Consider the following 72,089-nt stretch of genomic DNA (forward strand, 5'->3'; position numbering starts at 1 on the left):
CGTTTCGTCAGAGCTTTGCGAGGGGTCATTAGAAAATTCTCTTCAGACCAGCCCACGGACTACTCTCCTTCCTTTCGAGATAAAAGTCAAGATACTTGCTATATCTGTCAGAAGAAAGGGCATTGGTCTTCAGAGTGTCCAGACCGTCAAAAAAGAACAAAAACAGGGACTAAAAAAGACAAAAGTCAAGATACCTGTTATTATTGTAAAGAAAAAGGACATTGGTCTCCAGATTGCCCAAAAAAGAAACAAGAGGAGTCAGAAGAAAAGAGGAATTCTTCAGAAGAAGAGAGGGATTCTTCGGAAGAAGAAAGGGATTCTTCAGAGGAAGAAAGCAGACAGGTGAAGAAAAAGAAACAGGAGAAGAAAAGAAGAAGGGAAGAAAGCGAGGAGGAAGAAGAGGAAAAGAGTGTGACGGTGAAGAAATTTAAAAAGCAGAGAGACTAAACAAGGAAACAGAAGTCAATGAACTTTTAATTAAAGTGTTGTGTTGTGAATTGTGAATTGGATTGTAACAATGGATAAAAGAATAAATTAATGATATAAGGTAAGTGTCTTTGAGTTTTGATTTTAAAATAAGAAGCTACACTCACGCACTCATACAAAGACACGTACTATGGGGGTAAAATGGGTTGTTTTTTTATATTTGAGTTATTGGCAAATTGAAATTATATTTCTTTTCGAGAAATGTGGGTGGCCCTGAAAAGGACCTTTTTATTTTGGTGTAGGGGTGAGTTTAAGCAATCAACTTTAACTACCTTAAGCCTTTGCCACGGCCAAGGCCTACTCCTGGACTGCGTAATGCTGATGATGATGATGATTGGGTTGAAATCACTAAGGGTGGTACGGTAGGCTTAGTCACAGGGTTAACGTGTTTAGCTCGGGAAGGTCGTATTCTCTTCGGTCGTAATAAAGAAGTCTGATACATTTGTTTCAGACTTCTTAACTCCGCTAAAATGTCCAACAGTACCGTGACCGTTTGATTTTCACCCTCTTGTTTCTTTGCTGCTACTTCTTCTTGCTGTTGCTGCTGTTGTTTTTTTCTTACCTCTTCTTCTTGCTGCTGTTGCTGTAGGAGAAAAGCTTGTTCCGCTTCCTTTTGTCGTTGTATAAATTTCTCCAATTCTTCTTTCTGTCTCTGTCTAAAATTCTCCACTTGCGGTAATGAAGAAGGTAACGAAGGTTCCGGAACAAATTCTTGCGAGGAGAGAAAATCCACAAAATCCCAATTCACCTCTTCTGAAAGTAAGTCCGGGTTCCCTTGGGCAGTCTCCCCTGTTGGTGCACCCCAATGAATCGTTTTCTGAGTTTCCGTCATGTTTAATCACTGTCGTATAGATTGACTGCACACAAGCGCTAGCGAATCTATATAGACCAAGTGACGTCATAGACTACTCTCTTCGGATTGGATGCTGTCTGACTGAATTTTGTAACGCGTGTTTGGATTGGTGAATGAACTCAATCCGTTTCAATCCTACCTCTACCTATAAATAAACGCAGTTCACTGCATTGATTCACCTGTTCTCGTCGCTTCAAGATGTGGACCACAGTCGAATCATCCACCCTTGTGTCTTCCATGATGTTTAGAACGGACATGCTCATGTATGTCCGATCCAAGTGGACCGTTGTCTACAGGACAAACACCAGCCTGTGGATACGTAGGATCTACGTAGAAAGACAAGGATGCCTCAAAAGAGTGCTGATTTACGGGCCAACAGTGAGACGCAGCCTAAGGACAAGAAGAAGACCAATGCGGTGCCCTTTATGTTAATGGATACATTTTTCAGGGCCAACCATATTTCTCGAAAAGAGAATGACTTTTCAATTGCCTACCCCTTTTTTAAAAAAATTTTTAAAAAAAAAAATCCCAAAAGCCCAAACTCTATTCCCCATGTTAATTTCCCTTGTTGCTAGACAGACCCACACTATAGTTCCATGTTAAATTCCCCTTGTCGGTAAAATGACCCACGATTTATTCCCAAGTTAGTTTCCCTTGTCGCTAATCTGACCCACGATTTTTCGCCATGTTAAATTTCCATTGTCGCTAATCTGACCCGGGGGGGGGGGGGTCTGTAATGCTAATTCCCATTGTCGCTAATGTGCCCCACTTCACTACTTATGTAGTATTCGTCCTCCAGTCAAACTGTCCCATGGGTCTAGAGGTTACACAAGAATGTAACTTTCCAAGTGTCGTTTAAACTCGGGATCATTTTTCAAACTGAGGTCGTACTCGTGCTTCCACATTTCAGTGACTCAGTATCCTTGTTGTTCTAACCTCAATCATCCGCGACAGGTTTCCTCGTATAGGTCTTCTATCATACGCTCCGAGAATGGTATTTTCAAGTCACGTTGAGGGTAGCAAGTGAAATAAGCATCCCTGAAACTCGTACAGGATCTTGGGGTCATCTAAGTCCAAGGCATCCACCAAATATGTTCCAATTTTCTTTTTCACGTCCTCCTAAAATCTTATTACAGTGAGGGAAATGAAAAGATAGGATCTTGAATGTACATCTCGCACGCTCTATGAGCCATGCATAAATTTGGGATGTAGGTGCCAGTCTCTTTATGCATTCGAAAATGAAAAGGACGCAATTCGCTTTCTTCTTGTCATCCTCCATATATTTCGATTGTTAGTTTTGAATGTAGCATTCAGGTTCCATGTCTACGATTTGGAGACAATTATGACATCGTTTCTTTCCGTGATAAACGTGCGCTCTGGGGTTGTTGCCGCATATGAAATCTTCTCAAGTAGAGCACAATCTCAGGAGTTGGCAAGCAATGTTGTGCTGTGAACCTTGCGTCATGAGATGTTGTTGGTAACACGTAGGGCTGACAAAAGGTCGCTGACACGCTGGGCAATGAATTAATTTTTGTCCTTCCTGAACACATGGTTTTGAAGTTAAACAACCCCAACATTTCTGGCGGTAATGAATGTGTTGCTTCCGATTGGCATACCCATAGTCACATTTCTCAGATACCACTTGCTGGCCACTGGTAATGACATCGAAATATTCTTCGAGATAATCAACGTGAATGTATTTTCCTTCTGGGAAATCTTTGCCAAGGAACACAAGTCCACGCACCTCTTGAGGATGCACTTTCAATCTGTAGCGTGGAGCTAAGACGTCTTGCAGTTTTTGCATTTCTGGAATGCCGCAGACACTGCCTTTGGATGGGCTAGCTTTGCTGTAACAGGGATTCTGCTTTTATTCGTTGTTTGGCTTGGTCCGATTGTCAAATGCGTTTCCAGGCTATTTTTCATTTTCATTCTGCCGTGTCGTTCTTGTTGACATATATTCGTCCCACGACAATGGCTCGGGCTAACTATGCTGTGCTTGATGTTACGAAGTTCGTCCACCAATAACACTTTCTGCGTTCGCTCCTTTATGGAGTGGAAACGTGGGTCATGTAAAATGTAGCTTTTCCATCATTGATCCAGACGGGAGATATCAAATTGTGATAAATGGAGTGTCTCAAGCGATCGTATTCATCGACTTCTCATTGTCCTTTCATTGCGATTAACAAAGAATTCCGCAAATCGGACCCTTCTGATTTCTTCAGTGGTACTTCGTACCTAAAATCTTTAAACTTCACCGTGCAAGTTTAAGCCGTGGTTCTAAATTTTCTGGAGGAGCTTTTGTCCGTCTTTCGAATGTGGTAATACTGTTCGAGTGCTACTGGCTGACTTTGGCTAGGAGCCGACTCTCTTGGTCTGAGCGCAGACGTAGAAGGCGTTGATTCAGGTTCACTCAAGTCGTCTTCAAAATGGCTGCTATGGATTTGAGCAAAAGCTTCAGCTCGTGTACGAGGCAATATGTCACGTGGTGGCTTCTTACTTTCTTCTCCTTTCTCAATGACATCGTGTGATCGCTTCATCTTGATCGTAAATGACTAGATTTTACACGTAATGGACCCCTATGTATAGGGCTAACCTGACTTAAGTATTCAACTCTCAAGCAGTCAAGATGGAAGAGTCAAGACAGATCGAGTTTCTGATCAAAACATTGCGAGGTGTCATATAAAGGTTAACTTCAGAGAGGGCAACGTACTAGCCCTCCTTTCGAGATAAAAAGTCAATATACAAGCTTTATCTTTCAGGAAAATAGACATTGGGCTATAGAATGTCCACAACGTCAAAGCAAACGCGAGTAAAGGGAGACAAATGTCAAGAAACCTGTTATCATTGTCAGGAGAAAGGACATTGGTCTTCAAAGTGTCCCAAGAAATGCTAGAAGAAACAGAAAAAAAAGATGAGCCGGTCTTCGAAGATGAAGAACCCTCAGAAAATGATAAACCCATAACAGTCCAGAAAGAAATGAAAAGCAGACAAGAAGAGAGTGAAGAGGAAACACCTGTGGCAGTGAAGAAATGAAAACAAATTGAAAAAGAGAATGAAAGAAGTAAATGAACTTTTGGTGATATGTTGTGAAATTTCATTGATTTTCAAAATGAGAGAACATACAAGAAAGAAAACGTGTCTCTTTATCTTGAATTTTTAAAAATAAGGATGGTGTATGTTGTTTTTATTGACTATGAATATATGCTCTTCCACCTCTATCTCTTTAGGTTTAAACTAGAATTAAAATGGAAGGGATGTTTTGGTCATGTATGTGCTTTAGGCATGCAAAATTTATCTCTCTCTTCCTCCATCATTGTTGTGTCTTGATCTTTTAAACTTGGGGTAAATACTCACACATGCAGACAATGACACCACACCAAAGAATGATGGGTCAAAGGGATTTTGGATAGTGTGTGTGAGGAATGTTGGATGGTGTAAATGGTATGATAAATGTATGTGGTTTAAGGGTAGTATATTTTGTGAGATCTGGTTTTGTTAAAAGTCTAAGCTAACAGAAGGTGATTTGTACAAATGGTTTTGTGTGTATGGGGTATTGGATGGTATAGGTAGTGTGTGTGTGTGTGTGATTGGATAATCTTTGCTTGTGTGAACGATTTTGCACAGCAAAATCTGCAAGCATAAACAGGGCTCATACTGAACTCTGAATGATAAATTCAAAGACTTTTCCCAAACTTTCAAAGACCACAAACATAGATTTCCATGGCCTATTTTTGCTAACATTTTGTATACAGGTTATATGAGAAAACAACGAATGCAAAATACTATAGTATTGTTTAATTATGAAATTCAAACTATAATTTCCTAAAACTGCTTTATAATGATCGGGAAGATAGGTTAACATTCAGTTATTTCAGAAATATGTAACTTATGCATCAGATTTAATACAAAATAAATTGTTATCTTAACAGACATCAGCACAGCTTTAAATGCATTATTATAGTTGCTGTTTTTACTCTTCAGTCATTTTGGAAAGAGAAGCCACCGCTGTCATCTTTTCCTCTGAACATTTGACTCTGTTACAAGCACAATGAGTCCTTTTAACTCTGCTTCTTCTGCCTTCTGAACAGAGGGAGCATGTAGGCAGGCAATGTCAGCTTCAAGACGCAGATTTTTGGCTTAAATTCTTCCACTTCATCTATGGCTAACTCCTGTTTCTTTCCTTTTCTGATTTTCTCCTCATGCTCCTCCTCTGCTTTCTTCTTATCCAGATAGGCATGGAACTTATGTCTTGCAGAGGAGGCATATGTCATGATTTCATTGCCAATGATGATTTCCAAAGGTCCACCTGCTTTTCTTATCATGTCAATGATTAGCTTTTGAGCTCTGAGGTTTTCTCTGCCGAGGTTCTCACATATACCTGTTTGTTGACAGAAAATCCTCTCTTCCACCATTTACAACAAAATTTTCTGGAGAACATTCCAAAGTTCAACATATTCCTTTCTTTCAGAAAGGACAGAATAAAACACTTCATCAAGGCTGTCATATGTTCTATTAAAGCATTTCAAGGGATGATTGTCCGATTGGATAACTTCATCCAATAATTTTCCATACTGAGTCAATATTAAATTGCATCGGAACTCTACTTCTCTTCCTGCCTCACACATATTTCATAACCGTGTGTAGTTAACGTGTAATAATTTGCATCGTACCTTTGGCATGACTTGTAAGAGCTCCTTCTCCCATCAAAGCCAAGCTGATCATCGTTTTACACAATGTACAAAACGCCTTTCGTTTACATGTTTTATCCTTTTTCATCAATTCCTTGTATTTCTCTTGTTCAGGCCAGATATGGTTGAAAGAGCAAAGACCTGGTATTCTTAAACATGAGGTGAAACAAACCTGAAGACGTAAATTGACTCAACAAATTTTGAATCATCGAGCGTGTTACTTTCGTGCACTTTCTACATAGAGTGAGTGCTTGTTCAATGTAACCATAATTCAACTGGTTGAACAGTCTTGTTAAAAAAAAATAAACAAGGAAAACTTTAGTCTGATTATACATCCCTGTTTGTTTGTAGCCTGCTACTGATTTAAATAACGAAAACGTTTAATGTGATAAAAAGTGCACAGAACTAAGTCAAATGAGTCATTGATTTATAATTTATAACCTGACTGTGACCAGAATGGCACTACTACTGGCATCTCCTGCACCTTTCATACTTAACGGACTTTCCATACTAACATGGCACCATATTGCATACCATATGGGCTACTTTATTTCCATCAGACAACATAATGACGTAGTTCATCCTATTCAGTAACTGCTGGATAATTCCGTAAATTTCCATAACGTTAAGAGTTTGGAATTATATCCCTTTGCACAGATGAACAAAGAAATGAAACCTCTTGTTAAATCCAAGTGAAAGGCTAATTGTTTTTCTTTTTAATCTTTTCCTTTCATTGATTCGACATTGTATGTACATTTGTAGTCGTGCACACACACCTCTGCTGAAAATGGACTTGTCCAGGAACTGGAAATGGATCTCAAGCATGTCTGTCTATTATACTGAAAAATTCTGTTAAGCATGAAATGCGCAGATTATGATGGTGTTAGGGCCATTATACTCACAGTCAAGTTAGAAATTATAAATCAATGAATGAATTGACTAAGTTCCGTGCACTTTTTATCACATTAAAGGTTTCCATTATTGAAATTGGTATGGGGTACAAACAAACGGGTTGGTATAGTCATACTATACATCCGAATCTAACAACCTTGGACAATTTTATTTGTAATTATGGAAATAAATTAAAAAATCTGGGTTTATTTCAATTTTCAAAGACTTTTAAAAACCTCAGGGTAATCTAATAAATTTTTCCAAACTTTCAAGGCCTTGAAAAATGCTACCTCATTTTTCTCACTCTCTCAAAAACTGTACAAACCCTGAGAAATGATTATAATCTTCAGCTGTGTACATGATTTTGTGAAACAAAATCTGCTACAGCAAACCTGCCCTTTACGCATCCAAACTTAGTTACCATAATGCACCCTACTGCAATGCCGTAGCACTGATCTCCATTATTATCATAAATATAATGAATAAAATATATAATACAAACATTATTTTCTCAGTGAGCATATGTAGCTAGCTGAATATATTATTATTGATTGTTATGATACTAATATTTCACAGAGAATGCTTTCTTTGTATGAGAATATTTTATATTGATTGTAGCTATATTTCTATACAATATATTTCATAGAGATTGTTTCCTTGTAAGGGAAAATATATTAAATAGAATTACTACAGCATATACTACATAGATAGTGAAATCTTCACCCATTTATGCATTTAGTATTTTTAAAGGATTTATGAGTGTATCTAATGCAGAAATCACCTTGCCCGAACAAAAGATGTATGATTTTGTTTTCAAATTCATAAAGTTTTGTGACAATGGGACAAAACAAATGCAAAGATTGTGTGCCTTGGAAAATATGAAATATGTGGCAGAACATGCCATTATGAATACTGTAAATTGCATTTGCTTGTGTTGTGTGTCGGACTCTGTGCTTGATCGTGTCAAGTTACGTAATCAGCTTTGCCAACCATGTAGATTTGTTTTTTATCATTGTGTGCACATGCAAAGACTTGCCAACATAATAAATTTAGAATCTATTGTTTTAGGAACACCTGATGTCAACACTGTTGAAGAAAATGATATATAAGTAAATAATAGCCTGGACTGAAGCAACTGTAGTTTCTGACCTTGGTAAAATATATTTTAAACATTTTATACATCAATTTTATAAACTATAATTAGAACATTATTTTTAAAACCTTGGCTACATGCCCAGTCAGTAAAAAAAACAAAAACAGAATGAACCAGATATAGAATTTGCAAATTTATTTGTCAATATTTTCTCTTCTTTTTCAGCTTTTTCCTAATTCCTGTGGATTCCTCTGTGTCATCATGTGTATCATCTCCATGGCCTCGCTTTTTCTTCTTTTTGTCCAACATGTCATTCATTTCCTGTGAATTAAAGGGATTCAGTTGATGATATCTTTATGGCTTTACTTGCACTTAATATTAAATAAGTATGGAGTAACTTTTTATAAAAAATTAGCAATTTGGTGCTTTCTTTACATACCATATATAATCTCTTGTAGGTCAGGTCTAATTTCATGGAACACAGACCCTGATCTGCCATTGCATAATAATTCAGCAGATGCTGATTGTACTGCTGATGACTCCTAACAAACTGCACAGACCCAGATGTGCCAGTGCATTATGTGATGGCAGATCTGGATCAGTGCAGTTTTCAGTTTGACTGGACTAAATGTATACGCTACATCTAGTCTAAGAACACTGAGGTCATGAAGGATAAATAGGCAGTACAATGACTGTCATAGCAAGCCTTTAACTGCTGATCTGCCAACATGCAATAATACAAATGTTGAAACCCTAGAGGGATTCCATTTTGGATACAAGATGTTGAGTAGGTCTGACTGATCTTTATCATACCCACTACCAAGATGTGTGAAGTGTTGGAAATCGTGGAGCAGCAAACTTTATTTCCTCAAACAGCTAGCAACAGAAATCAGCCAGCTGTGAGATTGAGACACTCAATGGGACAATGCAATGTTGTTGACTGAACAAATGAATGCTGCAAGTCCTTTCTTCACAGTGCTCTCTCAGAAGGAACCAAGTGTGAAGGAGGAGCTGGTTTGGAAAGGGATGAAATACCTGTGACTGTGGTACCAGTCCTAAGTCTAAGTCTATCAACTATTTTATGTTTGAAAGTGTATTAAATGTTTCAAAGAAAACATACTGTCTTTAAAATCTGAAATTCATGTCATTTTCTAAGGGCTTCAATGAGTGGATACCTTATTCCTAACTGTAAAATATGGCTTTACTTTAATTCAGCACCTGTAATACATTTCCGACATGGACCTGTTTTATCTGATTGGGTTTTTAAAATGTAATTTTAAAATTTGTGACTAAATATGTTTCAGTTTTCAAAGTAAACGATTTTCAGTTTACAAGGAAAAAATTATGACATTATGGATGAAAAAATTTGGACCCAATTTTGTTCCCCAACCATAACAGAATTTTAGTATACCATGCCCAATCACTAGTCAAAATGTAACTTAACACTGCTACAACAATCATACTGATTTGGCATATCTCTGAACACCGCTCACTAGTTTTTAGAAAGCTTAAAGTTATTACAGCAGTGAAAGCTGGCTTCAAAACCATTTTCTAAGACAATGAAAGACCAAATTTTCTGCAAGCACAAATCAACCAAGACATGTAATGTGATGACCTCTAATGTGAGATCATCTCTCTTCTGAGAGCTAATTTTGATGGCAGAAGGACTACTCTCTCAAAATAGGTTTCTGAGTACAATCATACCAGTTTAGCGTATCTCTGTGCCTCGGCCACCCTTTCACTCAGCATCATAACCTCTTCCTCCTCAGTCACATGTTTGGGAAGCTGCTTTCCTATTAGGTGCTCAATTCTTTGATACAGTTCAACATCATACCTGACAAAAAAGCATTATATCTACATAGACTTCATTCAGTTGTGACAAAAACTGCTTTAAAAATAATTGTTATCATATATTATCCATGAGATAAATGAATATCATAAACTATGGTTTCAACATTGTTTAAGGGGTACTAATTTTCATGGACTCTGTGGTTGTTTTATACAATTAATGTAAAAACTCAACAAAAAAATGATCCATATGTGATTTGTTAATTCCGCTTGATCACTGTAATAAAATTATATTTTCTGCATATGCCTGTTTTATTTTCAAAATGAAAAAAACCCTAACTAAATAACAAAAATAAAGTTTTTCACTCCATCAAAATTCTCCTGAATCCAAAAATTATCTGGTGGACCGCTCTAAGCTGCAATATGAAAAAAGAAACTCCAATTTTGTTTCCCATGTGCAGTTTATTCCACAAAGTTATAACACTAGTTTATTCCACAAAGTTATAACACTGTGTGGTTTATTCCACAAAGTTATAACACTGCTTCAGATCATACTACTTTATCTTTTGTGACATTGTGAGTTCCCATTTTAGCAATTTTAATCTTTTGTGATGTACATTGGCTTCTTAAACATCCTAAAGGTGTCTTATTCTCTGATTAATGCAACTTACTGTGTGACAAATGTAATGGCCTTTCCTGACCTGCCAGCTCGTGCAGTTCTTCCCACCCTGTGGATATAGTCCTTGGAGTGAGTAGGGATGTCAAAGTTGATCACAACATCCACATGGGGAATATCCAGACCTCTGAAAAGTACAGATCAATAACACATTAATATAAAGATTCCAGAAACAAGAATTTTCAGCAAATATTCATTATGGGGGTAAGAACTTTGAATTACAACCATATATACTTGCTTTTAAGTTGATTCAATCTGCAAACTACATTGACCCAAATCTGCCATTAAATAATTTGCTCAAGGCAATTGAAGTTAAGTACTTAGCCAGAGGTCACATGACAGCAAGCTGATCCGATAGTAGGATTCAAACTTCTACCCTTTTTGGGGCACTAGTCCAGCACATTAAATATGGAGTTCTTTGGGCCTATTCTATATCCCTGAGCCAGCCAGGCCACTTGTTTGGGCCTATGCTAGATATCTGAGCTGGCCAGGTCAATTGTTTGGCCCCGAGCTATATCCCTGAGCCTGCCAGGTCAACTGTTTGGCCCTGAGCTATATCCCTGAGCCTGCCAGGTCAACTGTTTGGCCCTGAGCTATATCCCTGAGCCTGCCAGGTCAATTGTTTGGCCCTGAGCTATATCGATGAGCCTGCCAGGTCAACTTCTTGGCCCTGAGCTACATCCCTGAGCCTGCCAGGTCAATTGATTGGGCCTATGCTACACCACTGAGACAGCCAGGTCACCTGAATAGGTGATTTTGCTCAGGATGTATCCTTATAACTTCTGTAAATTCCCTGACATATAAATCTTTAAATTCTGTTGCTTTTGGGTTCCAAAACAATCTGGATCATAAAAATGCACAAGAAGACTTAATTTTCAATTTTCTGAACTACAGCTAACATCACCTGGATATTACTGAATTTAAAATTTTCTCCGGTGTATGTGAAAAAGGTTAGAGCAAAACAAATCACTATAATATCAAACACAGGGTTTTGACTTGTATCTTGGGATTATGGATCAGTTCTTAGATATGGTGACATCTTTCAGTGGAATTGCTACAACATCATTTTATGGATTCAATCAATAAAACAACACCATATTTCAGCAATAAGTCCAGATTCTGCAATAATGTCACACTTGACCAAGTTTCATGATGATAGGGTAATCCAATATAACTAAAAGCTTCTAAGTGTGGGACTTTTATTTAGCATTTACATTTTATAAAACTAAAGTCCAATTTCCGTCACAGTATCTGTTCAAATAAAGACCAAAGGTCTGGATTCGGTTAAATGGTTTTATGGCAGAGCAAGACATGGCAGCTGACATGGTCTGACCTAATGACAGACTTGAGACCCACACTTTTCTGGTCAAGTCTCTGATACACTAACCACCGAGGCTCATTAAAACTAAAGGAAAACACTGAGATTTACATCTGATAAACTAACCCTGTGTTTGGTATTAGAGTGATTTGTTTTGTTCATCAAGACTAAAGGAAAACACTGTGATTTACATCTGATAAACTAACCCTGTGTTTGGTATTAGAGTGATTTGTTTTGCTCATCAAGACTAAAGGAAAACACTGTGATTTACATCGGATCGTTCAATTTATAACTGTCTGATCAGCAGAATGAGATTTTTGGAAATTTACCCTTTCAGGTTACATATGAAATAGACTCAATGATCTTCTTTTGTGCTCATGTTTCTATGGACTTAAAATAAGCAACAAGAAAGAGCGAAAGCCAACATGTTTTGTATAATTGAAAAAATAATTAATTTCCCTAAAATACCAAGTGAAAAAGTAAAAATAACTTCAAGTATGGTGGATGAAATCTTAAAAACTCCTAAATGTTCTATCAAGACCAAAAGTATCAAGTAATCTGAATGAGTTCAAAGGGTATTCTGAATGATATTCTGTAGCATACTGACATATAAACAGTAAAGAAGAATCACTATGATATAATCCCAACATGTCTTTAATTGAATTCACAGTATTTCCATGAGTTATTATATTAAGTAATTTAAAATAGTTCAAGCATTGTAATTCCAATAAATGATTAAATAAATGAATCAATCCTCTCAATATATCTGAATAACTTCCAAGACTGATGGTACTACTTAGAATGCCTTATTCTACATAAGAAATCTCATATGCAAAACTAAATCGTAGTTTCAGAAACAAATGAAAGACACATATTCCTTATAGAATGATTTCACCTAGTAAAAAATACCAGATTTGAACCAAACTGAAGTTAGGTCCGCCTGGCCTTTTCAAAAACTCATTTCATCGGGTCATGTGATTTTATTTCAACAATAGTGCAACTCAAACTTTATGAATGAATATATGCACTTGATACAAAACTCATCTTACACTGCCAACTTAATGATGAATAAGAAATTTATTATTTAAAATATTAACTAAATAACCATTATAAACTATAATTATGAATGACAATAAACATAATATGGATATACATAACACTGCATATTTCCAGAGATCTCCAGAGACTGAAATAATCTCCCTAACACCGAATCAAAAGTTGAAAATCCCAATGGCAAAATATTGAAATTGATGCAAAATTAACATATAATCAATTTACTTTTGAAAATTCCATTCAATGCAAGTACAGTTGTCATTATTTCTTATTAATATTGGTCTAGGTCCAGTCCAAAAATAATCTAAATAAGACATGAAAAATCTTTTCATTTTACAGAACTGTTATCCACCTACCTGCTGGCAACATCTGTAGCTATGAGTATTGATCTGTTCTTGCTTTTGAATTTATTCAGGGATCCAAGACGCTTGGCCTAAATAGACAACATGGTCTAAAAATCTTGAATACTGAACAGTGTATCAATCATATCAGACTACACAGCTTTCAAAAAAACAAATTTTGAAACAAGTTTTGTTTCTTCATGAATAATTACCTATAATTGTTACCTCCCACCCTTTCAACAAAAAAAAACTTTTGTCTTTTCTATATATTACATGGACAAGTATAGAAACTCATAAATATTATCTCCCCTTGACTACTACTAGGTGTTGCCATTTTCAAGCTGTGCGATATATCGAGTAGGATCTTAGCCTATGCAGTAAGACTTGGAGCATTTCATGATTAAAAAAATGGGCAAGTATTATTGAGGAAACATAACTTACTTAAAAATTTGCTTTCTCCTTTAAATACATTCCCCGATTACATTAGGTGGGAAACAGGATCTTACCTCTATCATGGGCACTTTTCAATGAAAGAATGCTTGGACTTCCTACATGAAGGACAGCATGTTATCCCAATCTGAGAGCAACTCAAATGAGTGTCACATGATCCTTGACTACTCTACCTAGCTAAGAAGAGAATTACTTGATTTTTCTCATCGATAAAAAATTACAGGTGAATCTAGCTAAAGCACTAAGCCAATGCCCATGAGGAGGTTGTCCTGACATTAAATGAGTCTGGTGGTTATCTGGGCTGCAGCCACTGGACCCACCAGATTCAAACTTTGTCTCTGCAAGGATTAATCCATGAGATGAAAATATAAGAAGGTTGACTACACATGCCAGCCATTGACTTCTATCGTGTCTTCAATAAAACACAGGGCTGTAATCCATGAGATGAAAATATAAGAAGGTAGACTATACATGCCAGCCATTGACTTCTATCATGTCTTCAATAAAACACAGGGCTGTAATCCATGAGATGAAAATATAAGAAGGTTGACTACACATGCCAGCCATTGACTTCTATCGTGTCTTCAATAAAACACAGGGCTGTAATCCATGAGATGTAAATATAAGAAGGTTGACTACACATGCCAGCCATTGACTTCTATCGTGTCTTCAATAAAAAACAGGGCTGGCTCGGATCATTCAAAGTTCTTGAGCCAAAATTTTCATATGACAACTCTAATATTTTGAGACATCATTGTCTCCTGAATGAATAAACCCACTTCAGTCATGATGAATGGGCTTTATGGGTGCTATCTCTTTCCCACGGGGAGAGACATTTTCTTGTTTCACGAATCTTCTCTGTGCACGTCAAGTAATGCCCGAGTGCGAAAACTGGGTTTTGTATGGTTGCTTCCCTTGAGTTATGAATTGATGAGAGGAAGTGTTATGATGAGAATTCCCTGTTTACCCATAGCTTGCAGCCTATTTTTAACTACAAAGCCTGGTTGCATCATCAAGATCACGGAACCATCAGATCTGAACACGAGATAGTTCAGGTCTACTATGAGGGCATGTAATTTACTCACCTGCTTAAAGTTTATCTTGATTAACAGGAGGTTAAGTAAAGTTCTGGATAATAGCTCAAACTGATGTGAACTGAACCATGTCAAAACCCAAGAGAGATTCCATTGTGAAAGCAGAGTGCTTATGGTCTATTCAAGTCAAAATTGGCTAACAGATCTCATAGAGCTTCATCACGACTTATATCCCCTGTGCCATTATGCCTTAAATGTGTCGGAGAACATGGAATGATAGCCTTAAATAGCAACTGTGACTAATTTTTCTTCCTCTGTCAGAGAATGAAATCAGCCAACTGTTGGATTCAGACACTCAGGGACAATGTTACTGGCTTTGCACCAGGCCCTAAATACATTTTCCCTAATATGCCTCCAAAGATATTCATTGGCCTTTGGCAAAAGAGCATGGAATAAAATCACAGAGAATTTGTTTTCCAAATGTTCTCCAATGCCAGCTTGTCAAAGTAAGTACCTGATCTCATGCATAATTTTGACTTTCTCCAAATATGATGGAACTTCTATCAAGGGAGAAGACAAAAGGGGAGGTTGTTGGAGAAATGAATTCCAAACCCCTCTGAAACAACTAGGATCGAACATGTTTTGTGAAAAAATACTGATCCAATACTGATGAAAATGAAGTCCAGCACCAACTGGAGGACTGTATGCAGGTGTTCAGGGTTGCATGTCCACAGTAGTTGTTTGGAGGCTTGGGGAAAGAGAAACATGGTTTCTTATCCACTTTATCAAATTGCCTCATAATTTGAGGAGCCTGCTGTTTTCTCAAACTAGACAGAGGACGAAGCCATTGTTGATTCTTGATGATCATCTTTCCTTTTAGGCTGTGACTGATTCACTCTGAATGTCTGGACATTAGGCACAGTAAGTAGCAGGGCAGTTCTTGTGCTGCTTTCCTCCTGACTTGCCATTGAACAATAGGGGCAACTCCAAAAGTGTCATGTGGAACATCAGTACATAATCTTATCCGAGTGATGACAAGTGAAGATTAGTGTCTTGTCTCACCGAATCAAACTTGGCAAAAGTTGTTATCAAATGGTGAGCAGCTCTGTTGATAACTGGGGTGATATGAGGCAACGAATGACAAGCATGATCACTGTACACTTTCCAGCAAGTTGGAAAATGGCTAGCAAGGCAAGGTCCAACATTAGTTATGTTGCAACAATGTTCTGAACAAGATTCAAGGTGGCATGAAAAACACTTTTATCCACCATGTTGAACAGTGGGATAGAATATTTACTGATAACAGCATCAAGATGAGTCATGTACCAGTGAGGCGAAAAGGATTCCAGAAGTTCACTGGGTCCCAGAGTTTTCCCCAAAAAATGGTCAAAATTTATTATTTTTTCACTTACTGTAGTAGTGGACAGAAGGAAGGAAGTTTCTCTTCATTTTCCAAGCCTAATGATGCCTTTACTTTACAGACCACCATGAAGATTTCCTCTATCGCTGCTTTCAGTCCAATCCAGTCATATCTAAGTAAGTTTCGGTCTCACAGATATTCTTACACTCACTGTGTGACTTGTCCTCATTATGACAAACATTCATATTTATCTGATAAATCCTCAGCAGCGTAGCCAAAGTTCTCTGAAGGATTTATTGTATCCTGAGGTTAAACTTTAAATAAATGGTTTGTCTGTTGATTATGTTTCACCACTACAGACTGCTGGTGCTGGTCAGTTCGCTCATTTGCCAGCTGGCTGGTTGGCTCGGTTTCTGTATGGGTGGTAAACATGGCTGTCAGTCAGGCATCTAGCTGGATAGTTAGAATCAGAACTACCTGTGCTGAACATGTGATGAAATGGACAGATCAGTCAGTCTGATCCCATATACAACTGCACAACTGGCTGGTATTGGGTACAACTTACCAAAGTGATGGAATGAAGGTCAATGGTATGGTCAGCTGGATAACTAAACCAGCTGGTCAGCAGCTGGAGTGGCTTCATATGGTGAAAAAAAAGATCCTGACAAAGATCAAGACAGGAAATAACCTGCAATGCATTCCGAGTTACAGGCCTGAATGTCATGCTCAGGCATGCAGAGGGACTTGCACACAATGGGATGCCTAGAAATGGGGTAACACTCCTCCATACAGTCCACATTATCAAGGGATTCTGACAAATGTACAGGCATAATCTGCCTTGAACTTATTTATAGCATCATCACTTCTGGTGCTAATCGAGTCAATAGGAACTCTTAGCAGTATCTGAGATGAAACTGAGGCCAGCACCTCTGTTTCCCCATGACCCTCCAATTCCACATATGTGACAGTCACTGTCAACACTGCATGTCTGACTTTTCATAAGGGTGCAGAGAGGAGGAAGCAATTATGACTGCCTCAACTATGCTACCTACCAATGCTGTCTTAGGCTGAAGACTCAACATGTCACATTCATTTAGATGAAACTTCATGTCTTTCTTTCTAATTAATGCTTTTTCTCATCAACATAGACCAGTGACTGCAATGTAAAAGAAAATGAGGATTAAGTACACGTGAAACACATCACATGCATGTCCTTACTTGATTTAAACTTCTTATACTGAACAAGGAAAACAAATATTAGCAAATGAACAGCAGAAAATGAACCAAATTCCGCAAAAGCAACACTTGTTATAAAAACAACTCTACTCTACAAGGTTACTGCATACTAATTGGGACAAATACAGTCAAGGGAAGGTAATGAATAAGAGTTTCTTCCCTTGTCTATGTACTACATGGAAAATGATATTTTTTTCAAAGGAACTGAATTTCGGAGGTAGCATGTTTATTTTCCTAATATTAATGTAGTCATTGAATGTATCAAAAAGAAATAAACATAGATTTTATGCAGACAGTCACATTTACAGATCACCCACATCTTGAAAATGAAGGAGCACTATTTAATTTTTAATTAGTTCATCAATTAGGAATTTCCTTTCAATAATTATGAAACTTACCTCCAAAATAAGTGACAGTGACAAAATCATGTAAAGGAACTATTGTGGTTTAATAAAAGAAAAGAAACCATTTCAAAAGGTATTAATCAAGTGAACTTTAATCCCAAATAATTGTTGCATTTGAACCAACAAAATGTATGTCTGAATAAAGGGACTTATTAATTGGGAATTCACATGAAAGTGCTGTAAAAAAATTCAAATTTGATAATGTATATGTTTGGTTAAGGGTCTTTTCTTTGTACATGTGATGGCTCACAAATTAAGCAAGTTCATTGTCATTGTAACCATTAAAACTCAAAACATGTTCTCTATAGTTCATCCAGTATTAAACAGTCACTAATCATAACAGTTACATCCTTAACTCAAATATTTTTGTTGTTGTGATTAATGCTTTTGTCAATGTTGTGACATGAAAAGAATGATGACTACAAACAAGATAACAAAGAAACTCACTGTCTAATTTTTTAACTGAACTATTTTATAAAATTTATTTTTTTAAGTTAAAAAAGGAAATGAATATTATCCTAATCTAGAGTTGCAAATTGATACAATCACAATGAATTTACCTGACTCATCTGCCCATGCAATGGTATTGCTGTCATCCCCAAGTTCCGGAGCATCAGGGCCACTCTCTGTGTGTTGGCACAAGTACTGCAGAACACCATAAAGGAATTGCCTGCTAGCTCATTCAGAATATACACCAGGTACACATCCTGAGAACAGATACAAGATCTGTTGTTTTCTTTCAGGTAAAGAAAATTAAAAACTAAAAAAAAACTAAAGTTTCAAGCAATGCTGTCTAGCCTGCAAAAGTAGCCATTAATGCTTTCATCAGGACAATAAAATCTCATAACACAAAGTTAATGAAGAAATCAATCTAGTGTGGTGCCAATGATGATGATAAATGACCCATACTTTTCAACTGATTTTACATGTGACAAGAAAAATGGGAATCCTGTCCCCTAAAGGTAAAATAATATCAAGTTTATTACAATATTTATATTAAAGTGGAAAATGAAAGGAAAAACATTAACAAATGAGCATGTGACCTGCTGTATATTGTAAAACAAGTGATAAGCAAAATGAATTTTGAATTACATCAATCAAAATAATCAAAAATTAGTTTGTTTCTGACACTTTTGCACTTTTGTTGTACACACACACACTAGTTACCACATGAAACACTTCTTGGAAATGCTTACTTTTTCTTGATTCTGTGCATTACTTTTCAATAGTAAGAGATACAAAAAAAAAGAAATTATTTTTGTTGCTGAAATTAAAACTACTGGAATGAATTGAGGATAATTTTGCATCAGACAGTGACTAGATTCTTGTGGCAACTGATGCAGACTCTCTCAATTTACTTCTTTGATATTTCTAAAGAAAAACCTGCTGTCTTGCCAATACCCATATATTCATCAGTATAATGCCTATATCTGACTTTTCACAAGTTTTCACGCAAAACCTTGGACAGACGAGAGACATAATTCCATATTAGCATACAAGTTTTAGACACACTTTAATAATATTAATAAGTTTCACTTGAATAAAGCAACTGAAGTAGCTGTCACTTTCGAAACTATAATACTAAACTTTAATATAGTTCACAATGATGATCCAAGACTTCTGCTTAAGCAAGCAAGACCAGCAAGACAGAACAGTGTATTATCTTTACAATGACAGTAATGTTATCACAATGATGATCCAAGCCTGCTGCTTAAGCAGACAAGACCAGCAAGACAGAACAGTGTATTATCTTTACAATCACAGTAATATTATCACAATGATGATCCAAGCCTGCTGCTTAAGCAGGCAAGACCAGCAAGACAGAACAGTGTATTATCTTTACAATCACAGTAATATTATCACAATGATGATCCAAGCCTGCTGCTTAAGCAGGCAAGACCAGCAAGACAGAACAGTGAATTATCTTTATAATCACAGTAATATTATCACAATGATGATCCAAGCCTTCTGCTTAAGCAAACAAGACCAGCAAGACAGAACAGTGTATCATCTTTACAATCACAGTAATATTATCCCAATGTTTCAGCTACTGATGTACAAGACACCTGACTTTTAAAGAAAACTGCAATGTTGACAATGAAGACGCTGTCATTGCTGACAGTACCACAAAAGTGACAACTTTATTTCACTATGCTTAAACAGGTGAACCAGGAAATATGGAACTACAGAGTTCACCTTGTGTTTGACAGGTATGAACACGTAAGACTGCTGCAATTTCTCCACAGTCTGGTACTTGGAGGATACCTCCACTTTCACTGGGTTATGAAGTGAGGCTCTTTGAAGTTTGGCCACCTGTTGAGATAATTTAAGAATTGAAAATATATTAATACAACAGCGTATGAGATTAATAATAAATATGGGAATATGAGCGTAAAGAACATAAATATTTGAAATATTTTACATGCAAAGAATTTTTAAGGCTCCATATCACATAATTACCTAATTACTCTCGAAACATTAAAAGATGGACACGTTTATCTTAAGCATTTAGTGATCGGTAAGCATTGTAATGTATTTGGTATTCAACATTCTGTAATTAACAAACAGCAGGAAAGTAAAGGAATTAAAATATTATTAAATCTCAATTCACTGTGTTTAGTAAAATTATGTCTCACAGATTCTCAGATATATTGTGTACTGATGGTTTGTTTATAACTTGCATTCAACTTGTGCCTGATGTCTTGAATGTACTAATAATGTACCAGTGCCCTGAAGTGCCAGTGTTCCAATTAATCACACTTAATATAATCCAAGATGACCATGTATGAATTCACTATAATTCCAAAAATTAATGTTTCTGTCCAAGATTATTATTTAAGAGCACTTTGAATTTCTGGGGAATTAATAATTTAAATAAATAAATTTACCCAAATCAAATACTCAACACAACAATAAGACCGATTCTGGCTCAAGATATAAAGTGAGAAGAATAATTTCTCAAATTAATACGATTATATACAAAATTAATACGATTATATACAAAATTAATACGATTATATACAAAACTAAGACACAAAAGAAGAACCTGAATGTAGGACAAAAGTTCATTTCTAGAGCAATCTGTTATTAACATTATAAGACATGTTATAAACATCTGGTGGACTTGGTATTTTTATGGGGGGATTCCAATATCCTAGACCAAGACCCAACAAAATATGTTTACCCTTATGGACAATCATCTAAATATTTAATCCACACTCCTAGATAAATATTAAATATGTATTATTTATTTACAAAATGAAAACAACATCAGTGTCTCTAGTCAGGAACAACATGAACTTGATTTTGGACAAGGTCAAGTCCAAAATACAATTATACATAATCATGGAGAAAAACTAACAAATACATAGCACAATTATTACTTTCAGCTATGGAAAGTTTTAAACATGGTTTATTTCAATTATTAACAGTGACAGACAAACATGCCAAGTCTTCTGGGACTAAATCAGGGAGATCAGTGTTCACAGTCCAGGAGATTAGGTCCAAATCAGGGAGATCAGTTTTCACAATCCTGGAGATTAGGTCCAAATCAGGGAGATCAGTTTTCACAATCCTGGAGATTAGGTCCAAATCAGGGAGATTAGTGTAACTGCCATTTTTGCCATAATGTAAGTGTGCAAGTGCACATCATACCAAAACTAAGTAAATTAACTACAATGAATAATAGTTACTCAGCTTTATTAATTCTTTTACTATGTTATTTTCACACATTTAAATTTGTCTATCCATGCACACTTGAACTTGCAAACATATTTTTTTTCAATCGCATAGTAACCTTTGAATTTATTAACTTATATTTCAACATGGTAACAAAATTATTATATTTCCAAAGTGTTCAAGAACTGTTTTAAAACCTACATATGAAGAATAATTGCATCAGTGTGTGTCATGGGTCTTGACTTGATTGGTTGTAAGGTTTATAACAACTCAACTGACTGATTAGTCGTAGTGTCTGCTGGATGTTGTTTTAGCTGGAAATATCTATGCTTGGTGGATGTTGTTTTAGCTGGAAATACCAATGCTTGGTGGATGTTGTTTTAGCTGGAAATATCTATGCTTGGTGGATGTTGTTTTAGCTGGAAATACCAATGCTTGGTGGATGTTGTTTTAGCTGGAAATACCAATGCTTGGTGGATGTTGTTTTAGCTGGAAATACCAATGCTTGGTGGATGTTGTTTTACTTGGAAATACCAATGCTTGGTGGATGTTGTTTTAGCTGGAAATATCTATACTTGGTGGATGTTGTTTTAGCTGGAAATACCAATGCTTGGTGGATGTTGTTTTAGCTGGAAATATCTATGCTTGGTGGATGTTGTTTTAGCTGGAAAATCCAATGCTTGGTGGATGTTGTTTTAGCTGGAAATACCAATGCTTGTTGGATGTTGTTTTAGCTGGAAATACCAATGCTTGGTGGATGTTGTTTTAGCTGGAGATACCAATGCTTGGTGGATGTTGTTTTAGCTGGAAATATCTATGCTTGGTGGATGTTGTTTTAGCTGGAAATATCTATGCTTGCTGGATGTTGTTTTAGCTGGAAATACCAATGCTTGGTGGATGTTGCTTTAGCTGGAAATATCTATGCTTGGTAGATGTTGTTTTAGCTGGAAATACCAATGCTTGGTGGATGTTGTTTTAGCTGGAAATACCAATGCTTGGTGGATGTTGTTTTACTTGGAAATACCAATGCTTGGTGGATGTTGTTTTAGCTGGAAATATCTATACTTGGTGGATGTTGTTTTAGCTGGAAATACCAATGCTTGGTGGATGTTGTTTTAGCTGGAAATATCTATGCTTGGTGGATGTTGTTTTAGCTGGAAAATCCAATGCTTGGTGGATGTTGTTTTAGCTGGAAATACCAATGCTTGTTGGATGTTGTTTTAGCTGGAAATACCAATGCTTGGTGGATGTTGTTTTAGCTGGAGATACCAATGCTTGGTGGATGTTGTTTTAGCTGGAAATATCTATGCTTGGTGGATGTTGTTTTAGCTGGAAATATCTATGCTTGCTGGATGTTGTTTTAGCTGGAAATACCTATGCTTGGTGGATGTTGCTTTAGCTGGAAATATCTATGCTTGGTAGATGTTGTTTTAGCTGGAAATACCAATGCTTGGTGGATGTTGTTTTAGCTGGAAATACCAATGCTTGGTGGATGTTGTTTTAGCTGGAAATACCAATCCTTGGTGGATGTTGTTTTACTTGGAAATACCAATGCTTGGTGGATGTTGTTTTAGCTGGAAATATCTATGATTGGTGGATGTTGTTTTACTTGGAAATACCAATGCTTGGTGGATGTTGTTTTAGCTGGAAATATCTATGCTTGGTGGATGTTGTTTTAGCTGGAAATATCTATGCTTGGTGGATGTTGTTTTAGCTGGAAATACCAATGCTTGGTGGATGTTGTTTTAGCTGGAAATACCAATGCTTGGTGGATGTTGTTTTACTTGGAAATACCAATGCTTGGTGGATGTTGTTTTAGCTGGAAATACCAATGCTTGGTGGATGTTGTTTTAGCTGGAAATACCAATGCTTGGTGGATGTTGTTTTACTTGGAAATACCAATGCTTGGAGGATGTTGTTTTAGCTGGAAATATCTATGCTTGGTGGATGTTGTTTTACTTGGAAATACCAATGCTTGGTGGATGTTGTTTTACTTGGAAATACCAATGCTTGGTGGATGTTGTTTTACTTGGAAATACCAATGCTTGGTGGATGTTGTTTTAGCTGGAAATATCTATGCTTGGTGGATGTTGTTTTAGCTGGAAATATCTATGCTTGCTGGATGTTGTTTTAGCTGGAAATATCTATGCTTGGTGGATGTTGTTTTACTTGGAAATATCTATGCTTGGTGGATGTTGTTTTAGCTGGAAATATCTATGCTTGCTGGATGTTGTTTTAGCTGGAAATATCTACGCTTGGTGGATGTTGTTTTACTTGGAAATATCTATGCTTGGTGGATGTTGTTTTACTTGGAAATACCAATGCTTGGTGGATGTTGTTTTAGCTGGAAATATCTATGCTTGGTGGATGTTGTTTTACTTGGAAATATCTATGCTTGGTGGATGTTGTTTTAGCTGGAAATATCTATGCTTGCTGGATGTTGTTTTAGCTGGAAATATCTACGCTTGGTGGATGTTGTTTTACTTGGAAATATCTATGCTTGGTGGATGTTGTTTTACTTGGAAATACCAATGCTTGGTGGATGTTGTTTTAGCTGGAAATATCTATGCTTGGTGGATGTTGTTTTACTTGGAAATACCAATGCTTGGTGGATGTTGTTTTAGCTGGAAATATCTATGCTTGGTGGATGTTGTTTTAGCTGGAAATATCTATGCTTGGTGGATGTTGTTTTAGCTGGAAATACCAATGCTTGGTGGATGTTGTTTTAGCTGGAAATACCAATGCTTGGTGGATGTTGTTTTACTTGGAAATACCAATGCTTGGTGGATGTTGTTTTAGCTGGAAATACCAATGCTTGGTGGATGTTGTTTTAGCTGGAAATACCAATGCTTGGTGGATGTTGTTTTACTTGGAAATACCAATGCTTGGAGGATGTTGTTTTAGCTGGAAATATCTATGCTTGGTGGATGTTGTTTTACTTGGAAATACCAATGCTTGGTGGATGTTGTTTTACTTGGAAATACCAATGCTTGGTGGATGTTGTTTTACTTGGAAATACCAATGCTTGGTGGATGTTGTTTTAGCTGGAAATATCTATGCTTGGTGGATGTTGTTTTAGCTGGAAATATCTATGCTTGCTGGATGTTGTTTTAGCTGGAAATATCTATGCTTGGTGGATGTTGTTTTACTTGGAAATATCTATGCTTGGTGGATGTTGTTTTAGCTGGAAATATCTATGCTTGCTGGATGTTGTTTTAGCTGGAAATATCTACGCTTGGTGGATGTTGTTTTACTTGGAAATATCTATGCTTGGTGGATGTTGTTTTACTTGGAAATACCAATGCTTGGTGGATGTTGTTTTAGCTGGAAATATCTATGCTTGGTGGATGTTGTTTTAGCTGGAAATATCTATGCTTGGTGGATGTTGTTTTAGCTGGAAATATCTATGCTTGGTGGATGTTGTTTTAGCTGGAAATATCTATGCTTGGTGGATGTTGTTTTAGTTGGAAATACATATGCTTTGTGGGTGTTATTTTAGCTGGAAATACCTATGCTTGGTGTTGTTTTAGCTCAAAATACCTATGCTTGGTGGATGTTGGAAATACCAATCCTCAGCAGATTTGTGATTTACAGGAGTTTTTGCTGGTAAATCAGTAAATCATAAGACTGGGGCAAAAATCAAAAGACCACCATACAATGCAGTAGATTTGGCATGTATGGACAGAATGTCACCTTTTTGGTCATTGTTGCTGAAAACAGGAATGTTCTCCTATCCCTTGGAATTGCCTTCAAAATCTTGTCTACCTGAAAACAAATGTTAGACCAATATCTGTAGAGACAGAAAATTAATCAGTGGAAAAAAATCTCGCCTAAACAGAATTTAATTCACCATATAAAAGTACATACAAGCTGGGATATCCTGAAAACAGAAATTCAATAATGCTGATGTATGGCACTGAGCAAATTTACCATACTTGTCTAATAATAAGTCAATGCTTGATGATAAACCCATTGCCATCATTACAAAAACAAACAAAATATTTACCAAGGATATCTTTGTCTGATAACAAGTCCAATACTTATGTTTTGGACAAATTTTTTAGGCTGATACTTTGGATTTATCATTAAAGATAAAGAGTACTTATAGAAAAAATATTTTATTGCATAGCAGGCAGACAGTGTAAGCATTCAGTGTAGAACACAGCCTCTTATTGCAAACTCCCAACTTCTAATCTTCAGGTCAAACATATATACAGACACAAACTCTGAAATCTGCATTAGTGGATATCTCCCTATAAAGAAAACCTACTAAAAAGGGACAATGGTTAAGACCATCCCACTTTTTTGTTATCTTAACCATTCCCAGTCACAAATGAAGTCAAAACATGGGCATGTGTTGGCCCCAACTCCCTTCAGTATGATGTCCTCTTCCATGTTAACTGATGCCTTCCATGACCATGACACTGGGATCGATGGCAAGCTCATACATCTGAGGAGAATACAGGAGCAGACAAAGTTACAGGAAATACCTGTTCATGATCTCCTATTTGTTGATGAGTGTTTCCTGATTCCCAAGTCAGAGTGTGACAAGCAACTGAGTATGGACCATTTGTCTTCATCCTGTGACAATCTTGGTTTCAAGATCAGTATCAAGACAAGTGATGCCTTATTCTACATAATATACCATGACAATAAATGACTAAACCCTCCAGGCAGTTGACAAGTTCACCAATCTTGGCAGTACACTGTCACTTGCAGTCCACATCGATAATGAAACTATTGTCAGAATTGTGTGGCTTTTAGCAGACTATGCACTTATGCGTGGGGACACAGAGGCATCAGTATACAAACAAAACTGAAGGTCTACAAGAGCCATTTTATTGCCAAATCTGATGTAAGTTTGTCAAAGGTGGACAGAATACAGGCACCATGCCAAGAAGCTGAACCTTTTTCACATGGGCTGTCTAGGAACAGATGAGGAAAAAATGACTGGACAGGGTCCCAGACACAAAGCATCTCAAACTGGCAGGCATTCAAAGCATCCACGTTCTGTTCATGAAATCACAGTTGCAATGAGCAGGCCACATCAACAGGATGTCAGAAGAGTGACTACCAAAGAAGATCTTCTACAGTGAGTCAGAGGGCGGAAAGCAATCTCAGGGTGGTCAGATAAAATACTGCACAGACTCACTTAAAGGTCACCTGCCATACTACAACATTTTCCCTTTTACATCACATTTGCATTACATGATTAAAAGTAGTTTTACTCACACAAAAGGAACAAAAAAAATTATCAAGTGTAAAGAAGAAATACTAAGTTAATTACTCGAAACAGAAGTATATAATGCTGTTACTTCCCCTTATTTACGATTTCACTGGACAACAAATTTTTACAAAAGTCATGTTACTGAAATAAAATTAGTCAATTCTTATCAATTTTTATGTGCTGAACACGAATATGACAGTCAAATTGCAAAATTGGCTCTAGTTTTTTTGTAATCTGCAAGAAATTAATGTTTACATAACGAAATGCATTCCAATAGTAAAAGGTCAACTGTAATAGCCTACCTATAAAAAATCAAGTCATTGACTACATCTTATATTTCTTCGCCTGTCTCTTGTACAGCTGTTCGGGAGCATCTCTGAGGAGTGTCCAGCAGTAGTCAGCCAGCATTGTAGTGGACCATTTTCCCTGGTATCTTTGTTCCATTGTTGCGATATCTTGATGAAAACGTTCGCCGTGTTCATCACTAACAATACCACAGTTGCTAGGAAAGAAATCCAAATGGGAATGAAGGAAGTGAATCTTTAGAGACATATTGCAGCCAAGTTTCTTATACTTCATCAACATGTCTTCTACTAGTTCCTTATAGTTTTCTGCCCTAACATTTCCGAGGAAGTTTGTAGAAACTAGGCGAAAAGCATTCCATGCTTGTTTCGCGTCACCTTCCAGCAAGTTGTTGAACCGGTCATCTTTGAAAAGCTCTCGAATCTGAGGACCCACAAAAACTCCCTCTTTAATCTTTGCTTCGCTGAGTCCAGGGAATTTTTCATGCAGGTATCGGAATGCTGGCAAAGTCCGGTCAATGGCTTTCACGAAGTTCTTCATCAAACCTAGTTTGATGTGAAGGGGTGGTAGCAAGATTTTCTGAGCCTCAACCAGAGCTGGGTGTTGGATATTCTTCTCTCCAATGGCTACATTCTGCCTGTGAGTCCATTCCTTCCTCATGTAGTGCATTTCCCTTGCTCAGCTATCCCACTCGCATAAGAAACACATGTATTTTGTATATCCTTGCTGCAGTCCCATTAAAAGGGCAACTACCTTCAAATCACCACAGAGGTGCCAGCTGTACTTGTTATACTCAATGGAATTCAGTAGCTGCCTTAAGTTATCGTATGTCTCTTTCATGTGGACAGCATACGCTACTGGAATAGATGGAAGAATGTTTCCATTGTGCAAAAGCACAGCCTTGCGACTCAGTTTCGAAGAGTCCACAAATAGTCTCCATTCTTGTGGGTCATGAGTGATTTTTAAAGCATTCATGAGGCCCTCAATATCGGAACAGAATATCAGATTACTTTCCTTTCTGAAGAAAGGCTCCAATTGCTGGTGGCGCTTTCGATATGCAGTAATTGTGACATCTTCTTCTAGAAGATTCCATTGTTGGAGTCTTGATCCTAGCAATTCTGCCTTGTTCTTTGATAAGTCCAAATCACGAATCAGGTCATTTAGTTCTTCCTGTGTTATTCTGTGTGGGGTTGATGATGCACCACAGTGAAAATCTGGATCACTGCATGCTGATGGACCAGGAGAAGAACAGGTCGACTCACCTTTGTCTTCGTCAGATGAATCAAGAGAATATTCTGCTGGAGGTTCTGGAATAGGAAGTCCCTCACCATGTGGAACTGGTCTCAATGCAGACGGAATGTTTGGGTAGACTATTCTCGACTTCTTTCGCTTCGTTATTCCGCCGGAAAGAGGAGGAACCAAGCAGAAGTAACAGTCATTTAGGTGGTTGCTTGGCTCTCTCCACACCATTGGGACTGCAAACGGCATTGATGACCTTTTGCAATTCAACCACTGTGAAAGCTGTGTTGTACATGTAGCACAGCATATATGCGGAGCCCAAGGCTTGTCTTGGTCACCAACCTTGCATCCGAAGTAAAGATGATATGCCTTCTTCACTTGAGAATTGATACTTTTCTTCTGGTTGGCAAATGTCACTTCCCCACAAATATAGCAAAAATTGTCCGCGGTATTAACACACTTTCGAGGCATTACTGTTCTTTATTGTACGTAAATGGATAAAATAATAAGTTTTATGTAACAGTAGCTTGAACTGTCTCACACAACGTCTAAAATATTTTAAATGCTGAACCTATCTGATTGGGCTTTATATAGTACACTGCTTACGTCAGCTTCAGCAGCCGCCTGGCATTAGTATAATAGGCCTACACATGTATAGTACACTGCTGACGTCAACTTACTTCAGCAGCCGCATGGCATTAGTATTGCATTGCATCAGAAAATGATGCAATCAACTGTGGATGATGTGAGCATGATGGTATTATGCAATGTTACATCATTATTCCGGATGTTGCTGCAGTCCTACTGGAGAAATTTACACAGTGAAACATAGAAAATGAGGTATATGAATATCTTCAAAACGAGAGCCAATACAAATTTTTCACGGTTATATTCGTGTTCGGCACACCAAAATACTACAGATTAGGGCCTTTTCAAGTCAGTAATGATTTCACTGTTGACCAGTGTTTCCCACCTATATAGGACGCCAACCGGAAATGATGTACATTTATCCCTATAAGACAAGGTACATGCTTCTTGTTGTCAAAAGATAAAACAATATAAACTATGGATAGGGAATATTTAGATGAAACTAATGTAAACTAATTTATCGTTCAGCCTTATATCAGTATGCGTGCACAACGCACTAGATTGTGTCGCTTTCAGAACTGTTCCATTGTTTCAATTTATTTTGAAAATTCCCATTAATACAGGTAAAAAGAATCAATGCTGGCTTCCCTATGATGGCAGACTTTATATAAAAAAAATCGACACACTTAAAGAATCCAAAGGAATCAAACTTGACTTCCTTTTGTCGGCTGACTTCATAAGAAAAAATCGTCACACTAAAAAGATACCAAAGTCAGTTTCCGGGGTTACTTTGCTTTGTAATAAAATAACCTATGTATCTGATATCCTGTCGGTAAGTTTAAACAATGAGTGTATTGCTCCTTGCCAGTTGTGTTTATCACCCAGGCTTCTATTTGTTTGCCATATGTAACCATAATTGATGTTTGCAGGGCAAATATTACACACAACAATAACTTGCTTTAATAATACTTTTGTAATCCATGCTAGCAAAAAGATTATCATTTGCACTCACACTGAACGTGTTTTAAAATAATGAATTTTTATTTGTGAGATACCGTCTTATAGTTAACCTGGATATAATACAATCGGGGTCAGTTTGCAATAAGTAACTTATCATGTGTAAATGACAGGTGCCTTCAAGCAATCAGGTGATATTTTCATCTCATTTGCAATTTTGTTATTTGACATAAGTGATACACACTACACTAAGGATACATACGCAAGTCTGCATCAGCTACATGTACGGAATTCGTGGATATATATTTTTTTAAAATAATTTTCGCATGATGAAAAAAGAAGGAATATATGATAACAATGCAAGGTTAATTTCTTTCATTTTATTTTCAAACAAATATATGTTTATCAGAACGTACAAACTATTATTAAGTTTGGCCGAATTGTCTTTGGGCCAAATTCATATAATCTGGCATAAATGATAAAATTTTTCCATCCCTCCCCATATTCAATCCCACAGATTAAATCCACTTTTTTTCTGGTAAACATGGTCTTTCAGAAAAAGAAAGAACCCATTTTCCCCAACATTACTAATTTGGTTACATCCGTATGCAACACAGTGCACCATATTTGCTGTACAAAAGCATGATCGTAAGATATATCACATAGACATTTACGTGGGGAATTTAAACACTTGAATGGCTAGGTTGAATAGAAGGATAAATGTACATGATATCTGGTTTTGGCACAGGGAAACTACTGATTGTTCACAGATATTGCGGAATAATTTTTTCATTTAAAAAAGCAGTGTTTTAAGTCTAACTAAACATTTTTATGGTATGCATACATAACCAATGTGTTTTGTTTATAACTATAATAGTATCACACGTTTGTACAATATAGGTGGCAGTGACCTTTAAGTCATTCTAGAAACACTTCAAAACTGACTCTAAGACTTGGGAAGATCTTACACATAATCACACCACCTGGCACAACCTTATCCATACTGGAGCTAGAAACTTCTAACTGAGGAGAACTGCAGAGGCAGAAGAGAACAATGAGCAATGAAAATTTCAGAATGGAAGTTCATTCTCAATTGTTCAAGCGAACCCATGTGACATCTCCTCTCCTAGTGTGACAGACATTCAGAGCACAAACCGGCCTGATCAGCAGCCAATCACATTCTCAAAGAAACTAAACCAACTAGTGATGTCACCTTCAAACTCAAAGGATGAACAGTAGCAACATATATGTCACCCAGCAATCTGGATGAGGGAGATAACTTTTCATGCTGATTATTATCCTCTACATAAAAGAATTCAACAGTCTAATGAGAATTCACTATACAAGTTTGAAGTTTGGACAGCTTAATTAAAAAGTTTGACTCGGGTACCTTGTGTACCCAAAACTAATAATACAACAGAAAACCAAGAAATAGCTTGTGCTCATAAAAAAAATCACATCGCTGACATAACTGCATTTCTGGTACATAAAAAAAAGATTAAATCTTTTTTGATAATTGTGAATGAAAATCTGATCATATAAACCATAAGTTAAAATCTTGAAAACTCTTTATAAATATGTTTGAAGTTTCAAGCACTAGTATAATAAAAAAATTCAAAGACTAAAGAAAATTCAGCGACGCCTGCAGGAAGTTCACAAGATGCAAATTAACCTAACAACAGTGATTTATATATTTTAAAAGTCGACATACAAAAGGATTTAGTTCCTAAAGACTGTAAATGACTTTACCTGTTCACTGAAATGTTATTTTTTTAATTATAGTTAATTGCTCCTGTGTGCTTTATTATAAAAGATGAGTTCAAGTACACTGTAGATTTATTTCAATGGGCATACAATTTTCTTTCCAAGAAAATGGAAATTACTAGAACTTACATTCTTCAAAATGCCTTATTTCTTCATGGTGCCTCACACTAGGTCTTTTAATCAACTGATTATTGCAACAAAAATCCACAAAACTGAGTACCCTACCAATCAAGGTGAATCCACTTAGCAAGTGTAATGAAAATATTTATCCTTATAAGTAAATGGAAAAAATACTTACTTCCTGTTCGAAGTCCATGTTTAATATTCTGTCAGCTTCATCCATAACCTTTAAACATAAATTTGAAATGAGTTTTAATAATGACTTCAAGAATTTTTCATCTTATAATGTATATTTTAAAAGAAATTTGTGGGGGTCCCGAGTGGCTGAGTGGTCAAAAGCACTGTCCGTTACGGATCACTGCCATCAAACCTCTGTCTGCATGGGTTCGAGTCTCGGATTCGGCTAATGTGGGTATGTGAGAAAGCTTGCCAGTAGCTTCTCATGGGTCGGTAGTTCTTTCCGGGGTTTTCCCGGGTTTTTCCTCCACCATTAATACTGGCCACCATGCATAGCCTATCATGTGCTGAAAAATGGCGTTAAACCCTACAACAACAACAACAAGAACATATGAAATTCACAAAAATTATGGGACTATAAAAAGGAATTGATTTTTAAAAGTAATATCGGGTCTTTGACATTAATAAAGAAAAAGAATAAAATAATACTTGCTCAATCATTTTACCTCAGGAAAACAACTATTACCTCGCAAATCCAACCTCCCAGGCTAAAACTTCTTAGCTAATAAACTAAAAGTTATCTGCCCAACAAGGTGGCAGTTATATAGAGTGATCTCCCTTGATACTGAAACTGGCACCCAATTTCGTGAATATTTTGGTTACTATTTAAGTGAAAGACTATTCACTATCTGGATGTAACCACAGGGAGGCTCGGAAGGTGTATGTGTATTATGATCAAAACATTATACTTGGAAAAATTGGTTTCTTTTTAAGATACGTTACCCAATCACGATACCTTGGGTGAATAAGTAAATGGTGGAGGGAGATTCATTTCCTTACCCCAGAGAGACTATCTCTTGTCCCCTGAGGTATACAAGACAGCTTTTTGATAACCCAGCTGAAGAAAAGATTCAAAATGTCAAGGAGTGACTCTAAAAGGTAAACATTTTCGCCCCTGAAAATCCAGCTGAAGTCATGAAGCTGCATCCTTATAAAGCTGTCAAATGACCTGGAAAGGTACCCTGTTGTGCCACAGCTATAGGTCTCATCAGATGAAATTAAGTCAAGTAGCATGAAAGATATATGAGAAAAAAACTGAAGAAATGGATAATGACAGAGAAGTTTCACTCAAATGCAGTGCTTGTGGTAACTGCCCTAACTTCAAGAGTCAAGATGCAAAGTAAAATTTTTATTTGGTCTGGGGTTATTTTCTGATATGAAAAATTAATAACTCATTTTATCCAGGACAAAACTGTCTATGGTGATATATCATTCTCTGTGAGGGGTAAGAAGAGGCATAATCTCCCTTCAAAAGTACCGCTTCCAAGCTCACACTGGGTCCTGCAAACAACCATGAGATGAGGTGTCAAGAGTAGACAATAATTTCAGTACAAAAGTCTGATTCCTCATGAATCAGAGCTTGTTCTTGACAATGAATGTAGGAGCCATCATGAGTGGTACTGACCCATCTTATCAGAACTGCATGCAATTTGGGTCCACTGATAGAACTTGTATTTTGCTGATTCACTAATGCAGTGAGGAAGCAGGTCTTATATGAGGTGAACTAATGAGGCTCTTAAGAGCAGTTCAAATGGTGTCTTTGGACATGTGTAATCAAATGGTGTCTTTGGACATGTGTAATCAAATGGTGTCTTTGGACATGTGTAATCAAAACTGGACAGTATAGCAGATAGGGCTCTGCTATTTTTCAATATCCTCTCTTCTATGATGATGCAAAGTGTAAGTGATCTTAGAATGACAGCCTTTGATTGTTATTGGTTTCTTGTCAAAAAGCCATAGTAGAAAGTTAGCTACTGAGGTACTGATGTCTGCAGTGATATAACGTGTTCTTGGGCACACCAATCTATAAAAAGTGCATCAACTGCCCCAGCATTAAGATCCAGGACTGGAGAGACAAAAGGTTTGGAATTAGGCATTCCACCTGTTGCATATAGGTTGATCCCACTGGACATATATTTGAGTCAAAACCAAGATCAGAGGAGAACATTGTGTTTGCATGAGTTGATTCTTCATGGGACAAGTCCACCAATACAATTAGCTAGCCTGGAATATGACAAACTTGCACACAGATTTGGGATTGAAAATGCTACTTAGAAAATACCAAACAAAAATGGAATGGTCTAGGGGCTTGGTTCCACCTTGCCATTTGAAACAAATCACTACAATGGAGTTGTCTTACAGAATAAGATCTCCCTCCCATGTAGATCCTCAAAATGGCTTTCATCTTGAGAATGTTGATATGTAAATGATGATCCTGAGGAGGCCACACTCCACTGCCTTCCAAGAATGATGGGAGGAGGCCACATTCCACTGCCTTCCTAGAATGATGGGAGGAGGCTAGATTCCACTGCCTTCCCATAATGATGGCAGGAGGAGGCCACATTCCACTGCCCTCCCAGAGTGATGGGAGGAGGGGTGCCACCAGCCATCAGTTCTTCATTTGTAACGGGCATATAAATAGCTACCTAGAATTAAAAGGCCCAGTGCCACAATCAGCAAACCCAGGAGGCAAAGGAATTCTTGGTCAGGCAGACTGTGCCATATAAGCAAGGAAGCCACCATTGTTTTGATTTTCAATGCTTGTTCCTGATAGAGACACACTCTGTGTGCTTGAGTGTAAAATGCCATACCTAGATGAAATGTTGAGATGGTATCAGGTTGAAGCTGCCCTTGCTGACAAGAAAACCAAAGTTGAGAAGGAGAGTAATAGTTGATATCACAGCCACATGTTGTGCTAAAAAACAAAAGACTTCCAATCCATGTGCAGAGAGGATGGCTTTGTCATGCACAAAACTGCAATATCTTGGTGGACTGCTGGAAAAAATGAAAAAATGATGTGGGAATTACAGAACCACCAACTAAGGTTTGAGGAAGGCATAATTGTGAGATCAACAGAAAAGTTGAAAATTTAGAGATGGAGGTTACTTCTTTTCGATGTGAACATTCCTCCAACTTGATTTAAGGTAGAAAACTTTCAAAACGCTAATATGTGGATTGAGAGGATTCTCTGTCTGTAGAGAGCATGCTTTTGGCTCAAGCAGAATTAGTAATTTAAGCATTCAAGGGGTTTGGTGTCAATGCCTGTATCAAAGGGACATCGCTCTAACTGCCACCTAGGATGCTCAGATAACTTTTAGCTAATAGCTAAATTTTAGTTTGGATTTGAAAGGTAGTAGTAATCCTCTCAAGGGATTATAATTGTGCACCATATTTGAAGAAGAAATATAGATTTTTTTAATATAAATGTCTAACGATAACCAATTCAAATAAATTCTGACCAAAAATACTGTCTTAAAATATCACTATCAGGAATTTCTTTTATTCTGATTCAATGTCTGCAATTTCCATAACATTATAAAAAGTGCAAACTGATTGATAAATTTAAGCATGAGAATTGCTGTTACCTGATGTATTAATTTAACAATGTCAACACATGCAATTTAAGGAGTCATCACTTTGAGAAGTCTGTACCAATCAAAATCAAGTGAGAATAACGAACAGTATGATATTGCAAATATACAAATAAATTCACCAGAATTCACAAAAAGATTGTAGGCACCATACAAAACATTTTGACTTACTATAACACTGAAATAAAAAAGCTGATGGTTGAATTAAGATAGAGAATGAAATGGATCATGGAAGTCCATGTTTATAGCATTACCAGGTTACTGTTAACTACCTAGTAACCTGTTAGAGTTGCTTCCCTTTGACTACATGCTATATGGACAGAGAGCTGGATTTAGTAATAGCAGAGTAATCCTTCCTAATGTGATCAGATAACATAGCTGATAAAGAAATTTGCCCTTAGAATTACATTTGTGAAATCCTACAGATCACCTGTTAACACTACAAAATTACAGTAAAATTCTGTTGGCCATAATACAGTATGCTTGAAACCCTGAATCACTTCAACTGTTTTTTAAAGACCAGATCAAACTATGATTCTCTTACACTTCGTTTCTTTGGTAAACTACTGAGATACTACTGTATTATACTTGACCAAGAATTTGGTTACATGGGCCAACCACTTATATAGGCATATACTCAAGACAAGATACCCTTTTGTAATTAATAATTAGGTTTTCAAGATTCTGAATGAAAAAGAAAGAAATGTCATTACAAATTTTGGAATCACATCAAATAAGTTACAATTTCATTCTACTTTGTTGTACCTACCAGAAATTTTAAGGATCTGAGACTGAATCCCTTTGTGTTCTCCAAATGGTCAACAAGTCTTCCAGGTGTGGCTAATAAAACAAAAGAAAACAATAATCATCTAGAAATGACACATCTCCCCCCTTTCCCATATTATGTAAAGACTTCTACTGTAAGCACCCTTTAGTCCAGAATCCCAAACTTTGATACTACTTATGCAAGTACCCTATGGTCATGCACTCTCAAATTTTATACTACTGATGCCATAATTTGTTTCCATGGTAACATACTAAATGTTGAATGTTTAAAAGTCTAAGTGTCAAATGGAATCTCTACACACCTTGCCTGAAATGTGGATCGAGTTTGGGTGAAATGCCTCAAATGTCTGAGAGTTATGCAGGCCTGCCAACCTTGATGAGACTGTCTTAGTAGGGTAGTTGACTTTTTCCATAAGTTTTACGAGTTTTCAGTAAGGTGTAAATAACTGGATGCTATTGGAAAGCTGGAAAACGTATTTAAAAGTTGGGTATTCAAAACATGCTGGTACAGAAAACATTATGTTCAACTCAAAAGTTTGTAAAGTACATGTAGACCTTATTTACCACTAATACAGTTGCACAAACTTGAGTTCCAAACCCTATGCAGGTCAATGGCTTGTTTCATCTCTCAACCTGACGTAATTCTTGGACTTTTTGTCCATTTCCAATGACGATGGCAATCATATCTCCCACAATGAGACATACTCAAATTGGCATGTTATGTCTAATAAACATAATAGTGACTATTCCTGCTTTTATTCACAAGAATCTGAATATTCCTTTTTATTCTTCTGTATTGATTATTAACAGTTTTAGAAAAGCTTATTTTCCCTTTCGTCTTTAACATGCATTGCTTGCTGGATGTCATTTTAAAAAAATCTATGATCAACAGTTTGACATGCAGATGCTTTGCATGAAAAAATATGTGCAATTTAAAGCATCTGAGGTACTTCTGTAAAGTTAGTCTGGTTCCATGACTAATTAAACAAATTGTAATACGCAACCTAGATTCGAATCAAAGATGAACCAATTATCCAGATTTTTCAGCAACAATAGTTTCTTAGTTTTTGCTTTTATGCCATAAGTCTGCATTTTATGGGTCAATTTTGTAACACTTGTGGCAAAATCGTAACGGTTTGCATTTCTGAGTTATGTCCAAGAAATGAAAAAGTTTATGGACAGACAAATGGACATACCTGTGCGGGGGGGGGGGGGGGGATAAGATGGGAAGAAATACAGAAATACAATAAAATGTAAAATTTCACTCAAATACTCAACATCTCTCCATTTTCAATATACTCCCCTGGTTTCATTCTGGTGAATGCAAAATTAAAAACTTGAAAACTTTGGATCCTCACACTTTAAATTTTGAATTTCTAATGTACATTAGTGAAATCCATTATATATCTTGTAGGCTTTAAAGTCAGACAGACTGTGTTAGAATTTATTGGGGTTCAATACAAAATACTAAAAAACATGTTGGCTTTTACAGCTTTGCATTATCAAATAATTGTTAACAAACCTGATGTTTCTGATCCTTAACTGAATTCTTTTAGATGTTTTATTTTTGATGAGTATTAATGTAATCCAGTTTCAGAAACACATGGCTGGATACTAGCATCATATGCAATCATCAGATCAATAAAGGATACAATTAATCTGATACATGTGGATGAATCCTACATTGAAGAAACTATGAAAATATTTGGTGTAGGAATGGCATGAATTATAGAATATATAATTACTACGGATTATCATTTTAATTCTAGTGGACTTATATAGTACAGTTATCAAAGTATCTTCTTGAGACAAGGACTGTATTTCTATGTGGAACATTTGTCTTTATTCAAGTGACTGGATTTGATTTTTGGAAGGAACATAAACTGTTTCAGTAAATGTTAAAATAACAACTTTAAATTCTTCATTTTTTTTTACTCTTACACACAAACATGTACAAATGCTCTCTCTTTCAAGTCATATAAGCACTTATAGAAAGACATTTTTTTTAAATATAGAAAACCATCAGTAAACTGAAGACCTCTAAAAAATAAAAAATAAATTTTGTCTCAAGGATTTTTGATTTTGTGGGGTTTCACTGTCAATATATTACATACACACACATAAGGATCTCTCTACTTCTCTTGGTAGTCTTTCGAGCCAAGGAAGACCAGTTGTGCAATATCAACGATGGTGGGCACACATGTGGCTCCAGAGTCCAAATTCCGACACACACAGGCGGATGCAGGTGGGGCATGGGACACCAGTGGTTGGGGGTGGCTGGGACACAGCTCTGTGACGTCTGTCACGAGCTGCAGCAAGATGCTGGCAGCAGTCAGCATCAAAGGTGGAACTGACTTTTCTGGTCAGGGCTCACTTCAGTGTGACTTCTGTCTGAGGCAGTGAGCTCAAGCTGGTGGGGTTGAAGGTCTTCCCATTTGATGTGTGTCTTGAGATTGTGGTTTTGGTTGCCCTGGGATAGTTCACCAAAGAACAGCTGCTTTGAGATTCTGTTTTGACCCATGCAGATGACATGGCCAGTCCAACAAAGCTGGGCCTGGATTAGTTTGGCTTCGATGCTTGTTGTGTTGGCTCTATCAAGGACTTCCTGGTTGGGGATTCGGTCCTGCCACTTGATCCGCATGATGGATCTCAGGGAATGCTGGTGGAATTGTTCCAACTGACTGATATGCCTTCGGTAGACAGTTCACGTTTCACAGCCATACAAGAGAGACATGAGGATAACTGCATTGTACACTTTTATCTTTGTTGACAGGCATATGTCCTTGTGCTGCAAGACCTTGGTTCGGAGTCATCCAAGTGCTTGACTGGCTTTCTGGATCCTTGCCATCACTGGATATTGTGCTGCCTAGGTATCTGAAACTGTCCACATTCTTCAGCTGCGTGTCACCAATGGTGATGCGGGGTTGTGAAGGGACAGTGTTTTGGGGCAGGCTGGAAGAGAACTTCCGTCATTCCTAGGCTAATTGTGAGTCCAAATAGACTGGAGGCTTCAAAGAACCTGTCCACAATTGCCTGTAGGTGAGTCTCTTCATAGGCCATGAGGGCACAGTCATCTGCAAAGAGTGCTTCATTGATGAGTCTAGCGTCTTGGTTTTTGCAGCAAGGCGACGGAGATCAAACACTAATCCATCCAGGCATTATCTAATGTAGATACCAAGGTCAAGGTCATGGATGGCATGGAACAGTACCTGTGTGAAGAAGAGGTTGAACAGTACCAGAGCGAGTACACAGCCCTATCGGAGTTCACCATCAGAGATAATCTCTCCAGTCAGATCATCGTGAAAGAGCCAGATGAGTTTGGTAAACGTCTGAAGACAACTGAACAACTTGAATACTACCCACAGTGTATTCTCTGTTGACTGTATTGAAAGCCTTTGTCAGGTCCATGAAGATGGCATACTGATTTATGTTCTGCTCAAGGCACTTCTCTTGGACTTGTCTCACTACAAAGATTATGTCTATGGTGCTATGGCTTGGGGCAAAAACCACACTGAGACTTGGGGAGGTTATCTTCTGACAATGCCACAATAAGCCTGTTGAGAATGATGAAAATATTTTGCCAGCTATGGAGAGCAAGGAGATGCCTCTGTAGTTACTGCAGTCCGCAAATGTGCCTTTATTCTTATAGAAGATCACAACTGATGCGTTGTGGAGGTTGTCTGGCATCTCCTCTTCCATCCAGATGCTGATAGCACATCGTTGAATGCCTCCATAAGGATAACTGCTATTCTAAAATAAATTTCTAAAATCTTCTGGGAAGTAAAAAGATTAGACTTCTATGCATATGGTATGGGACTTCCAAAGTTCCAATCATTTAAGTATAGGACTTTCAAAAGTGAAAAAATTAAAGGAATCCTTGAATACAGTAACATCATGAATATAATTAACATATTAATACATTATTCCAGTGGCAGATTAACATGTAATGAAAAGGTTTCTTACAGCACATCTCTTGGTTACTTTAAAACACAAATCAATCATTTAGAATTTTCATCAGCCTCTGATATTACCATGTGTCATTAATATGTAAAAAGTGGTATCACCTGAATTAATGTGGTGACCACAAATAAAAAACAAAGAAAAGGATTAATGTATAATGTATATTGTGTATTTTAATTATACTAATTTTAGGAAACCTTGTTAATATAGAATTTAAAGTTTATCTTCATTCATGTATTAATGGATTACTTTAAATCAGTCTGTTTGATCTAATAGTGCTTACTGCCACAGTATTCCCATTAAAAGAAAAGGCCTTATATTACTGTTAGTAATTAATTAGTTAATTTATTAATTTATCAATCAATTAAACACATAACACAAATAAAACCTCTACTAGCTCAGTTGACTATTTCTATGCAAGAAATATTTTTCTTTTTAAGATACCAATATTTGGATGGTAAATACAAGAGGCAGTCATAATATACTAGCAAATGGCTACAAAGCTTTATTACAGAAAGCAATTAAATTTATAGTAAAACATGCTGTGTCTTGTAAAACTACATATCCACAGATAAGTTTACCACTTCTGCAGAGGGGGCCCCAAGTAGCAGAGTGGTCTAAAGCACTCACCGTTACGGATCACTGCCATCTTGTGCTGAAAAATGGCGTCAAACCCTAGAACAACAACAACCACTTCTGCAGCCTTGAACGGTGAATGGGAGTCCAGTTTTATGAGTATTGCTGCATAACAAAAGGTACCTATCATATATTTTTCAATACACTAAATCAATCTGATTTCTACAAGTGAGATCAATACATTATTTTGAAATATTAGATCTAATGGCAGTAGGCAACTGTTTATTTACCGATGACAACATGTGGTTTCTTGGCCAGCATCAATGCTTGGGTCATCATGTCAATACCTCCTACTATCACAGCTGAAAATAAAATTCAGTACAAATTACAAAAAAACAAAATTATACATTATTCAAGCACACATTAACAAAATTATACTTGATTCAAGCACACATTAACAAAATAGTTTAAACAATTTTACTTGATACTTGTCATGAAAAAGTCATTTATTTTCAAGTCAATAAGGTACAAAATTTTGTGAGGATTCTGTAAGTACTGAGTGCATAAAAGCTTCAAGTACAAGCTACTATAAACAACAGATGAGCCAGGAAGGTAATATTCAGTGTTACTAGACTATAATTATCAGATCAAATATTGATCTCAATTTTGATTTCTTTTTCTCTGCATTATTTAATACTCAGAGTTAAGCTACCAGGTGAACTGGGTGACTAAGCAGACTAAAAAATGTATGCTTTGCCTTCTTTTGTTAGAAAAGCGTGAAAAAAAATTGCATTGTGATGCTATAAATGTTTACCAGATTTGACACCAATAGATGAGCCTAGGGCCTCGAACTGCTCTGAGATTTGGAAGGCCAACTCCCTAGTTGGGGTTAATACAAGGGCAAAGAGTCGCTGTGGGTTGTCCAAAAGAGCCTGTAATATTGGGATCGCAAATGCTCCAGTCTTACCAGAACCTGTCTCAGCGAGTCCTATTATGTCTTGACCTAAAACAATAACAACAAAAAAAATATATATCGACAGAGGATACAAGATATATATAAACATCCTTGTAATGTGTACACTCGCATTTTAAAGGGAGCTGCAGTAGGTCAGATGGTAGAACACTGGTCTTGTAATCCAAGGTTTGTTATAAAACACTGGTCTTGTAATCCAAGGTTTGTAATAACACCCGCTTGATTAGTCATGATTGTTCTGAACAAAACCAGATATAAAAGGAATATTGAAAAGAAAAGGGATTGCTGCTACCGGTGATAGATGCTACAGTCCGTAAACGAGGCTAATGTACATGTCACAAATTGCCGTTGTAGTGCCAAAGTTGACATAGTGGCCACGTATATTGTTTGTTTATAGAGTTGATCCGTATTGCTGGGGGTGAAAAAGATCATTGTGCATTAAACCAGCAAAAGAGAATCGTTTGCGGGATTCAATTGATAGTGTTCAAGACTTGTGATGTTTGTTGTATTTCCCCCTGATGTTAAGTGATTACATCCCAATCACAAAGCTGTCGTCTATTCAAGTTGGTGTGACCAGGTTACACACTTTGCTTATGGATTTAATCCCTGTATGTCATCTTTTGAATGAAGCCATTTACTTTTGTCTCTGAGAAAATGGTTTTGTTTCTGGATGAGATAATTGTTTCTTTTTATTTCATTAATTGTTAGATATGCAATGCACATACACCTCTACCTCGATAACTTGCGCACAACGGGGTCCACAAACATAGACCTCACAATAAACGAGGTGAGTTACAGAGGGACCTCCAAAAAGTTGAAAAAAATTGCTTTAAAATCGAGAAAACTGGGGGCGGGGGGGGGGGGGGGGGGAGGCGGCGTTAGGGAACTGGGCTGTTTAATGACTGAATCCTCATTTTACAATCACGTCGATAATAACTTTTAATAATGCACTTTTTCTAATGAAGTTGTTTGTTATTCTGTTAAAATAACATTTTTTTCCAAAATATCCAACATATGAAAGATCATTCCAACTGGTTTGAATAAACATCACGTGTACGTGAAAAATCTGTGTATTACGTCACTGCTTTTTGTTTTCTTGATGAGTCTGGTTCCCGTAATGGTGTTTAATAGTATCTTGCCAAATCGGTAGTCCATAATTTGGGAACTAAACTAACTGTTGATACACCACCAAACAAGATTTCTTTTTTTCAAAAACACGCGACACTTTTTCGTGACACGTCTACGCTGAAACTCAATTTTTTATTGTTCAGTTAGTACAATGTTAATGTTGTGATTTCAGTGGAAGTAATAATGAAACTCCTTATCATCCCTGAGGATATCTCTAAATGCCAGTTCATGAATTCTCTGAACCTCGCTTGCCCACAATGGTCCGTATTGGTGAAATCAAGCTTGATATTTTACGAAGTATTCATTTCGCTTGGCTGACTTGTTATCTTTGATCACAGTTATGAAAGAGTCGGTTTTTTAAGGTAGTTTCTGTTACATACACAATAACGTTTATTACAGTGTTCGATTGATCAAATGAAGTGAGTTCGCTCGACATACAACTGAGGCCACTAGATTTTAAGTTAGTCCGATTTTTGTGCCTTTTAACTTTTCTTTTATTCCACTTCCATTTTTTTAAATTCAAAAGACATAATTAACGTGATAATACAAAGGAGGCCAGCTTTTAATTCAGTGCAACAATATAAAAAATAATTCCGCAATTCAATTATCAAAACATGGTTGGCACTTAATTAGGTTCTCAGAGAAACGCTCGCGGACATAGCTATTACGGTAGATTTACGCATTTTACGTTTAATTACAACAGGACACATTGCATTTATGACAATTACACTTAAAAGGAACTAAAAGATGGCACTAGAACACAAATTTCAATTGATAAAAAAATTATTTAATTTGTATTTATTTATTACGGTACTGCCTCCACTCGGCGTAAGTGACATTTTCATTGATCTAAATTTCCTTACATATCGTTAATTGCGGGGTACTAGGAATGTCGTTTGGAAAGAAAAATGAGCTATTTTTAAACTTGATATTTCATAGTGTTGACTAAAATTTCCAGGTCCTACCTATCATTTTCAACGATAAAACGAGTGATACATCAAAGTTTCCGTTACCAATTTTGATCACAATTTTCTTCAAGTTCGACAAATAGGGATAAATATTTGGGGTATTCGGGTTTAAAAAATGGGATCCATGCCTGACGCCGCGTTATAAGTGGGTTCGCGAGTTATCAGGGCACGAGTTATCGAGGGAGTGATGTATATAGATTTTTCATATTTTCCCAGTCAAAACCGTCTTTATGTTTCATATTACAATTAAGCTCTAATAATTTTAACACCTAGAACCTTAATAACAATGGATGAACCTCCAACTAAAAAGAGACAAATTTTAAGGCTGGAGAAAATAATTATTGTAACTGAAAGAAGTGAAAAAGAGCAGATCACTTGCAAAAAAGTGGTTTAAACATCGGTAATACAAATTTAAGTTGTTATAAAGGAAAACAAGTAATTCAGAAAAGATTTCATATGCTACAATATGTGATCTTCAAATGTAAATGTGATTTCATGTTTAATGATAGAAGTATATCTTTATTGCTAAATAATTTTGTTTTCAGATGAATGCATACAATATTTTAGCAAGAACTATTAATAAAGAGTAGAATATATGTACAATGATTGTTGTTATTTTTCTTGAAATTGTTCTGAAAATAGACCTTGGAAACTGGTCTTTTTGTACAAATCTGCTAAGAGACCACCTGTCTTGAGAGACCTCTTTTTGTTGGCAAACGGGGCTGTCTCTCATAACAGGTTTTACTGTAATAACTTACTGAAAAATGTCATAATTCTTCTTATTCCCAAACTCTTGGATTGCATTTTAGATAATGATAGTAAATGGTAAAAAATTCCAATAAAATTAATTTTATCAGCTTATATTTTTGCCCACTCACGAAGAAATACAAAGTAAAATATTTTAAATTATAACCTGAGATGAAGGTGGGTTAGGTTAGAGATAGTCAATAAATAATCTGAATATTATGGAAGAGTACACACAATTTCTGATTACCTTGAAAGGCTAATGGGATTGATTCCTTTTGGATCTTTGTAGGTTCTTTCCATTTTAGCAATTCACATGCTTCACATAAAACATCAGCTACACCCTGCAAAAAAGTTTCAGATAACAGAAATGTAGTTATTGTTACCAATTTGAATAAAATTGACATTAAACAGCAAAACATTTAGTCTTTAAAGCCATACGCTTCAAATGAACATCTCCCTCCAACGCTAAGTCCTCACTTTCACTAAATGTATTTAAATTTTTTATATTTTGGGAAAATGAATTCTATGCAGGAGCTACTCCCCCAATCACTTGGGAGATGCTTCTAAAAGATCCCCCTCCCCACTTCAATAAATCATAGACTGGTTGTAATGTTGTATCCTCCAAAATTGCTGAATTTTTAAAGCTTACAACCAATCTACCACGTATTCCTAAGGTCAAAAGTTCAAGTTTCTGAATGAAACTTCATCTCAATCATTCAACAGGAAAATTTAAAAGGGGTGCTTCTGTTTTGAATAGAGAACTTTTTTGTAACAAATGGCACATAAGTTTGGGCAGAAGGTAAATGAATAATTGTGTGCATCAAGCCATGCAAATTTTGAAAAGGCTGAGCTGAATACCTTAACTTTTTTGAGAGTAAAATTAGAAAGACATTCCATTTTCACAGTGTGGTATAATTAATTTTCTTTCACAAAGCAGGCAACATGAAATTTTAAACAATTCTATTTACTTGTCAAATTATGCTTTATGCCAGCAGTGGATCAATGATTTTGCTCAAATTCATGTCAGAAATTTGATGAAAATATGTAAAACAAGAAATGGCATAAAAGAGCTCTCTGTGTGCAACCAGGATATTCAGATGACCTTCTACAATGCTGTAGGCCTGTCCATCTTGTAGAACTGTCCATCTTGTGGACTCTTTGATATCGAAAACTGATTCTTTTAACTTGTCACCAACAAATTATATCACAAAAGACCAAGCCAGTAAGACATATATAAATACAGAAAAAAAGAATTGCTTATATTAACAACAAAAAAATGCCATGTCATAAAGTTAGGATTTAAATGGAACAGATGATACCAATGATTATTGATGATCATATACTAAAAAAAGTTTCGTTCTTTTGCATAATGTGACAATGTGACACACGAGCTATTAAGTTCTTAAAAAAAGCTAAGATAGTTAAGTTGCTCATTCTCAACAGTAATGAAATGATCAAACTCCCTTAAAGTACTAAAACATTGCTCTGAGTAGCTACAGTAACCATAGTAACTTCATTCTAACAGTACAATATGGAAAACTATTAATAACACACACTCCCTTTCTTCCAATCAACACAACAGGTGATTATTGTTTAACCTGGAATGGGAAGTACTATTAGTGTAAACCCTTACAACAAATCATAACTAAAAGTAGCATATTCACTGTGTGACATATTAGAAGTATGTAGTCTATACACTGTACAAAATACCAGCAGTGTATTGCCTAATGTATTCATTGTGTGACATACCAGAAGTGTACAGCTTTTTAATAGATCCAAGCAAGCAAGACAGGAAGCAATTGAGAAACTCTACATTAAAGTGCCCATGATCAGAAAAATGATTACGGTAAATCACAAACAGGGTAAAGGTTTGGAATCTCACCATACACTGAAAATAGGAGTGGTTAAAGCTGTCCAAAGTATAAGAGAATTTTAATATAACTGGTAAAGAATCAGGTTCTAATGCTTGTTAGGCACCTTGTGTTCACTGGGATACATGATGTGGGTGTTATCGAAAGGTCTTATTTCTTACTGACAGGAACAGGTGCCAGTGGTAGCAGCTTAGCTGACTGAATGTCAGTCATAATCCATGGGTCGCAGATTCAAAACCCAACCAGGTCAGCTGTCCTTGGAAAAGGCACATAGCTTACATTTCCTCAAAAAATAGCCAAAAGTGTATTAAAAGTGGCATTAATAGATGTACCGACCAACCAACCAAGTTGCTTTTTTAAATACAACCTAGCCACTCCGGCAGTGTACCCATTGCAAATTGTGGATTGTCCACTCAATATTGTGGATGTTGGGAGAGGGGCAAGGGATTAAGTGTCCAAAATGAACAGATGATGCCCACTACATACGATGGATGTCCACTAAGTTTGGTGAATATCCATCTCAGATTCTTTTGCAGCAGTAGTGGGTTTTGTAGCAAGCCTCAGAACTAAACAGCCAAGTTGCCTCTCCCCATGGTTGTCTCGATGTCTAGCAGGGATGGCATAACTTCTTAATATTTGGAAGTCTCTTTGTAACTTTCTTATAGTGAGGTCTGTGTTTTGGGGCCCTGCTGTGTGCAGTTCATTGTGGGATATATAATAGGCAAGGTTGGCAATCAAGTTTCCAGGTGGTGGGAAGCCATATAAATATTCATCAATTTATTGTTATAATTTATAATTATAACAATTTTTTATCTTTCAATTTCAACTACTGGTAGAATCACATGTATATTGTTGGGCAATCAAACATGCCAATATTCTGATCAAAGATAAATCCAATTCCTCTTCATCTATTATAAACGTCAAAGATGATCACAAAACAACCCAACCTAACTTCAATTATGCCCACCTCAGTGTGACATATTAGTTCTGGTCAGTTCATTTTGATTCTACATTGGTGATATCATTGGCCAATAAGGTGTAAACAGTAGTCTAACAAATGTCCATCACTGGGCATATAGTCAATTTTTGGTAGACAGCATCAGCTCAGAAGGAAATTATGCCAAAGGCAAATCAAATGTAATCAAGACTGATACCTCATCTCAAATCAAGACAAACAAGATGAAATTTTCATGCATTAGAAATGGATAAAACTTAAATTCCAAGCATACAAATTTGAGGGTACTCATATACTGAGAACCATGTCAACACAGTCCTGGGCCTCCTTTGAAAATATTTTTCTTTGTGCCATGAAATTTGCCAAATTTAAAAATTTGAAGCCACTTTTCAGCCATAGGAGCCATTTTATACCATGATACAGGGACTTAAATATATGCATAATATTATACTGGCCCTGTTTTTAATCTGTATAAACATGACAATAAAACAGTTTTTACATGTTTTTATTACATTTCAAAGCACAAGAATAATTATTTACAAATATAACAATACCGTTATATACACGTGAAGTTCAATGTATAGCATATGAAAAGCATGAATGAATAAGAATGTTTCTTTCTAACTGATAATACAAAATACTGCTTAGTCTTTAAGAACAATGTCACTGACACTTCATAAATATCCACCTCAATTTTTTCCCAGGCCATTTCTTAAATGCCTTCCTGAAAACAAAATTCTCAAAACTGGGCCCAACAAAAGAAACTCTCATTAAATTTTTCAGAGCAGATATAACCTTAAAATTTCATAAGTCTGTTTTGATGACAGATTCTGGTGACTGAACCCCCCCCCTCTTAGTCTGTAGTAGAAATAGGGGCAAAGAGTAGCTGCCTCAGATGCAGCTGGATATGAATCTTTGTTTTTCAGAGCTAGATTAGCCATATTCTTTGTGCTTATAGAGTAAATTTTTAATTTTTCACTGATATAAGTTACGTGGGCCCTTTGCAGTTGATGAATGGTATCCTTGTAGAGGCATCCTGAGTTACTAAGTTATACAAATAAATAATCCCTAAAATACTAAGCAGTCCCAAATGCATCTCACACTCACAGTTTGCAATATACATAAATTATCACCACATGCAAATGACACTGAATCCTTTTGCCAACCTGTTCGACAACAGAGTATATCCCCTGGTCATTCCTTATTTCCTTTAATTACATTGTATTGCTTCTCAAAAGCTACTGATAGGTTGCAGCTAGCTGCAATCATGTTCGAATAACGTCTTATTCATCTTCTACGGACTTGATCCACTGACTGCTGCAAATACTGAAAACAGGTATTAAGTGTCCCGGCTCATGGTCAATCCGTACCAGATGTGATGGTCAATTTGTACCCATTATTGTACATGGTAAAATATACCATATTGTCACATTTACCGCTCCGTCTCTAATTATAAACCCAATTTTTTTATCCAATAAACTGTTCATGCCATAAAACTTCCATGCACTGAATAACAGAATCTATATATATTAACAAAAATAAAAATTCGCATCGCAAGTGAAAAAAGAAGAAAACTCAAACCAGGTTTAAATAATTTATTAAGTCCTTTCTTTTGTAGTCATCCAAAATCAACAAATATTGCCATTTTTCTTGGTTTTATTCAGTTATGACTAACATGGCTGAAAAAACTGCAGTAAAACCTATTATGAGAAGTTTCGAAACATGCGATTTTCGCAAAGTTTTACTCCAAGACAAGTCCGAGCTCATGTGATAATAAGTATAACATTTTGAGCCAATCATATTTCGGCATTGACGTGTGTGCTGCATAGTTTACCTATTTTGAAAATAGAGTCGCATGTATACAATGTTTGTGCAGTGAAGAAGACAATGTCTAATTCTCGCATGGAACAGGATTCCTGAAGTTGAATCGAGTTAATGGTAAGTAAAAACTTTCTTTTGTATCTACCACTGTTATGTAATTCAAGAAGGGATGCATCGTCGAGTTGTAAACATGGTACATGTAGCTCCCGTCACCAGTTTTCACATGTGCACGCACTTGTCTCAGGGTAAAAATGCACCAAAATCGCACATTTCGAAGCCCGTAACTTCAGTTGGGTACAATGCAGAAAAGTCAATGATGGCTTGATGGATAGAAAAATATATCAGGAGTAAAACATGCCATAAAGTATGGACATGTGCCTTTAAAGATGGAAATAGCAGAAGGAAATCAAGGGTCATGGGTGGAACAAAGTATTTGGAAGTTCAGTACCTTCTCTCTGATATATTATGATAGAGAGGGTCATATGTCAGAATGGGTCATGGGGGTAATCTAAGGTATTTTTGTCACTCTGTATGATTTTTTTCCCTTCAGATTATTGTTTTTTTTCTCAACATCAAGCTCGCGTCGAGCACCTGTGGAGTCGGTGGTTCTTTCCAGGGTTTTCCCGGGTTCTTCCTCCACCATTAATACTGGCCGCCATGTATAGCCTATCGTCTGCTGAAAAATGGCGTTAAACCCCACAACAACAACAACAACAACTCATTTGGCTACGAAACAACTTGGTTAATGACTTGCTTCAAGTGGTTCTGATTTAAGGATGAGTTTTTCTCCTAAAATAAAAAGCACCACGAAATATTTACGTTCTGATAATTAAGTGACAATGGAAGCAGAAGTGGGAAATAGTCTGATGTCGCAATTACTGCGAATTTCGGGATGACGCAAAAAAGTAATTAAGAAATAAGAGTTTAACTTGCACGAAAATAGGTTACTCTAACTCATTAAACGCATGTACTTGTCATAAAAGGAATAAGTAGCAAACAAATGAGTGAAAGAACGAGAATAAAATATAACTGGGTATTGTTTTCATATTAACCAATGATTTGAATGTAACTTTCTCAGACAATCCATCGTCATTTGTTGATTCATGGTCACTTTCCTCATGCGAAGGTTCCTTGTCTGCCATTTTGAAAACTGGCACTATACCGTTTCCGGTCTTCCGAAATTTAATATCTTCCAACATTATGGTCTGAAACGGTTTCTGTGCAATGCAAAAGCGTGTGATCTAGCTTATGAATGTCAGTTTAATTGATAATTCGTTCGCTTTTGCACACTTACATTTTGTCAAATATTTAATGGACTGCCAAATTTTTTATAATGATGGTTATGAAATTGCATTTTATAATCTTTCTTCCGTATTTACTGACGCCTCATAAGTTTGCAATGTTTTTCTGATATGTCTGAGCTGATTAAGATAAGAGACTGCCCAACTATACATTTGTTTACATCCAGTACTGATTTCTTTCATTTCTGGATATATATTTTGTCCGTACACACACACACAGACACACACACAGACACACACACACACAAAGACAAAAAAAATAAATAAAATTATATATATATATATATATATATATATATATATATATATATATATATAAGGAGCGGTGCCCTTGGGTGATGGTGTTGACTGGCGGACTGTACATTCTTACAAGGTGTCCGCTTTATTCGGTTCTCGTTACGTGGTGGCGTAATCGACTATCGTTAGTATATAACGATTATCGCTTTCTGCCGCCGGCTTTATCGGACCTACTAGATCCATCGCCACCCTCGAGAAAGGTTCGTCAATCAGTTGGGTGGTTCCTAGTGGCACTGGCCGATGGGATGTCTTATGTGCCATCCGCTGACGCTTATCACACGACAAACAAAACCTCCGAACATCCTCGTACACACCTGGCCAGTAGAACTCCTTCACTAACCTATCTTTGATCTTCGCCACGCCCATGTGGCTTCCAAGTAGACACTCATGTGCCAGCCTAATCACTTCTACTATCTACCAAGACCGGATAACTACAGCCGGTATCATACAGCACGGTTGTCATCTCACCATTAAACGTAGCTACCGCTGTGTTAGTCAACTCTACTGTTTTTTGTTTCTTAACGGTATTCGGAGTTACCGAATTAAACGTTGTCGGACGATACTTCCTACAATCCTTAACGACATGACCTGGTCTGTTGAAGCAGTAACACACCAGCTCACCTTTCCTCCCCGTGGTATCCTTCTCAGCCCCCTGATCGCTCTTTCTTGATAAGTACTATGGAAATTATCAATGTTTAGTTACTTAGTCTATTCTATATTTTATCAGACTCTTTACTCAAATAAAAATGTTCTGATCCACGGGACGAGCGCCCACCTTTTAGCGGTGCCGGTGGGTGGTAGTGTTGATTGGCGGACTATACCTTCTTACCATGTGTCCGCTTTATTTGGTTCTCGTTATCTTGGAGATGATCGCCCTCGGTGTTATTGCCCGGATTGAGTAAATATTAATATAAAGTGTGAAACTTATAGGTAGAATAAATAGAGATCTGAGCAGAACAAAATGACACGAGCTCCCGTACATGAAAAAAAAAAACAACAAAAAATACCCCCAAATTTAATCAATTACATAAACAACTGTGATAATACATTACATTAGGAAGATACGCTTCTTTTTTAAATAACTCTTTCTGCGAATTTCAAACACAAATATATTTATATAAATAGCAGATCTGTTTTAAATGAAAAAAATGGTTCACCATAGAATAGAGCAAACAATCGAAGTCATTGCCTTGTACAACTTCATAACCTGCTGATTTCCAGTCCATTCTTCACTGTGGTTGTTCCTCTAGGTCAGAGGTGGGCAAACTTTCCAGTGCAAGTGCCGCATACACAAAATTACACCTTGTCGCGGGCCGCATAGTTCATTAAGTAAATAATTAATATTTGAAATAGCAAAAACAAAAGGTTTTTCTAAATAACATCTAATTCATTTTCAATTGTTAATGTGTTGTTAATATTTGAAAACTTAAACTTAAACTTCAAAAGAAGCACATTTATTTGATAAACAGAGTAACATAAACAGAGTCAGTGCGAATGATGACTTGTTCCTAGGCCGCATGAAAACCCTTGGCAGGCCGCATGAAAACTTTTGGCGGGCCGCATGCGGCCCGCGGGCCGTAGCTTGCCCACCCCTGCTCTATGTCCTTTCGCTTTTTCCCTTCTCCAACCTCCCTACTGTCTCGCCTTGTTTCGGCCCTCAAACTTCGTGTGGGTAGGTGGATACGTACGTGCGTAGATACGTAGATATTTTGATCAGTAGGTAGGTGGATATATCAGTGGATACGTCAGTGGAGCTATTCCCCCTTTCAAAATAAACGGAGAAGCAACCTAAATCTTTGGTCAGTTGTAATACTGGGAATAGATCATTACTCCCCTCTCGTTATGTCAGATATCGTTCTATCGGAAATCAAACAGATACCAAAGGCTATCTGATCAAGCTAAGCATGGCAGACCATAAATAAACCTAGTTGCATAAGATTAATGTACTTCCTGCTGCTATTCCATTCTGACTCCCATTGACATCAACGAGACATAACAGTTCCGTTCTCGTCTCATTTACATAAATGAATGAATGAAATTCCTTACATGATGTAACTACGTTATTTTCAGCGAATGCACAACACACATTCGAGTGTTTAGCATGCATGAAATCATCTAAGATCGGTGACGTCAAACAGATTCTCGTAACTCATATCAACTAAAGTAATGCTTGAAATTATTAGATTCATATAACAATCAAAACGAAAGATTCAACAATTCGTCAAAATTATATAAAGAAGATCATTGTACGAATTCACATAGATGAAATCAACACAGTTATACTCATATCAAGAGAACTGATCTACGAATTTAAACAAAGAAATTCATGCAAATATAAACATTTATATTCAAGCACATTATTATATTCGTATCAACGAATTACATGAGTTTGACGTAAATACATTGTCCTTTCAAGTTTTGTTCGCTTCCATCGCCAGAACTGTGTCCGTCGACTTTTCAGACATCCGGTTCCTTGGATAAATGTTTTACATGAGAATTTCTTCCAAATTCAATCTCGGAGTCTCCTATATTCTTTCACTTTTGCAGGAAAAATACAGACTGACTAGATTTGCCGACGAGGGCAATTTTAAAGCTAGGAAATTACGTGTGGGAAACACGCCATTTATTTAGCATAACCAATTAGGACTAAATATATCTACCACCTTTTATAACTAGGCGCAAAAGTTGTCGTCAGTTTGACTTCCAGATTTCCAAACAACTGATTCTGGTCATTTCAAATCTGACATTTTCGATACCAAGATCGAAGTCAACCTCTTCCGTCCAGTTTGTCTGACGGTTAAATAAACGAAGGCTTACTTAAGAATTACTTCCTCTACCGACACAGACATTATAAATCATTGCAGCATAGCGTTTGACAAGCACCTGTCCCGATAAATCTAATTAATTGTTCTCAGGTCCAAGTTAATTTGCTCTCATAGATCGACATAAATTTGCATCCTTACAACACACACACACACACACACACACACACACACACACACACATTACTTCTTGCAAGTTTTCTTTTAAATCTATGTTTTTAAAATTATTTATGAAAGTTGAAATCAATTCTAAACCAAAGATGAAGGATTCTCTACTTAAGTGTATGGATAAGAGTGGATTTCACTTAGTTCATCTGTTGATGTTTGTATCATTACTCAGTCTGTCAGGAATACATATTTCCGATGCTGTGTGGTACCACTATCTTATGGTGAGTATATATTCAATTTGTTTTGCTATTTGAAATTTACATCAGTAACAATAATCCTCCTTCGATGTTGTGCTTTCATTGATCAAACACAGTAACACGAAAGCCAGTGAAATCAACAAAAATGTTTTCATTGGTCAAACATAATAACACGAAAGCCAGTGAAAGCAACAAAAAGGCTTTCATTGGTCAAACATAATAACACGAAAGACAGTGAAAGCAACAAAAAGGCTTTTATTGGTCAAATATAATAACACTAAAGCCAGTGAAAACAGCAAAAAGGCTTTCACTGGTCAAACATAATAACACGAAAGCCAGTGAAAGCAACAAAAATGCTTGCATTGGTCAAACATAATAACACGAAAGCCAGTGAAAAAGTAAATCAGTACGTGCCAAAATCATGTAAGAGGAAAGAGATACACTGGTATCTAAAATAGCAAACAATTTCAAACGAGAAAGTTATAAACTGAGCAAATTTTGTGAACAATATTGTTTAGCCTGTTTTCTGTTATCAGAGTAATTGCTCATTATAGACATAAAACTTCAATTATAGAAGTTGTCAGACGAATGCTTGTATGAGGTACAAATGCATCGATAATAAAACAACTAGCAGATCGTAATTAAACATTGTTTCCGTGGTTTCTATTTCCACCTTATTTCCTCTTGTCAGTGTTAAATCGATATGTTTGGATGTTGTAAAATGTGAACTAAATACATACAGAGTTAATACCAACACGAATAACAAAAATCAGTAAAAACTCCGATTTGATTGGATGTCATATAATCATCTCTCGTTTCGTGTGGTAAACTATCTAAATCATCGATAAGAAAAAAAAACTGTAAATCAATGATGTCACGGTGTAGATTACAAAAACTGACAATGATTTGGAAATCTTATGTGTTCTAGCATTAACAAAGATTTCGAATATCATCTGCATTTGTTTTCCATCCAAGACATCACCCGTCTGGAAAACGTGTTCTAAGGGGAAGAAATGTTCTTCTAAATTGAATGAAACTTCTAATCGAGTGGTTCAAAATTCAGTTATGAATTGTACGAATATTTCATCATCTGCATATGTAAAGAACCCAGTCAGAATATCAAAATATATTCCTCCGTATTGTAGACATAATAGTCTTCATAGCACACTTTCGACTTAAATATTGTGCTATTCATTTTTAACTCGAGGTAGCTGTATAATTCATTCTCTTTGAAATGTGGGATTTTCATTTTCTGAAAGTTATTTTGAGTGTTTTAATCCCTATCCAATAAAATTTCTTTTTTGCATCAAAAGCGTTTTTGTATACTCGCCCCAGTTTGCAACATTATACCACGACTCGCCACCGGACTGATCCTACAGAATGGACAATTAGTAGATGCTGCATCTTGCTGAATGATATCCTCACCAACGCAGAATGATAAACTGGACTTTGCGACATCTTTCCGAACAACTCATTCGCCTACCTAAATTATCGAAAGTCGCAGAGATTTATATCTGAGAATTTGCCATCTGGGTGTTAATTTTTTCGATTACAGTAACATAAAACCAAATACGATAATAAGGTCCAGTTTCCAATTTAATCCCCTCAAGGAGCAAAGACTGACACATCCACGTTCGAAAGGAGATGTTGTGGTTAGCGACTAAATGACTTACACCTTATATTTGCTCTAGATGCATGTTGAAAAATCCACTGCTAACATAGAGGTAATGCTGGATGTATGCCCCCACCTCCAAAAATAATTGAGAAGAAACCAACACAAGTCTGTATCTTATCATGTTTTACTGTAGTTGCAATACCTCAGTGGAAAGAAAGACAAGTCTTCAAATAAAAATTACAATTAAACAAACGACGCTCTATGATATAGGTAATCTTGTGAAATGACAAGAAGCAGTTTGTTTTTACTATGCCACTGATGGAGCAAAAATGAAGTTCTACGTGTGAGAAAGTAAACACTATGACAGTCTAGAAACCTTATGTAGAGCAAAAGTAGACATATACAAATATTTACAATGTAATACATAATAATTACATATCTAAACATTTGATAAATATTTGAAAAATTATGTTGTCCCTGATTGAAGTATAGATACCCACTGTAGACCTATACAAACAACAGTAACAAGATAGGAGGAAATGATTATGTTGTTTGGAACCATTATTTAGTAAAGCCAATGTAGATTGCAATTCAACTTAAGGCTGGCTGTTGAACAGCGTAAAATGTGGAAAGTATAATGAGGTCACGTGCTCTTTTCTAAGAAAATGGTTAGCTCATTCATTAATTAGGTGACCAATCGCCATAATTGGCTACAACTCCAGGGACCTCTGTAAAGGGTTGAATTGCCTTCTATCCCCGTTTAGCATCCTGAAATGTATTATAATACATGAATATATGTGTACACTAGTAAAATTCCACTTGTTACATCCTGAATATGCGTAAGATTTATGTTGGAAAAACAACGACAGTCTACAAAGAGCCCTACCCCAAACCACCCCTACATGCAGAAGAAACCAACATAATTTTGAAATTATCAAGTTTTAAGTATTATTTGGGACACATCAGTCGAAAGATGAAGACTGTTGTAAACAACTCTTCCACAAGAAACTTGCTGCTGAACATTAGACCTGTTACTCTGGTCATTGGTAGAACCAATCTTATGGAATCATAATTTGAAAGAAATTGTCTTGTCGTGGTATTTATGATAATGTCTCACAATCTTCGGCAGTTTTTGCTTAGATTGCTCTCAAGTAATCGTATCTGGAATAAATTAACGTGTAAGGAAAGTATACACACCACCCATTTTCATCAGACACAGATGGGGCAGAAAATCACGCCACAAGATATAAATATTTACTTACGAGCATGTGTCTGGAAGGTGCTCGATCCACCTCCGATAAAAATATGGCGGTGACGGGTAGAATTTTACACTGAGGAGACATGAATGAGAGTAAAGGTAAACATAAAGCTAAATAAACTGCATACAAATGGTTTCACAATGCAAAGCCTGTAAGCACGATAACTTTATAAATTTATCTACCTAAATAACGAATGCACTCCGAAAATATGACCAGTACAATATATACAGTGATGTATGCAAATTGCAGACACAATAAAATATCGTACAGTGCTAATTAAGAGGTAAACAACATTGACAGAATCAAGGACATATACTTTGTTAATAGATAAATAGATAATATGCTTTGTCTACAAAGTATAATTGTATCAGGTACTGTAGCCTTTATCGTGTAATTGAAGCATAAAATATATTCCATTCGAGTAATCAGTTTCGCAAGACCTGTGAGTTTTTTCTTCTAAATTCATGTATAACCATATATTACCAAGTAGAATAAGTCTACAGAAGTCTGTATTTATGCAGCTGTCGGATGGAACATGCATGACGGTGATAAGCATGAAACATAAGAGACAAACATCTTCATACACTAAATCACACATTTGTCAAGACAAATAAGAAGTCTGATTTACAGAGTTAAGAGTGTATAGGATGAGATAATGTGTCAAGCACGAAACATAAGTACAGCATTATTCGATGGTCTGCAGAATATATTAACATATAGGCATTAAGTCAAACAATAATAATGTATCACATGTTCAGAAAGGAATTTTTCTTCTTCAAATTTGCGAGCGCTGATGTAACGTTGTGGATATTATAAGTTAGCGCTTTATCGTCTGTACTGTGCAATTGTTGAATACAGAACGGCTGCATGCTCCTTAATGCAAGGCGCGTATTATATTTTGCCTTCTCCAAGACACACAACCGAAATGAATCTATCATGGGCTCTCAAATGAAAAGCTCAGTTCGTCTGTGAGTGCATAGAAATTAGGCGCATGCCCGAAAGGCTGGAATCCTAAAATTGTCATGAGATATTAGGAAAGTGACACAATCAGAAATAATAATATATATGCTCGACGATTTTTTATAGTGAGTAGACAAGTGCAAGAAAGCCATCTGAGGTAAGAAAACCATGTTACTCAATGCCTGAACACATCAAATTCGGCTGCCAAAGAAAGTCGATTCCCATGTGAACAATCCAAGGTATGAACTATGAGCATTGGAATGTGTTTATAGATTTATACTCCGTCTTTCCATAGCCTTAATCTGAGGGTATGAACGAGCACATGACTTGGCAGTTGTTGGGTCACCAATGCTAAAATATGTGAAGTATATCTTTGAGGATATAATCCAATACCATTTGCAGCGTCTTTGAGATTTGTACAGTCTGATTCCCAGTGATAATTTGGTACACGGCTTAGTGCAAATTACGGTCCATCGCAACAACATAAACTGATAAAATGTTTTAAATTCCTTACAAGACGTACAAGTTCCATATGTTGTCTGGCAATGTGCAAATGTGTCGGGAGACCGAAAACGCCGTGTTTTCAATCGTACATACCCCACATAACTTTTTACGAATGCACATACACATTTTGCACCTAGTCGACATTAAACTGATTTTAACTGCTCTAAGAAAACGGCAAACATGGCTACAATCTCGTCTGCTCTAAGAAAACGGCAAACATGGCTACAATCTCGTCTGCTCTGAGAAAACGGCAAACATGGCTAGTAAAGGCAAAAGCAGACTGTAGAAGCTTTTTGTCCTACACTATATCAATATATCTGGTCTAGATCCAAGACTAGCAGTTTCAAAACGGTCGACATAGAGGAAAACGGACATCTGATGAACTTGTTTTCAGCAGTGATGAAATGCTTAGTTGTATCAGACCACCCATATATATCATGACGATATGAAAAACAGACTAGGTATGTAGAAATAATTTTTCTGCAGCCAAAACTGGAATGCAATGAAGGCAAATGACCGATGCAGAGAAATGTTTACCAATAATTTTAAACCAAACTCTATATATAAGTTGAAATGTTTATTTTATTATTGTAAGAGTCAGTAGTGATTAGAGCAATAGCAGTGTATTGAATAACTGTGTAGTTGGTACAATTAGATGTGAAGATGATTTGGAGGGATTCGAACAGGATCGGGTTCCATATATAGCTCCGTTTTCGTGAATTTTACTATCTGAACACTTGAGATAAGATCTAGTAAGTCATGTAGTTTTTTTTGAGAATGTTATAACAAAAGTAGTGTATTGAAAGGGAAATTCTTCACATATCCTTAGAAGATATATTATTTTATATGCTTTACCACTGCCTCAACGCCCCTCTCCCAGTCAAGTGAGGAACTATTGGAAACATTTTCTTCACAGTTATATTATGCTAAACAGAGCCCTAATCACAAAGCAACCAGTGTATTGGTGATTAGATTTATTTCTGAAATTTTTACGATCTATTGTCTGAAACGATGGCATGGCCTTTGAAGTGATTAAAGAAAAACTCACAAACTGGTACATCTGAAAGTGATTCCTTGCTCAGAAAACACGACGGTGAGGTTTCGCTACCTTAATTGTGATCATGATAAACGATTTACGAAAGCTGGTCCAGGTACGACAGCCAAACAAGAAAACAATTAGATCCGTAAATAATGGATTGCCGTTCCCGTAAGGTAAGCTTTTAACGCAATGCGTAAATATGGACCAGACTGGACATTTTGTGTTTATCCTGGGGGAAGACGAGCTTTAAACGCTATCCAGTCCAATTTAATCCAAAGGAAAATCATAAGTGTGTAAAGACGTTCAGTATTTTCTACGTTTTTGCGCCTTTAATTAGAACAAACAGAGAAAGTGATTCAACATACAAGAGCGAAGAAAAGAACGTGGAGCGCCAAAAAGAAAGAAGTATGTAGAACAACTGTGCACGGCCAAATTTTGAAGAGGATGCTCAATGTAAATCAGCACTCTGAAGGCCTCATAATAGTGAGTTAGAGTAGCTTATAAACAGGCCATGTTTTTGAAACTATTACTAGCCATACTAAGAGAAACCAGGACATAAAGCAACCTCTACCAAATTTCTTGGCAAATTCAATATCAGCCTTAGACATAAAGCAGCTTCTACCTCATTTCTTGGCAAATTCAATATCAGCCTTGGACATTCAATAACCCGCTAAATTAGGTAGTTTCATCCAGCGTACTCTAAGTGACCGAAGAGCATGAATCTGGGATTCAGTAACTGATGGAATCACCCAGACGATACTATAGGCGTCGAATGAGTCTGTATTGTCCAGGTACTTTTTTTGGAATAAGACCAATTAATTTTATTTTGAAAGGAACAAAGGTTGCATGCTTTGTTATTCGAGCTAGGAATATCCGAGTGTCAAAGTTGAAAACTGTTCGGTTGCGTCCTTTAATCTATTTCCAATATTTACTTTTAGTCCAATTGCCACGAATGAGACACATTTGCTTCGACAACGTTTCTGCAAATATTTGTGGACAAGACCCAGTTTTCAAGCTTCTATGACAACTCTCCAACTGACAGCTCAGAAAAGGACGTTTCGTCGATTTTACATCTGACCAAATGAACAGCCCACCGATGCGATAGTTCACCAGAAAACAAAATCGCCAAAGCGGCGTCTTTCTAGATTACAAAACTTGACGAGTTTGCTAGTCGAAAGTCGTCGAGTTATTTGGAAATCTTGCTAATATTTGTCGAAGTCCACAAACAGATTAAACAAAAAGCAAACGCGATCCAAATAATCGTGAAACAAACAAGCAAACAACATTTTTATTGCAGGAAAAGTTTTATTGATGGAAAACATATATTTCATTTTTGTTGACCAATGGTCTTCTGTGTGGGCCCACTACTCATATCCTTCGAGAGTCACGGCACTAAAGAAAACTACAAAGTCTCCGGGCGTGATCACTTTCTTATACAATCGTATGCACAAGTCTCTCCTCTTAGAACACATTCTGCCAGTAGGACTTAAGACCCTCTACTACGTCGAAGGCGGGCCCTGGGTTTCCTGAAAGTGCATAATTTGGATTTACCTTCTGCATCTGAATTTTTTTTTACTTTAAACACGGTAGAGTATCCAAGTTCCTCAGGAAGCATAGGAAGATGCAAACAACAGACAAAAATGTAATCGGTGGTGGACTAAGTGATGCACTGATGCTTTTAAAATCAAATATGTTTGCGCTCGTTTATATGCAGACGGTATTGTTTTGATAATACACAAATGAAAATATAGTACAAAAATAAAATTGAGATTCTTTTTCCATATTAATATAAAATCAAGGTACATTCAGTAGTCTAACTCACCTTATACATTCGAGGTTGATTTTTGTTTTAGAGTATGAGGTGTATTGTCATAGAAAACCATGCACTTGAGAAAATTGTGAAAGTGCAATCTAATTACTTTTGCTTAGTAATAAAATCGTGTGTACAGCTACAGATATCTGCAAACACCAGAATCTGTTTGAATCAACAGGTTTTATGTACAAGTGTTCATTCCACTGTACACTCCAAAAGAAAAGCGTAAAAGCGAGTGTCTTCTTGCACCGCCATCAAGATGCCTATCTTGCAAGAAATGTGTAAATCTTATAATGCCTTATCAAATGGAGGAAGCACTAATAACCGTCGTCATGGAAACCAATTGTTTACGTATCAGAGATGTGTTTACTCTTGATATAATCAAGATGGCCTAGCACACTATTAAAGTATTGAACATATCCCGGTCTATTTAAACTGTTTCTGTCTGTTGGAATTACAATAGAGTATCAGGAGACCGGAATCCCGTATGTTTGCATACTATCAAACGTCTCGATGTATACAGTGCTTATTAGAAGATGGTTTAGCTCGTCATCGAAATGTATGTTGAACCATTCTGTGCTTACGGCAAAGCGCACATTTTGAGAAACGGGCTGCAGAATTTGCATCACTTTAAATATGCATTGAAATTATGGAATAGTGTGAGCACGAATCATAGTTCTTTTACTTTGTACATCAGGAGATTCTAGTGACACATCGCATATGTAATTACATCAAATTTGAATGAGCACGATGTCCGGTGAGAAGTCCAGAAGAATCAAGGCAAATTATTTGTTCAATGTCAGTCATCCTGGCACCGCTACGATCCACGAATCGAAATGAGATTTCTCTTAGTGATAAATTGTATTTCCCGCTGTCCCGATAAAGTCATCAAATCTCGGAATGATGGAATTCCGAGAAAGTCATAACAAGCATAGTTTCGATACGTAAGAGTGAACCAATAAATATTGGGTGGGCGAGAAGGGAAATTAATCAATTTCAGCATGGTTACTACCATGGCAAACAAAGGAGGTCACTGTCCATGGATACAAGCAAGTTAAAACTTTTCCAGAAAAATTATACCAACCTTCAAGAATCAGCCTGTGATCAAAGGAAATACACGTGACGAGTGTTTGAAAACAAGTGCATAAGAAATGTATGTGCCAAAATGAGTAAATAAAAAAAACACTGAGTACTTTAAATAAATAATTAAACAAAAGGCTAAAAATTGAACAGCATAGATGGAAGTGAAAGCAAAGTCAGGTGATATATTCTTAGAAAATGACTGCCTCGTCACTTTTTAGATCAACAATAAGAACTCCAAACCCAGAAGGAATTTAGTCAACATAAGTTTCTCCAGAGTGGTGAATGTACGGGAAAGGATTAGAATGCCTGCTTCCATATTTGTTATGTACACTGAAAAAGAGATACGCACAATCTCTTTCTTCTTAATAAATTTATTTCATTAGTTTTTGTTCTTCATATATCCATATGCTTTTGGATTCTTCTTTTTATACCTTTATCAAATCTATTTTCACCCTCCCTCCCCCTCTATGTGCATTTCTTTTTCTTTTCTTTCTTTCTGTAAAGTTATTTTTGTTACAATGTTACTGTATTGAGAAGTCGTACACATATTCGACTTGCGTGCAAAAAATCAAACGACGAATCAATACAATTCATGACAACCTACTGATCATATCTATGTTTTTCTTTTTAATTTCACCTTTTCCACATTCATCAAAGCACAATTACACATTCATCAATGCACATTTACACATTCATCAATGCACATTTACAAAGGCTCATTACGTGGTCAGAAAAGTATTTCTCTGACTAGAAATAGTCAACGATGATGCGCAGTTCTACGTGGGTGGCCAAATTACGTCAGATGTAATGCACAAAGTGTGTACTACTGATTGATACCGAATTGATTTACACAAAATGTTACTGTTTAAGTCCAAAAACACTGATATTTTATCAAAGCCCATCTTCTAAAGAGCAATCTGTAAGAATCAAACACATCGATGAATATCTTGTCCATTTTATTTTCGTTCTACTTAATTGCAAATATTGTGGCTCAGACATTTATAACAACAATCTAGATAGATCTAAAGGAACATTAATTTCGCAGCTCTTATAAAAAGCTTACGGACACGCAGAGCGGTGCTATCAAAACAGCAAAAGGTACTCTGAATTATTAACCTTGACCAATGAATTTTTCTAGAGATATAAATATCAGAGTGGCAAAAGTCGTGGATTTGTCAAAAGTCGTGATGTTGTCGAAAGTCATGAATGCTGTTTTTCGCAAATCTAACAATTCCTACTTTGTTGTCGGACTAATTGGAAAGATTACATATCGTCCGGAATGTTGACAATACGAATGTATCTCGAGTATTGTTTGTTTGCGTGTTTGTTTGTTCTTTGCCTAAAGATAGTCTCTTGCCGTCAAGGAAGCATAGTTGGACCAAGGATACTTTATTATTTTAATTTAATATTTTACCAGCATCAAAATTATATTTTAAGAGGAGTGCCGTATCATTGTACTTTCCATACGCTTCTCTCTCTCTCTCTCTCTCTCTCTCTCTCTCTCTCTGGGGGTAATATAAAATAAAATAATCGAGTCTTAGTGTTAACACAGCTTACAATGCAAAGCAAATACGTTCTGGGCGAGTGTAGAAAGCGTCGATCCATCTCTCGACATACAAGCAAATAATCTATTTCGAACAAAAGCTTTTGCAGTCAGTTATAAAAAAAATCTTTGAACTCAGTTTTACTGAATGGTCGAAGTTAAAATGCACTTGTCTGCTGATTTCTCTGTGTACTCCCAAATGTATTCGTATATAGAGATTTGTAAAATCACGAAGGAAACGCTTGAATTGATTGAATATTTGCATGTTTTTTTTAATTATATAGGAATGAAGTATACAAATAAATCCAGAAAAATTTCTTCTGTATTTTGCGGATATATAGAACATGAGAGAGAATTATCCATACTTGTGTACAAAACCTCACTCAGATCTAATTTGCCATTTAAAACCCACCAGATAAAAATCCCGATACCGGACAATGTATGTTTGCTGATAGTGTTTACTCTCAGAAATGTACGCGTTTGCGAGAAATTTCTTATCACTCTGGCGACAAGGGGAATTTATTATGGGTAATTTTAACTTGGGTGGGTCTATAGAGCGACAAGGGATTGGGCCTGTCAAGCGACAAGGGTAATTTAACATAGGGATGTAGAGCTACAAGAAATTGGGCCTGTAAGGGGAATTGGAGAGGGGTGAGGTCACGGTAATAGACACTGGGAAAACAATGGCAACAATGTTGTAAGAGGATGCCTTGAATCGAGCGGAACATTGTGGCAAGTAGTTGACCTGAATGCGCGATATTGTATGGACAAGGGACAAAAAGAGACATAGACATTGAGACATATACATCGATACGTGATTAGAGACAGTGTTAGAGACATAGACAGAGACATATACATATATAGATTTATGGACATAAATCTATCACACAAACAACTAAGCAACCGACTAGAAAAATGTTTTGGCAAGAGAGAATAGACATCTTTTCGAGACAATGGAATAGCCGTGTAAGGGGCCTTTGGATTTTATGTTAACATCTTCCAGATAATACAGAGGGCATCGCACGGATCTTCTTCTCTTCCTCAAACTTCTTTGGACCTCTGGACCGTAGATTAAGACTCGCTTCAGACAGCCTTGTCTCTCCACATATATCCTTCGTTTCCACAGGGCTGTCTCTGTGATCTAGGTAACTGCCCATGATCATTTGACATGCATGGGATAATCCGGGTTGAACAGCATGGATGATATGAGGGTAACCGATTCTACGTTAGTCCACATCTTGTGACGAGAACAGGTGAATGAAATGAGGTGAACCACGGTTATTTATAGTGGAAGAGCGGATCGAAACGGATTAGGTTCTTTCACCAATCATAACACGCGTTACAAAATTCAGTCACAGTGCGGAATCTGTTTTAGAATCCGAAGAGAGCTGCCTGTGACATCACATTCCCTATATAGATGCGCTAGCGTCTGTGCGCAATGAATCAATACGATAGACCTAGAACATGACGGAAACTACGAAGACGATGAATTGGGGTGCACTGGCCTTGGAGACGAGAAGTGATTGCATAACAGCGGCTACTAAAAAAAACCTCAATCCTACTTCCAAAGGAGACCGCTTTTAATTGGGATTTAGCGGATTTTCTCTGTTCACAAGAATTTGTTTCGGTACCAGTAACTTCTCCGCTTTCTCCTTTCTTACCGTAAGTCGACGATTTTAAACAGAGACAGAAAGAAGAATTGGAGAAATTTTGCAACAGAATAAAGAAGTAGAACAAGCCTTCTCATTTAACAGCAACAGCAAGAACAAGAGTCAACAAGAAAGCGACAGGAAGAAGAAGAAGCAGAGAAGAAACAAGTTCCAGGAGAGAAGGAGGAGAGTGAAATGCAAACGGTCACGGTACTCTTAGACATTTTGGCAGAGTTAAGGAGTCTGAATTGAATATATCAGACTTCTTTAATACGACTCAAGAGAAGAAGACCTCCCGAGCCAAACACTCCAACTCCGTTAAACCTCCCACTACAAATGAGATACCAACGCTGGTGATTTCTACCACATTAATGACAGTAGCAGGTCCAGAAGTAGGCCCTGGTCGTGGCAAAAGGATAAGGCAGTTAAAGTTTATTACCTTCTGTTCCTGTTTTTTTTAGCTTTTTGTTTAAAAGAAGAACAACAAAAAGGCTAAACCCAACGGTCTTTTTAAGGACCATCCATTTCTCTCTAAAAGAGGTTACTCATTGTCTGCCAAAATCAAGAAAAACTCAAATCCATTTTCCCCCATGATGTACATGTGTGAGTGCGTGAGTGTAGGTTCATTTTACAAAATCAAAACCAAGAGACATTTATGATTTCTGATATATTCTCTGCTACAAATTACAATTCAATTTCACACAACACTTTAGAAAAAATCATAGACTTCTTCTTCGTTATCTTTTCACTCTCTCCGTTCTTTGAATTTCTTCACTGTCACTCTTCTTCCTCGCGTTCTTCTCGTCTTCTTTTCATCTCTTTCTGGACATATCTGGGTTCGTCCTTTCCGGAGGGTACTTCTTATTCCTTTTCTGCTCCTGTTGTTTTCTAGGGTAGTCTGAAGACCAATGTACTTTCTCTTGACAATGATAACAGGTATATTGACCTTTTCCTCTTTTGACGCTTGTCTTACTTTGACGTTGTGGACATCCAGAAGAACAATGCCATTTCTTCTGACAGACAGAGAAAGTATCTTGACTGTTATCTCGAAAGAAGTGGAAGAAAACCATCTTATAACACCTCGCAAAGCTCTGATCAGATTTTCGATCTGTGTCGGCTCTTCTATCTTTCTGATTGAGAGTGAAATAAATACCTTATGGGAAGACACTGACCTCACATTGATGTATAGGAGACAATGGCGATTACAATGTAGTCATTTGACATTTTGCAATCAAGATGAAACAATCTCATCCTTTCGCGATGAAAGGAGAAGAAAGTAAAAGGCAGAAATGTGACCTTTAGCCTCGCACAGTAGCTGAAGTCTTGGCTGAAATTTATGCCAGCGAATATCAAGATGACATGAGTGAGCCAGAATCAAGACCCAAATTCAACGTTAAACCAAAGTCCACCACCATTATCCCCTGTAAACTACTACCACATTCGAGGGACGGATAAACGATCCTCTAGAAAAATTAGAACCACCCAAATCACGTACACGTTGTAATTTAAAGATTTCAAGTCAGACGTACCGCTGGAGAAAGCAGACTCTGTACGTGGCCCACGTTTCTCTTACCAATGGGACCGGACGCAAAAAAAACCACATTGGTGGACGACAAGAACGACACGGCAGAATAGAAATGAGCCAGGAAAACTATTGCAAGACGTCTTGGCTCCACGCTACACCTTGAATGTTCCCCCTCAAGAAAGGCGTGGACCTCTGTTTTTCTCGAGGCAAGAATTTAAAAAACGGTAAATACATTCACGTCTATCATCACGATGAACATTTTGATGCAATTACCAGTATCACTATATTTCAGGGATACAGTTGTTATTGTGATAAACGTGACTATGGGTATAACAATAGAGAACAACACAAGCATTGTGGTTCGAAATGTGAGGGATGTTTCGCCTATAAATCCTGTCTTGACGAAGGACAAAAACGAGAGCATTGCCCAACTTGTCAGAGCACTTTTGTCAGCCCTACCTGTTACCAACAAAATCTCAAGACGCAAGGTTTGCATAATAAAAGTGCTTGTCAACTGCTGAGATTGTATCATACCTGTACACACGTTATAGGTTGCAATAATACCAAGGGACACATTTTGTCCAGGAAACAAACGATGTCCAATTGGTCACCAAATTGTGGACTTGGAACATGAATGCTACATTAGAAAATACCAACCGTAACAAAAGGAGAAAGAAGATGACCACAATATGAAAACCAATTTCATTTTGTTTCGATTTCGAAAGCATGCAAGAGACTGACATTCACATTTCTAATTTCTGCGTGGCTCATCGAGCACGCGAGAAATTTATCAAAAGAACCGTTACTTGGACATTGCACTGTAGCAAGATTCTTGGAGAACGTAAAAAAAATCTGTCAAGTCCGATTTCATCCAATGGATTGTAGACCTTATCGACGAGACGTGGAGTCAAGAGGATGACATTGAACGTTACACAGATTGCCATCGCCATGCCACGATGATGGTTCACAATTTCTCCGGATAGAATGGATAGTTTCTTCTGTAATACTATATGGAAAAAAAGAACCTAACGTCCTAAAGTGACATTGAAGGAGCCAAACTCATTTGCATGCAAGTGGGACAAGTGCAGTTTAAAGATTAATGAGTTTCTTGACAGAAATGGCTAAAGGTTATTTTCTGCAATTTTTCAATACCGAAGCTATTCAACACGTCCTTCTGTCCCATTTTCCTGATGCTCACTACTACGACTCAGACAACATACGCACAACACAATGGGAAGCTTTCTACGCTTCGTAGAAAACTCACGCCTATGACCCGTCGAGTTTCAGGAACAAATGTTAAAGTATTGTCGATCGGACGTGGACATTTTACGGCATTATCGAGAATTGTTCATAGAGCACTAAAGGATCGATCGTTTGAAAAAAGCCATTACCAAAGCGTGTTCCTTAGTGCACCGTCAACGTTTCATTCCCGAGAAGATCCAGGCTATCATCCGTCCTCAACGACCAATTTTGTCAAACGTCAATACTCGTTCAAAGCTCTACGCTGGCTACATTACTTGTTGGACAAGGAAGACAAATTAATCCAACACGCCAGAAACGGAGGAGGTGAAAAGACCATCGGAACGTATTCGGTGGATGGCTAGGATGTAGAAAACTCTAAGATCGTGAACAAGTTTAACTGTGACCTATTTCACAGATTTACGATCTGATACCGTCAATGTGCCACTAACAATCAGTTTTTTCAACGTAACATAGAATATATGTATGAGGCCATTTGTCAGAGATATTAAAGTTAGAACACGCGGTGGAAATGTGGGAACACGAGTACGATCACCGTTTGAAACCCGATCTCGAATTTAAGCGCATCGTGGACGAATTTCACCTGTTTGCTGTACCATGGCGACGTGGAGAATGGAGACGAACTCAACATTCCGCAGTTCACCCACAATTACTGACGGAACACTTCGACGTGGAAAACATTCGACAATATGAAGAATTGATCAGGTGAAAGGTCTTGTTTCCCCATGACTTGTATGATCCCGTTTTACCTCACCATTGACAAGGAAACTGATGTTTCACTTGTATTGTACTTGTGCCGAAACGTGCAGTCAAGACCAACCTGGTCAGAACACCCACGCGCCTTGACAGGAACGTGAGTCAGCGTGTAATTAATTGTTCAACACTCTAGACCTGGGATACCAAATGTTCCAAGTGTATGAAATTTACCACTTTCCCAAGATAGAACAGTACCACAAGGGCGACGAGACTCAAAAAGACATTTTTGCAGACTATTCGGATGCCTTTCTGAAACTGAAACAAGAAGTCAGCGGCCATCCCTCCTGGTGTCACAACTTTGAAGGCCAAAAGAAATTCAAAGAGTACTATTTGGAGTATGAGGGCTTCATCTTAGACCACGTGGAGATAAAGAAGGAAGGCGATCGTTGGCCGAAGTGATGTTAAAATGTTTGTGGGGAAAAATGGCACAGAACATTCCCGCTACTTCCATCTGATTCACAACAAAACTAAATGCATCAAACACTTGAATATCCTTCGTGCGGACTTGCTCTAAGTCAATTACGAAGAAGAACTCGACTTTGTGCATTCGGACAAACTTGAAAATGTCATCATAGTGGCATATGTGACAACCCATGCTCGCTTAAAATTGGACGAAGACGTACTCCAATTAGGAGATCGTGTGCTGTATTTTGACACGGAACAGCTGCATCTACACGAATCGCCTTGGGGTATTGAAAGAAGCCTTGCAATATGGAGAGGATCAACATTTTAAAGTGACCACCTACAATCCTCACAAGATTGTACTTTTAGCTACAACCTAATTCGTCAGTCGACCTTTGTAAAAACTGTATCAAAACGTGTACCAGAAGCGAATGCGGCTTCCCAACCATTTCACTTTACCTTACGGATGCATCATTATTGGTCAACGTATAAAAAGGGAAAACGTCCAAGACCCATAGTTCATTGTGAGTACCAACACCAAGCGAGAAAGATAAATCCTTTCAAACAGACACAATTCAAGTTCGGTGATGCTCAAGTGGAGTGCGATGCTATGCCTTGCGATTGCAGCGATGCCGTATGCTGTGACATCAGCCATTCAGCACAAGAGCAACGGAACTTCGCTATGGCTACTACTACTAGTACAGTACACCTACCATTGAAAGTGATGCTTTGCGTGTCATACCTGACGGTTGCGAAAGCGATGCCACTCGTTATCGTGGACTCTTTACTGGTTTCCATTGTCAATGTCATCCTCAACATGAAACCAAGCGGATACCATGATACGGATATCATCCATGCCTGCGTAAACTACTGTGGGTTTTAACCTTACTCTCATCGAAATGAATCTTTGAAAGAAAAATATTCGTTCCCTGTGGGTTTGTCTGAATACAGCGATTTTAAAAGTCGATTCCAAATCTTCAAAGGAAAGAAACCTAACATCTTAGAGGACCTAACCCCGAAGAATTAGCCAGAGCCAGATTTATCTACTTGGGAAAAGGTGATAAGGACATGTACTTCAGTTGTGGTGTGACACTTCACCAGTGGCAGCAGAACTACTCGGTTTACCGCACTGTCACTATCTACCTTTAATGGGACGACCTTGGTAATCTCTTGATGGTTACTTTACAAGAGTTGAGTTAAGAGAACGCATTTATCGAGAATTCTTCAAAACACAAGTGAAAGGCAAAGAACATTTGCATCCTTTAAGCCACCAATGGTTTAAGCAGTGGTACCTGAATGCTATCAGAGGTGGAATGAAAAGAATTACTTTACTTCTTGTCTGGGATAAAAGTGAAAGGACGGACTAAGATATTGCTGGCCGTCGGGATAGTGGCGAACGTAGACGGAACACAAATAGAAAACGCAAGAAGATGAGGAAAGCTGCTTTATTAAATATTACGATCCACTCTACTGTGTTAACTGAACCTCTGCTGGAAAGTCAACGACCCTCAGAGCCGATCAATGTCACCTCCACTGAAACCCAGATAAAGCCAGTAGGACAGCAGGTAAACAGCAAAAACGCGGAAATACAAACTGTATGCAGTATCCCTATTTCTGAATCAGAGGGAAGCGAAGATGAACAAGCTGAAAGGGAAGAAAGCGATGCAGACGAAGTAGCTGAAGAAGAAACAGACGAATCGGAAAAATTGTTGAAAATCGGCCTCGACGCTGCACTATATAACATAAGAAAAGCGAAGAACTATGATAGTGCAGGAAAATACTCTGGATGGCGGCATATAGTAGTCAGAAAACCGAGAACTCAACATTGGCTTTTCGGGGTTCGTATATTGAACCAGTACTAAGGCAATGCTTTTCACAAGTAACACACAATTGGTAATAGGGACTCCCGAAAAATTTCATCTGGAAGAATTTGAGTTAGAGCAGAGCTTTTGCGTTTAAGTTCGTTCCTGTGAGCTGTGTTTGCCTCCTCACAGGTCGCTTCTCCCCCTTGCACGCTCGGACATGTTACCTATTGAAAAGTTTGACATTCTCTTATAAAAGCGGGACTGTAGTGGCTCCATTTGTACAGTCCCTACCAATTCATAATCTCGACATTCGATAATCTCGACATTCGAGACCTAACTAGTCGCAAAAGTATTAGCATGCGTAAGTGACTAAAATTATTATTCAGTTTAGTTCAGTCTGGCCATCCATTTGCATCGTGTCAGGCAAAACCTGATGCCAAAGAAGAAATAAAAAAGGAGCAAGAATAACGGACCGAGAAGTACAGACTTCACAAGCAGCAGCATCAACAGCAGCAACAACAACAACAGAAGGACCATATATAGGCTTTGTGGACTGTCGTATGCATATTAATGCGTTCTCCTTCTCCTTCCGAAGAAGGAGACCCTATCCTGTGGAAAAGCCTGCAGCCAGACGGGGATGCAATCTTAGACGACAAGAGATTTCCTAAAAGCTCTTAACCAACAAAACATCCCTTTTCCAGACTGTCCCCAAAATATAGCAAATACATACTACTATATTGTCAAATGTCTGTATGTGTGTGTTGGTATGTTGAACAAATAGAAGTGTGCCTATAAACACATCGCTTCCCTGGCTTGTAAGATAGCGCGCGCGCGTGTGTGTGTGTGTGTGTTGTTGTTGTTGTTGTTTATAAGGAAGACGTGTGCCTATAAACGCTTAGTTTCTCTGGTTTGTGAGATAGAATGTGTTTGTCCTAGCATTATATGTATGAGTGATAATAGAGCGTGTTCGTAGGTAAAAAGTGAACGTGAGTGTTTATTTTGGGTCCGCTAACTCCACGTTATGATGGTGATGTGGTTATTGTTGGTTTGTTCAAAACAACAGCCCTTCAGGGCTAACCAGATTCTAGAAAAGAGAGACAGATCAAATTGCTAAAAGTATTAGTGTGTGTTTGTGTGTGTGTAAGTGTGTA

The 72,089-nt window shown here is 37.1% G+C and overlaps 1 protein-coding gene across 1 annotated transcript; it reads right to left on the reverse strand.

Annotated features, from left to right (window-relative positions):
• Nucleotides 1-8,191: 8,191 nt before the first annotated feature.
• Nucleotides 8,192-50,096, reverse strand: LOC149802511 (putative ATP-dependent RNA helicase DDX47). Its single transcript, XM_089951755.1, has 13 exons — nucleotides 49,993-50,096; nucleotides 44,541-44,634; nucleotides 41,292-41,480; nucleotides 40,768-40,839; nucleotides 35,925-35,995; nucleotides 31,726-31,773; nucleotides 25,043-25,114; nucleotides 19,868-19,984; nucleotides 18,232-18,378; nucleotides 13,203-13,279; nucleotides 10,471-10,602; nucleotides 9,716-9,845; nucleotides 8,192-8,332 (listed from the first exon to the last, which is right to left on the reverse strand). The coding sequence occupies exons 1-13, from the start codon at nucleotides 50,080-50,082 to the stop codon at nucleotides 8,213-8,215; spliced, it is 1,359 nt and encodes a 452-aa protein (XP_089807881.1). The 5' UTR covers nucleotides 50,083-50,096; the 3' UTR covers nucleotides 8,192-8,212.
• Nucleotides 50,097-72,089: the final 21,993 nt, after the last annotated feature.

This window comes from Sinohyriopsis cumingii, chromosome 3 (genome assembly GCF_028554795.1).
Source record: "Sinohyriopsis cumingii isolate HCF-2022 chromosome 3, ASM2855479v2, whole genome shotgun sequence".
Taxonomy (NCBI): domain Eukaryota; kingdom Metazoa; phylum Mollusca; class Bivalvia; order Unionida; family Unionidae; genus Sinohyriopsis; species Sinohyriopsis cumingii.

Coding starts and splice junctions, on each gene's coding strand:
- LOC149802511 (XM_089951755.1), bottom strand. CDS start 50,082: ATGGCAGACAAGGAACCTTCGCATGAGGAAAGTGACCATGAATCAACA. Junction 31,774..35,924: donor TCAGATCCTTAAAATTTCTG/GTAGGTACAACA, acceptor TTATGTTTAAAG/GTTATGGATGAAGCTGACAG. Junction 19,985..25,042: donor CAGCAACAATGACCAAAAAG/GTGACATTCTGT, acceptor TTATCTCAACAG/GTGGCCAAACTTCAAAGAGC.